General features: G+C 42.4%; 1 protein-coding gene across 1 annotated transcript; it reads left to right on the forward strand.

The window, feature by feature from the left end:
* Window positions 1-15,969: 15,969 nt before the first annotated feature.
* On the forward strand, window positions 15,970-54,127 carry LOC122733921 (insulin receptor substrate 2-B-like). Its single transcript, XM_043974629.1, has 3 exons — window positions 15,970-16,486; window positions 16,593-19,268; window positions 50,550-54,127. The coding sequence occupies exons 1-3, from the start codon at window positions 15,970-15,972 to the stop codon at window positions 50,552-50,554; spliced, it is 3,198 nt and encodes a 1,065-aa protein (XP_043830564.1). The 3' UTR covers window positions 50,555-54,127.
* Window positions 54,128-72,089: the final 17,962 nt, after the last annotated feature.

Here is a 72,089-nt window from a genome sequence, read left to right on the forward strand (position 1 = left end):
TTGATATATCTGTGGACCCTAATCCCCTCTGCCAGCATACCTGGTCCTGATAGGTAATGTTAGACTCCTCATAAGGGCTCTGAGGTTGGAACAACTTTCAGGATTGATGATCTAAGGTTTAACATATTGAATTGGTCAGATAGTCTAAGGTGTCAAAGGCATTAATGTTGGCTGGTTCACTCCCGCTGTGGGAAAAGAGGTAAGGGGAAATCCCATTATAAAATACTTCCCTACACCACTGATTCCATTCAACTAAATCATATCCCTTGTGTACATGGTGATCATTAGAGCTGATCTTTAAATATAGCACAGGAGGCCTATAATGTGTGTATATCATTGTTATCTCCTGACACCAGGGTTAGAATGAGGTTCTCCTGTATTTATTTTAGCACTCAGTTATTTAATATTCCAGTTCTCTCCCCCTGGTTTTTGGTTCCTCTGTGTTTAGGACAACAACTTTTTCCATGACAATATTTGAGACTGGTACATAAAATTAAATGTGAATATTAATTATAATTATTTGAAGATACTGCTATGGCTCTTCTGAATGATAAAGAAATTAATATCTCAGCTCCCTCATACTTTGAAGGACAAGTAAGTTCAGGTCTATGAAGTTATAGGGTACAAGGATATTAGAAATTAAAATGAATGGATAAAGCACTGGCCCTGGATTCAGGAGGGCCTGAGTTCAAATCTGGCCTTAGACACTTGACACTTACTAGCTGTGTGACCCTGGGCAAGTCACTTAACCATCATTGTCTCACCAAACAAAATTTAAATGGTGATCTTCATGTCTTTGCCCCATAATCCAGCACCCAGCACAAAGCCTTGCACAGAATAGGCACAGAATAGATGCTTGTTAATTTGGGTTTGTTGAATCCCCAGTGAGGCAAATTTGCATATCTTTCAAACTAAGGAAGATTAAAGTTGACCATATAGTGCCTTTCTTCAGAACACTTTCACATATTCAGCATCATAATTATCCTCACATAGAGACAGCCTGGAATGGCAACATGGTAGAGTCAATCCACACTGGCTCTAAAGCCAGAAGACTGCAGTTCCAATCCAAAGACCTGTGTATCATGGTCATCTCCCTGGGCCTCAGTTTCCTCTTCTGTAAAATGAGAGGGTTGGACTAGTTGGCCTCTGAGGTCCCTAATTCCCAGATCCTCTAATCATTTCCCAGCCAGTCTTTTCCATCATGCCCTTACCCTGGTACTTTCCTTCCCTGCCATCCCCAATAATCACCTTTTCAATTTCCTTTTGTGTATTCTGTTTCCCCCATTTGATTGTAAACTCTTTGAGGGCAGAAACAATCTTTTTTTTGTATTTGCATTACCAGTGCTTAGCACAGTGCCTGACACATAGTAGGTATTTAATAAATGTCTACTGACTGACTGATCAAATGAAACAGAGTACTAGGATTTGAGGAAGGAAGACCTGGGTTCAAATCCTACATAGGCCTAATTTCAATATGATTCTGGGCAAGTTAATGAACTCTGTGTGCCTCAGCCAAGTCACTAGGACTTAGCCACTAACCAACTGGGATCCTACTTGATGGAAATATGTTTTCTATAAATTAAACCAGAAAAGATAATAATGTATAGGAGGTATATTTTGCTCCCATTTTCCCTGAGAAGGAAAGCTCTTCGAACTGGAAAGGAGGGAGTAAATATGGCCAATAGGGAATTGGCACCCAGGATAAGTAAGGAGATAGTAGGAGGGCATCTAGGTGAGCTTGATGAAATCAACTCACTTGTCACACTGAAAAAACTGACAGATGGGATTGCTGTCACCGATACCACTGTCTGGAATATTTGAAAGACATGGAGTATGGGAGTGGTGCTGCAAGACTAAACTAGGGTGATGTTTCAATTCACAAAAAGGGGAGAGAATGGAATCTGCAAATTATATGCCAATGAGCTTGACTCCAATTTCTGGAGAAATTCCAGAATGTATTGTTAAAGAGATAGGCAAGGGAAATAGTGATTTTTAAAAATCAGCATGGCTTCATTAAGGTCATGTCAGGCTAACTTTATTGCCTTTTTTCACAGGGTTATTGAGTGTTTGATAAAGTTTCTCATGCTATTATCATGGAAAAGATGGAGATGAAGATTAGAAAGTAGTACTGTTATGTAGATTTCAAATTGATTCAATAGCTGGACTCAAAGAGCAGTTATTCATGGTCAATGTCAACTCAAGGATGTCTCCAGTGGAGTACCCCAGGGATCTGTCCTAGGCCAAGTGTTGTTCAATATTTTTAACAATAACTTGAATGGAGGGCAGCTAGGTGGTTCAATGGATAGAGCACTGGCCCTGGAGTCAGGAGGACCTGAGTTCAAATCTGGCCTCAGACACTTAACACTTACTAGCTGTGTGACCTTGGGCAAGTCACTTAACCTTCACTGCCCAAACCAAAAAAAATTAAAAAACCAAAAACTGGAATGAAGGCATACTTATCAAATGCAAAGATCACACAAATATTGGGAGGAGAGCAAACACAAAGTTAGTATCCCAAAATCCTTTGACAGGCTTGAGCATTGGGAATGAATCTAAGATTAAATTTCATAGGGATAAATGTGGAGTTGTATATTTTGGTTCAAAAGGGAGAGACCTAGTTAGGTAGGAGTGGGTCTGCAAAAAGATCTGAGGATTGGAATTCACTGCAAACTGAGTATGAGTCAGCAGCCAAGAAAGCCAAAGTATTCGTGAGGACCATCAGGAGAGGCAGGGCATCCATGAATATTGAGAAGCCAGCCCTCCCCAGTTGCAAACTATATTCCATTAGAATAATGCTGTTTGTGGATGATATTGTGCTAACTTCACTGACATCTCTCTATCTTCTTCTAATTCTCCCTTCCTTTCTACTTGAACAACCACCCTGCTAGGTCAGAGCCTCCATGGACTATTGGTCTTCCTGCCTCCCATTTCCTTTCTCCAACCCAGCCTCCCTAAATTTGACAAATCAATATTTCTAAAACACAGACCTGTTGGAGGTCACTTTGCTCCTCGAGAAGCTTCAGTAAGTAGTCTTGCTGGGTCTCCTGCCTCCTGCAAGAAAAGGAAAAACATCATTTCTATCAGTCACACTCCTCCTGGCTTTGTGGGGAGGGGAGAAAACATTGTTTCATTATTCTAGTTTCCTGCTGGTCTCCAGTCTCTCTCAGGAACCTCTTCTTCTTTTGTTTGTTTTTTGTTTTTGTTTTTTGAAATCATAAAAGTATTTTATTATTTTCTAGTTACATGTGGAAATAGTTTTCAACATTTGTAAGATTTCTAGTTCCAAATTTTCTCCCTCCCTCTCTTCCCTCCCCCCTCCCCAAGACAGCAAGCAATCTGATATACGTTATATATATATATATATATATATATATATATATATATATATATAATCACATTAAACCTATTTCTGCACTAGTCATGTTGTGAAAGAAGAATCAGAAGAAAAGGGAAAAACCTCAAAAAGCAAAAACAAAAAAGTAGCAACAGTATGGTTCAATCTGCATCTAGATTCCACAGTTCTTTTTTCTGGATTTGGAGAGCCTTTTCCATCATGAGTCCTTTGGAATTATCTTGGACCATTGTATTACTGAGAAAGAGTGAAGTCTATCACATTTGATCATCACACAATGTTGTTGATACTGTGTACAATGTTCTCCTGGTTCTGCTCATCTCACTCAGCATCAGTTCATGCAAGTCCTTCCAGGTTTCTCTGAAATCTGCCTGCTCATTGTTTTTTTTACAGCACAATATATTCCATTACATTCATATATCACAACTTGTTTAGCCATTCCCCAATTGATGGGCATCCTCTCAATTTCCAATTCTTTGCTACCACAAAAAGAGCAGCTATAAATATTTTTGTACATGTGGGTCCTTTTCCCTTTTTTATGATCTCTTTGGGATAAAGACCTAATAGTGGTATTATTGCTGGGTCAAAGGGTATGCACACCTTTATAAGACTTTGGGCATGGTTCCAAATTGCTCTCCAGAATGGTTGGATCAGTTCACAATGCCACCAACAATGCATTAGTGTTCCAATTTTTCCACAGCTTCTCCAACATTTATTATTTTCCTTTTTTGTCATATTAGCCAATCTGATAGGTGTGAGGTGGTACCTCAGAATTGTTTTAATTTGCATTTCTCTAATCAATAGTGATTTAGAGCATTTTTTCATACTGCAATAGATAGCTTTGATTTCTTCATTGGAAAATTGCCTAGGAACCTCTTCCTTCAGGGAAGAAGAGAAAAGTTCTTCCATCAGGTGTCCAGCCTGGTCCCCTGCCTTGAAGGAAGGGGTAACACCATTCCTTCGGCTCCAGGCACTTATCTCCTCACCTGAATTGTCTAAGGTCCTGAGAGGACTCCACCCTGAGGCCAAACCTCTATGGGCAATGAAAATCGAACTAAATTGATCCCTTAGTGATTAACAAATTCCCTCTGGGTCATAGCTTCTCCATCTCAATGCTTCTGAATCCCCAGAAGTCATCATTCAAACTCCATTCCCTATTGCCTGATCTCTTATTCCTATTCCTCTCAACCCTTCCTCCTGCCCTCTAAATGCCCCCCTAAAGCTACCCAGTTCTTCTGCTGTGCTCTCTGGAATGCCTGCCCCATAGGTAACAAACTTCCTTTCCTCTTAGATCTTTCTCCTTCCCACTCCTTCCATATTTTGTCTATCACTGAAAGCTAGCTCCCTCCTGATGACACAGCCTCCCTGGCCTCCCTTCCCAGCACTGGCTCACTCTTCACTGGTCAGAGGGGAGTATTGGGACATTCTTTACTCCCCATCATCCCTTCTAGACTCCCCCTGGAACACCATCTCCTCCTTTGATGTTCATTAAATCCATGGAGACATGGAGACAGGTCTACTACCCAATCAAAATTCTGGTAGCTACTGTCTACTGAAGTTCAGGACCCTCCCTTTCTTTTCTCATTTGATCCTTCCATCCTTGCTACTCACATCTCTTCTGCCCTTTGTAGGTAAATTCCCAGCAAAGGCCCTCTACCACAGGTAGCTAGCTCATTCTTGCTCCTCTCACTCTTTGTAACCCCTTACAATTTGGCTTCTGCCCATATCATTCCACCAACATTGCTCCCTCCAAAGTCACCAATGAGCTCTTGGCCAAATCCAATGGCCTTTTCTTAATCCTCCTTCTCCTTGACCTCTCTACAGCCTCTGGCCCTGTCAATCACCCTCTCTTCCTTGAGACTCTCTTCTTCCTAGGTTTTGGGGACACCTCTCTCTTCTTGTTCTTCTGTCGATATGATTCCTCCTTCTCAGTCTCCTTTGGCTGGATCCTCATCCATCATCATCCTCTCTACTCACAGGCATCCACCCCACACGATTGTTTTCTGGGTCCTCTTCTCTTTTTCTCCTGTACTTCACTGGGTGATCTTATCATCTGATGATAAGATAAGCCATCTCTATGCTGATGATTCTCAAATTGACCTGTCCTGCCCCAGTGTCAATGCTGACCACCAATCTTGTATCTCCAACTGCCTTTCAGACACCTTGAATGGGCTATCCAGCAGATATCCTAAAATCAGCCCATTCAAGACAGAACTCATTATTTTTCCTCCTATCACTGTACAGGGCAATACCATCCTCCTGATTTCTCAGGCTTTTAAACTAGGACTTCACCTTTGCAACATCCCTCTAATGCACCCCTTTCTCTCTTTTGACACTGCCCCCACTCTGGTGCAGGCTCTAATCACCTGACACCTGGACCACTGGCTGGTCTGCCTACCACAAGCCTCTCCCCACTCCAGTCCATCCTCTATTTAGCTATCAAAGTGATCTTCCTAAAAGACAGGTCTGACCATGTCACTCCCCCTACTCAATAAACTCCAGTGGCTCCCTATCACCTCCCAGATCAAATATTAAATCCTTGGGCATTCAAAGCCCTTCATTTTCTTGTTGTTGTTTGTTTGGTTTTTTTTGCAAAGCCCTTCATAACCCCCTTCCCCACCCCCACCCCCAACATAGACATACCTTTCTGTCTTTTTCCACCTTCCCTACCCTCTCCCCCTACCTATCACACAGTGATCCGGTAACACTGGCCTCCTTGATGTTCTTCAAAGAAGACACTCAATCTTCCATCTTGGGACATTTTTACTTGCTGTTCTCCATGCCTGGATTTCCTTCAAATCCCAGCTAAAATTCCACCCTCTGCAAGAAGCCTTTCCCAATCCTCCTTATCGTTAGTGTTTCCTTCTGCTGATATTCCCAGTTTCTCCTGTCTCTAGCTTGTTTGTACATAGTTGTTTGCCTGTTGTCTCCTCTATTAAACTGGGTGCTTCTTGAGAGCAGGGACAGTTTGGGGGGAGTGTTTTCTCCCTTTCTTTCTAGCCTCAGCACTTAGCACAGTTCCTGGCACATCATCATGTGTTGACTTACTGGTTCACTAGTTCCCTCTTGCCTCAAGGCTAACATAAAAACTACTTTGCTGGGCTTTTAAAACCCTTCACCATTTGACTCTATCCAGTCTTTCCAGACTGATTTACTTTATCTATACAATGTCTACATCACCTGATTTCAAAAAGAATACTTTGTATTTCACCAGGCACCATGCTGTCTGGACTTGAATTCAAGCCCCGAGCATCCTGACTTTTCTGCCTAGAGCACCTGCTCTAGGACTCCACTGGGTTGACTGAAGGTTTCTTCACTGTCTATACTATACCTGGGATCAGCTCCAGCTGGACTGCCCTTTATACCCAGGCATCTCAGCAGCCACCATTCTGCCAAATGGGTACCCCTTTTGTCCCCTCAACTCTACTTTCCAGTACTGGCACCATATTTAAAACAACTTTGTCATTGTTCCTGGAAAGGCTTTGTCAACCTATTCCCCTATGGTTCTATTCACCATCCCAATAACTTACCAATATCACTTCTCTCTGTGTTGTCCCCCTTCGTTAAAATGTAAGCTCTTTGAGGGCAGGAACTGTCTTTAAATTTGCATTTGGATACTGGGTAATGTCCAGAACAGTAGTTGGCACAAAATACTTAATAGATTTTCTTTCCCTTTATTCACTCAGGAAGCAGTGTGGAGTTAAAAAGTGCTGACCTTGGAGGCAGAAAGACCTGGGTTCAGATTCTGCCTCTATCCAATCCTGCCTGTGTGACCCTGTACCAGTTACTTCATTCAAAGTACCCTAGGCAGGCCTTTAATACTAGAAGTTGCAGAGCAGCTGCTGATCTGTTTTGGTAAATGGAGTTACTCCACTGAGAGTCCCTTTTGCCAGTGAAATTATAGGTCCGGGGAATCCACAAGATGATAGAGTAGTCATTTTTCCACAAACTTTCCAATAAAACAACGTTAGAGAAAGGAATTATGTACTAGATAGAGAGTAGCTAATGTTGAATCCACAGATAAGATTTAAATGACACACAGGGCAAAAGCCTTATAAAATTACATTGGACAACTGTAATCCGTAGACACCACATGCCAGGTGTAACTAGTACAAGCAACATGTGTGCTGGAGCTTGTGCTCCAGGGTGTGGTTGACCCTGACTGGATGCTCGGGCCCACCCCCACCCCCCAATAACAATTCTGTCCAACTTCACTGATGCTCCATAAGAGGTGGCAGACATTGATTTTGCCCAGCCATGCAAAGGAAAGAGAGAACAACTAGAGGAAGGGAGAAGAAACATGAATAATGTAGAGGCAGCTAAAAGATAAAAAGCTTCCATGCTTGAGGGGAAACTAGAACCTCAGCTGAGGTTCTACTGGATTTCATCCTGGGCAGGGACACACACTAGTACCTCAGACCCTCCAAATCAAGGAAACTGAGGATGCCCATTCCTTGGGGGATCTGGGAAGCATTGGAAGGTTTCAAAGAGCAAAGAAGAAGACCAGAGACAAGGAACTGGGAGCACAATAAAAAGGCTGAAGGACCAAAAATCCAAGTGGCAAATCTTGAGTAGACATCTATCTCACAAGCATATGAACCAAAAGCAACTGAAAAAGACAGGTGAAATGAGTAAAAATGTTATTAAGAGAGGCCAGACCAAAATGAACAAGTATAAAGGGAAATTATCCAAAAATCCCTTATGAAAATGAGAATCTATAGACTCTCCAAAGATCATGGAACAAAAGCAAAAACTCCAGAACATTTCAAAGGACGAATACAACTTAAAAGACAAAAATATTGATATCTTTTGTTTTTATAATGCCTTCATCTCCCAATATATCCCTTCCTCCTTCCCCACTAGGAGAGCTATCCTTTATGACAAAGAAGAAAAAAGAAATAGAAGAAAAGCCAACCAAAACATCAATGGAGTCTAAGAGTATATGCATAGTTACATATTTACAGTCAGTCCCCACCTCTGCAAAGTTGGGAGGGAAGCATATTTTCATATGCCTCCTCTGGGGCCAAGCATTCAGTTTAGTTGTATCATTGTTCCTTAATCCTATTATGGTCATTGTGTATGTTATTTTCCTGGATCTGTTTACTTTGCTTTATATCAATTCATATAAGTCTTCCCATACTTTCCCCATGTTCTTCATATTCAGTGTTTCTTAAAAGAATGACAAAAAGGAATATGTTTTTAAAATGACAGGAATAAAGTAAGGTTCAAAAGAAAAAGCTCTTAATGCAGAATTAAAGAAGAACAACAGGACAGAAAAAAGTAGAAATGTGGATATTACATTCACAGAAAGAGAAGCTGTAGAAGGCAGAAAGGTTACAGATGTGGAACAGAAAATCCAGAGGAAAATTTGGCAGAAGATAATTAAAAGACAACAAAGAATACATGGATTCTATACAACCCCAAATAACTGATCTGGAAGACAAGATGTGTGGCGATAACTTAAGAATCAGACATCCCTCAGGAGAACATCCCTCAAAAACTTCCAAATACTTTACTGCAGAAAATAATGTAAGAAAACTGACAATACCTTTTGGATATATCCAACAAAGTACTGATTGACCAAATCTACATATCACTGTGAGAAAAACCTCACCCTTAAAATTACAAGGCACATAGTAGTTACATTTCACAATTTCAAAATGTAACAATATATTTTTATGTAGCCAGGAGAGAGACTATGAGCAATGAAGGAACTCCAGCCTAAATTTACTCTTTAGTCATGAGAAACAAAAGAATAGGTTTGGGTATTCCAAGAAACAAAAGAATAGGTTTGGGTATCCCCCCAAAAAACAAAAGAGCTCAAGCTGTAAACCCCCTCCTAAACAAAACAAAACAAAGCAAAACCAAAAAAAATAGAGGAAAATGGACCTTCAACCAAAGAGAGACATTTAAAGCATTCCTATGTGGGGAAAGGGAAGGAGAACCAGAATATTCAACTTGCTAACACTTAAACAACTTGTGAATACACAAGAAAGAATGAGAACCTACACAATCTGAGTAAATCATTCTTTTCTCTCTCTTTTTTTTTAATCAGGCAATTGGGGTTAAGTGACTTGCCCAGGGTCACACAGCTAGTAAGTGTTAAGGCTGGATTTGAACTCAGGTCCTCCTGACTCCAGGGCTGGTGCTCTATCCACTGCGCCACCTAGCTGCCCCGTAAATCATTCTTAACTCATTGATATCTAGACGATAAATGTTTCATGTAGTAAAGCTATGACCTCACATTCCCTCCTCAGTAGTGTGATGCCTCCAGTTTGGTTTGTTTGTGAATTGCCTGAACTACACATTCTCTGTTGTGTGAGCAAAAAACTGCTGTCACATCCAAGCAATAAGTCTCCATAGCTCCATCCACATGCACAAGGACTTAGCTGGCCACAACGAACCAATGTGCCCACCACTGTAATGTGAGACTGGGTTTACTATTAGCACATTTACACAGTACATGAAATTTAATTTGCTGCTTGAAAACTCATTATAAATTATTAGATACCAAATTGTTCATTTTGTCAGTATTAAATTTTTAACAGGTTTTGATTTACCTCTAAGAGAGAAGGTCCTCCCCCCTTTCCCTCCCCTCTTCTCAGCTTCTTTTTATATGTTACATCCCCCCATTAGATTATAAGCTCCTCGAGGGCAGGAACTATCTTTTGCCTTTCTTTTTATCCCCAGAACTTATCACAGAGCCTGGCACATGGTATGCACAATAAATATTTTGGACTTATTGATATATATATATATATAAAATAATATGTATATATATCAGTATATACATACGCACACACATACATGTGTGTGTGTGTATGTGTGTGTGTATGTACTGGGGAAAAACCTGCACATTTTTTGGATGTGAAAGTGAGATACTACATTCTGTTGTAAACAGAAAAAATATGAGAAAAATAAAAGTCTTCCACTTTATATATTGCAAAAAAAATATGGGTAATCCTTTCAAATCAAAATCTTCTCTTGGAATGAACAATGTGGGTGTAAATTCTGGAAATCTCTTTCTATGTGTAATAAGCTAGATTCTGTGAAAGGAGAGGGGAGGAGTGAGCAGAAAGAACATCTCAGGTCTGGACTCTGTACATGCTCCTGTGGGGTTGTTAGGAACTGATGTTCCATTCCTTTGAAAGGCAACACATCTTTTTACAAATCTGGTCACCTTTTTTGTGGGGCAATTGGGGTTAAGTGACTTGCCCAGGGTCACACAGCTAGTAAGTGTTAAGTGTCTGAGGCTGGATTTGAACTCAGGTACTCCTGACTCCAGGGCCAGCACTCTATCCACTGCGCCACCTAGCTGCCCCCCCTTGGTCACTTTTTGATACTTTGTTGTTGTTTATTTTTTCTTTCAGGGCAATGAGGGTTAAGTGACTTGCCCAGGGTCACACAGCTACTAAGTGTCAAGTTTCTGAGGTCAAATTTGAACTCAAGTCCTCCTGAATCCAGGGCCAGCGCTTTATCCACTGCGCCACCTAGCTGCCCCTTGATACTTTGTTTTTTGAAGTGGACATTTGACTATGCAATCTTAATAGAAGACAAAATGTGTCTTTGATATGGATGCTGTCCATCTATTAAGTATTAGAAATTTATATCTGGAAGGGACCTCAAAGGCTACCTAGTCCAACCCCCTCATTTTGTTTTTGTTTTGTCTTGTTTTGGTTTTTTTTAGTGAGGCAATTGGGGTTAAGTGACTTGCCCAGGGTCACACAGCTAGTACGTGTTAAGTGTCTGAGGCCGGATTTGAACTCAGGTATTCCTGAATCCAGGGCCAGTTGCTCTATCCACTGTGCCACCTAGCTGCCCCCCAACCCCCTCATTTTGCAGAAGAGGAAACCGAGGCCCAGAGAGGTAAAGAGACTTGCCCAAGGTCGCACAGGGGATCCCCGATCTAGAGCTAAAAGCTTAATGTCCATGTAATCCAATTCCTTTACTTTACAGAAGAGGAAACTGAAGCACAGGGAAAGGAAATGATTTGACAAGGTCACGAAGCTGATGAACCCAGGTCATCTGACTCCTGAACTTGTGTATGTGTTTTCCAGAACACCATTGCTACCTCAGTCTAGCTAAGTACGGAAAGGAACATCACCAAACGTTTGGCTATCGGGTAATGTTGTTCATTAGTTTGTTTCTGCCACAGTAAATCATTAAGGCCCCTTGCTCAATTAGAAAACCTGCAATCTAAAAATGCAATCCATCTACAGAGAGAGATGATGGTATTTGAATACAGATGGAAACATTATTCTTTTTTGTTAGTTACTTTATAGGAAACAAAAATAATACATATGATGAACAGGATACTATCAGAAAAACCTGGAAAGACCTCCATGAACTGAAGCAGAGTGGAATGTACTGCATACAAAATAACAGCAATAGTGTAAGATGATCTGCTGGGAAGGGGTGGGTTATTTTCAGCAAGGCAATGATCCAATATAACTCTGAAGGACTTATGAAAATTGCAATCCATCTACAGAGAAATAACTGATGGTATCTGAAAACAGATTAAAGCATAATTTTTTTGATAGTTTCTTAATCTGAAGTTTTGCTTTTGTCTGTTTCTTTCACAACCCGGCTAATGTGGAGATGTTTTGCATGACTACTCACGTATAACTTATACTGAATTGCTTGAGTTCTTGGTGGGGGGTGGGGAGGGAGGAAGAGAAGTTGGAACACAAAGTTTTAAAAAGGTGATGTCAAAATTTGTTTTTACATGTAATTTGGAAAATAAAATTCTAAACAAGAAAAGAAAAGAAAAGAAACCCTGCCATCTGCATAGGAGGAAGAGGAGCCCACTCCAGTGAAGGGAGATCTGGTATTGAGATATCAGCTTGAAGTTCCCCAAAGCTCTTCCATCTTTTTGTCTTCACTGATGTGGTCAACTGTCAAAGGGCTATCATGTGTAAGGGACTTTTGATTGCCCTGCTTGACCCCAGAGGATGTACTAAAAGCAATCAGTAGAGGTTTCAGTGGAGGGAAAGGGGGGAGGGGTCAGTTTTAGTAAAGACAAAATGATGGAGATCTTTGGGGAACCTCAGGTTGACACTTGAGTCCAAAGATCTGTGCCTTCATCATTCATTCATTACTAGGCTGAGGCAGCATGGTGTGGTGGAGAGGGCAAAGGTTCTGGAATTCCAGGAGCTAGGCTCAAATCTTAGCAAGTGGTCTTTATATACTGATGCCACTCACTCTCCCTCCCTCTGTCCCCCTCCCCACCCCAGCCACTCAGTTACTGAATCTTGTTTATTCTACAAGACGTCTCTCTCCTCATTCCCCTTTCCTCCATGCAGTTCAGCCACCACCCTAGTTCAGGTCGTCACCATCTGTCATCTGAATTCTAGCCTCCTAGTATTCAGTCTCTACCTTTTCCAGTCCACCCTCCACACAAACGTCAGCAGGATATTCCTAAAAGACAGATCTGAACAAGTCACATCCCCACTCAAGAAATCTCAGAGGCTCCCTAATACCCCTAGGACAAAATACAAAACTCCTCTGGCATTTAAAGGCTCCAATTTATGTTTCTAGACTGATTTCATATTACTCCCCCCTCTCTCAGGTACTCAGAATTGCAGCCAAACTGGTCTATTTGCTGTTTCCTATACATGACATTTCTTCTACCTCCAAGACTTTGCACAAAATGTTTCCCCATGCTCACTCCTCTCCCCTCTGTCTCATGGAGCCTAGTTCCCTTCAAGGTTCAGCTCAAGTGCTACCTCCCATCAGAGGTCTTTTCTGATCCCCACCCCCTAATTAGTCCACTCCTCTGCCCCAGAAAATGGCTTCACTTTATATAGATTTTGTATTAATTTACCCAGGAACATGCTGTTTCCACTCAGTAAAATGTAGATTACTGGACATCAGGGACCGTTTGAATTTTCCATTTTTCTCTTTTTATTGTCATCTTAATCACCAATACGACACAAAAATTTTAATATACAGACAAAAAGAGGATCGTATACGGAGCAGTGATATTTTGCCACATATCGTTTTGTTTTTAAGTGTATGTCAGCTTTAACACCATTATAAAAACCATTCCCCCCCCCCTGTGCTTCCTTCTGAGTTTTCTTCGGTTTAGTTCTTTTGTATTTGTCTCTTGTCCCTTATTCATTCCCTCCACAAAGCACTCCCCTCTTTTAACAAGTGAATATATGTACCGTTTTAATTTTTACATTGCATTCAGAGCACCTAATACAGAGCCTGGCACACAGACTGAATAAATAGACATTCTACCAATTAACAATTGCAGCTGACCAAAAGCAGAATGGGCTTGCCTTGAGAGGCAGGTTTGTCTTCACTGGAGATTTTCAAGTGGATGCTAAATGACCACTTCTTGGCATCTTCGAAAAGGAATTCTTTCTTAGGTATAGTTTGGACTGCACGGCCTCTGAGGGCCCTTTCAAGTCCCAGCTTTAGATTTTCTCGATATCGGGAATGTCATATGCACTCTAAGTACTCTCATTTGTTCTTGTTATCAGTCTCTTTTTAAAAAAGACAAGTGCCTCAGTTTCATTCAAGGGAAAGGGCCCGTCTCGTTTAGAGATTCTTTTAAAGGTAATTTTCCCAGCATTCATCATCTTCCCACTGACAGATGTGATCGCTTAAGCCGCCTGAAGATCACAGCCCCATTTTTCAACATGGCTGTAGGATTTGGGGCTCCCTCACTTGTGCCCTCACACTGCGATCCCGAATCCATGCACCCGGAGTTCAGTCCCTCCGCTAACCTGTGTCTTCCTCTATATACAGGCACGCATCCATACTGGAAAAGTTCCCTTTGCTTCAATATAAACTACTTCGTGCCTGCTTCCTCCAGCTTAGATCTAGTATCAAGCGTGATTGTGGGGTTTGGGTGGACCTCGGGTTGGGGTACAGAGGATCAAAGATCTCGTTACCGTTGCCGCTTGGGGTGGCTCTGTGAGCAGCGAGCGGTACACAGAATCTTACGCCCAATCCTACAGAGAGGCGGGGCGGGTGGGGGGGAGGGGAGAAAGAGACGGGGACCAGGCGATGCATCCACCCTGCAGGATACTCGAGGGGCCCAGGGTGGTGTGTGTGTGTGTGTGTGTGTGTGTGTGTGTGTGGGAGGGGGGGGGACAGGACAGGCTTGCCCATGTGTGTGCACACAGCTGTATAGTGATCGCTCACGCTAAGAACCTGCCAGGGAGGATCCCACTCTCTCCAGGGTCCGGCCCCTCCCTGCCCTCTGGCCACACCCTTTCTCTCCTCCAGCGGGCCCGCTTGCCACCTCCCCAGCGAAAGCTACCATTGGTCCCTCGGCCGGCCTATCAGAGGCAGCAGGGGCTTCACCTGGCTTCGCCTCGCCTAACAAACAAACCAACGGAGGAGAGCGAGAGACTATTCGGGCCGCCCCCCGCCCCTCCACACACACACACACCCGCCGTCCCCCTACATACACACACACACACACACACACACACACATCCCGCCCCCCATACATACACGCCCACTCCACTCTGCGGCCCCAGCCTCGCCCCCCACCTCGGCGCCCCGCCCAGCCCCTCCCACCTCAGCCAATCGGGGAGCAGGCTCCCGCCCCCCCCCTCCTTTCCCCTCCCCGGCCCGGGACAGCTCCCGCCCCCTTGAGCCCTTTGCAGCAGCCAGCTCGGGCCGGCGTGACTGGGGAGCCCCACCTCCTTCCGCCCTTTCCCGGGCCTCGGTTGGCCGGGAGCGCCAGGACTGGGCGGGGGGGCCGGGGGCCCGGGGCCCGCCCCTCCGTCCCTCGCTTTACTTTCACACACTTCGCCGCTTGCACACTCACACTCCCAAACACACTTGTACGCGCCCCCCCCCGCCACCGCCACGCACGTCCATACATACATACATACATACATACATACATACATGCATCTACACCTCCGCTGGAGGCGGCAGCGGTGGCAGCAGCGGCGCGCGGGCTCCTCTGCCCAAGTGGCTGGAGCCGCCGCCGCCACCGCCGCGTGAGTCCGCGGTCACGTGTTGTTTTGCCTGCTGCCGAGCTCTGTGTGTAGTGGGCGGGGGAGGGGGTGAGACGTGCGGCGGGAGCGACCCTTCTCCCCTGGTCCTCCTTCCCCCCCGCCCCCTCCGCCCCGCCGGGCCCCTTAAAAGGAGCCCGCAGCCCCATGGCGAGTTACTCCGCCGCTGGGGAGCGAGGGGTACGGAGGTGGCGGCTGGAGCCCAGGACCGAGGCTGAGAAGGGGACATCAGCCCCAGTGCCCGGTGGCAGCGGGAGCGGGAGCGGCAACAGCAGCAGCAGCAGCAGCAGCACCATCACCATCACCAACAGTAGCAGCAGCAGCAGCAGCAGAAGCAGCAGCAGCGGCGGCGGCTCCGGCTCGGGCTCCGGCTCCGGCTCCGGCGACTCCGGCTCGAGCTCGGGCTCCGGCTCGGGCTCCGGCTCGGGCTCCGGCTCGGGCTCCGGCTCGGGCTCCGGCTCCGCTTCGGGCTCCGGCTCGGCTTCGGGCTCCGGCTCCGCTTCGGGCTCCGGTTCCGCTTCGGGCTCCGGCTCCGCTTCGGGCTCGGGCTCCGGCTCCTCCCCGGGCGGCGGGCGCGGCGGGGACATCGGGAGCAGCGGCAGCAGAGGCAGAGGCGGCGGCGGCGGCGGCGGCGGCATGTGGAGGGGCGCAGAGGACGGCGCCCGCTGCTGCTCCCCAGACCGCGGGGACCCGGGCCTGACGCAGCTGCTGCGGGCGGCCGGGGACGACGTCCGCAAATGCGGCTACCTGCGGAAGCAGAAGCACGGCCACAAGCGCTACTTCGTGCTGCGGGCGGCCGGCCGCCTGGCCCCCGCGCGCCTCGAATACTACGAGAGCGAGAAGAAGTTCCGCAGCAGCCTCCGCGCCGCCGCCGCCGCCGCTGCCCGGTCCTCGGCGGGCGCCGCCGCCAGCGCGCCCCCCGCCGTGCAGCCCAAGCGCGTTATCCCCCTGTACCAGTGCTTCACGGTGAGCCGCCGCGCCGATGCCAAGCACCGCCACCTCATCGCCCTCTACACCAAGGACGACTACTTCGCCATGGTGGCCGAGAGTGAGCAGGAGCAGGAGAGCTGGTACCAAGCGCTGAGCCTCCTGATGGGCCAAAGCAAGACGCGCAGCTCCGGCACCGGCACCGGGGACGGCGAAGACGGCACCAGCGGCGACGGCGGCGACGGCGGCGTGGGCGCAGACGAGGGGGGGCGCCGCCGGGGGCGGCGCCGCCGCCGGCGGCGGCGGGGCCGGAGGGGCCGCGGGAGCCGCAGCCGGAGCCCGAGCCCGAGCCGCGGTAGGTGAGGAGGAAGAAGATGATGGAACCTTCAAGGAGGTGTGGCAGGTGCAGGTGAAACCCAAGGGGCTGGGCCAGACCAAGAACCTGAGCGGCATCTATCGCCTGTGCCTGTCCAGCAAGGAGGTGCACCTGGTGCGCCTGAACGCAGAGGTGCCCAGCGTCCAGCTGCAACTGCTCAGCATCCGCCGTTGCGGCCACTCGGAGCACTTCTTCTTCCTCGAGGTGGGCAGGTCGTCCTCCATCGGCCCCGGGGAGATCTGGATGCAGGTGGACGACTCGGTGGTGGCTCAGCACATGCACGAGACCTTCCTGGAAACCATGAAAGCCCTCAAAGCCTTTGCCGACTTCAGGCCCCGAAGCAAGAGCCAGTCCTCCTGCACCAACCCCATCTCTTTCCTTTCCACCAGGAGGCACCTGGGCTACCTGCAGCCCTGTCTGGGTATGTCCCGCCGGTCCCGCACCGACAGCATGGCCAGCACCCCGCCCTCCTGCAAGGGCAACACCTATCGATTCCGTACCTCCAGCGAGGGCGAAGGCACCATGGACAGACCCTTCAGAACGGTCACCGGAAGCCTGATGCAGCTGAACCCTGGCCGAATGAATATCCCCCGGCCCGAAGGTGGCAGGTACGTTCGAGCGGCGTTCAACGCCTGCTGTCATGCTCGCTCTGCCTCCCTGCCGGTGTCTCCCTTTCCCTCCGGGACCAGCCCGGCCCCAGATGCCGTGGCCAGGCCTTCGAGCTCAATGTGCGGGTCCCCGGGTGACGGAAGCTTTGTCTCTGATGAATACGGAGCCAGCCCCGGAGACGTGAGGTATTTCCGAGTGAGAAGCAACACCCCGGACCCCCTGGGAAACACACCACCCATCCGAGAGGAGCACTGCTTCAATGAGTACATGTCGATGAATAAGCAGCGCGGGAAAGAGAGTGCGGGTGGTAATCATCCCGAGGCTGAAAAGTTCTTCAAGAAGAGAACTTTCTCCCTTCCCAAACCAGCAGTTGTAACCATGCAGCAGAAAACAACCCAAACTACTCCTTTCGACGAGGAGGCTGCTGCGAACCCCAGGCTGTTGTTCGCTTCCGAGTCGCCGCGGTCAAGAGAGACCCCAAAACTGGAGTACGGGGAGAACGGGGCCAATCGCAACCCAAACAGAAAGAGAGCCGAGGATGAGGGCTACATGCCTATGATGCCAGGCGTGGCCGCTTCTCTGAAAAGCAACAGCGATTACTTGCCAATGGCTCCCAAGAGCGCTTCTGCCTCGAAAGCCAGCAGTTCTTGGTCATCCTCTCAAAAGGACTCTCGGGGATACATGATGATGTTCCCAAGAGCTGGCCCGTCATCCGGCCGAAACAGTCGCGGAGCTTTCGCTTCTAAGGGGGCAAGTAATAAAGATGATGATAATGAATACATGGATATGTCCCCCGGCAATCCCGTGCCTCCAAAGCAGTCGCACGAGGGCAATTCTCTTCACCCTCCGTCTTTTTCCAAGAGTCTCAGCTCGCTTTTCTCCCTGCCAAAAAGTTTCAGAACGATCACCGAACAAAGCGACGACAGTGACTATGTCCCGATGGCCTCGCCTGGAAGACTCCTGAGCACCGTCTCTGAAAATGTCCCGAGGGCTAACCAGGATGCCTTGCCCCCCAGGGACATTGGTAAAGCTTCGGCTTTTAAAGCTCCAGACCGGGGCTTCCCACAGAGGAAGGCTGCAAGACCCACCAAACTTCCTTTGGGCACGAGAGGAAGCAGTGTCCCCAGAATCTATGAGCGTGCCATCGAGGGGGACAGCCCCGGTGAGTACATCAACATTGACTTTAGCCGAAAACCAAATCCACCCTATTCCCTGTCGGCCGAGTGCTCTCCGGCTTCCTTCGGCTCCAGCGGCGACCGCACCCAGTCACCTTACTCTGATTACATGAGTTTCGCTCTCGACGTCAACTCACCAAAAACCGCGAAGGAGCTGGCCAACTCCTTAGCGATGTCCGGTTCCAATCTCCCTCGAAACCAGCTAACCGTGGACTGTGCTAGACGACCACTTGGTGCTGCTGCCCGCATTAGTAGCCCGACTAATGGGGATGATGATTACACCGAGATGTCTTTCAACCCAGCGGCGACAACAACCGTGCCTTTTGCTGCCCAGAGCAACGAGCCTGTCAAAATTGATAGCCCCTCTTCTGCCGTGAATCGCCTTCGCATCGCCGACACATCTCCCGAGGGCAGCACCTTCTCCCTTCCCGATTTCAGTCCTGACCCACCCGTCGTCCCTCAGGTGGGCAGCAGAGCCGACCCCCAAGGCAGAAGACGCCACAGTTCCGAGACCTTCTCGCCCGCGGGAGCCGCGGCCGCACCTTCGTCTCTCTTCTCTGATAGCAGAAGGCAGAGTTCTGCATCCTTCGACAACATCTGGTTCAAATCCGGTGAAGGTGCTGCCGATTCTGAGGGGGTGAGGATGTCGAGGGTCACTTCAGCCGGCTTTCAGAATGGCCTAAACTACATCGCCGTGAATTTGCGTGATGCCGCCGCTAAAGGTGAGGCCAGCTCAGCTGCTCCAAACGCTCAGCAGGGGAACAGAGCTTCAGCCTTGGACAGTGGCACCTATGTGAGCATCGACTTCTCCAAAGATGATATCTTCAAGTGTACTTCTGCGAAGAAAGGTTTGTAACTTTTAGAATTCTTTTTTTTTGGGGGGGGGGGAGAGGGGGGGTGGTCAGTTGGATTTGCCCATTTTATTATTGCATTTATATGATAGTAGATGTATTTAGCTTGTCTCTGAAATACTTGGGGTACCTGAGTTGGATTGGTTAATTTTTGCCATTAAGAGAAAGTTGAAGTCAAGTTTGATTATTCTTTTACCAGCTTGTAATCTTTTTTTTTAAAGAATTCTATTTGAATTTAAAATAATATTAGGATATGAAGGCCCAGATTCTCTAAATGATTGTACCTTATTTTAAGTAGTTCAAACTCAGGGTCATGTTGTTTTCTTGTGCCCCCCCAAATCACAGACAGTTTTAGAAACTTTTGTCAGTTTTAAAATGCTAAATTCTGTGTGTTTCTATTGATTTGCAGATTTCAAGTATTTGTAGGGATTTAATAAGATTTAATATTATTAAGCAATAATCAGCTGTGTATTTAGCACAGCATGTGGTAGGCAGTTAAGAAATGTGGATTGATGGATTGATTGATGGATGGATTGATTATTGATTTGGTGTCTCTAACGTCTTATTCTAAAGATTAATGATGACAAGTGATTGTTCTATTTTCTCCTGTGGCTTATCAATACAGTAAAATGCTCATTATTGTCATTGGGAGAGGAGGAAATGTGGGTAATCAGATAATCAATTTTATTTTTCTGCTGTGGATTGTGTGTTTTATACTGGACTGGGAGTCAGAAGTCCTAAAGGGCTTTTGGGGTTTTTTCCTTTTTAAATTCTTCGTCAATATTTAGTGGTATGATTTTAGGAAAGTGACATAACTGCTCTGTGCCTCAGTTGCCTCATCTGTAAGAGTGGTGATTCCCCCCCCCATCTATCTCAGATGTGAGGATCAAATGGGATGTGAATATTATTTTTAAAATTAAAACAATACTACCCTATACGTAGGTGGTATTCTGATTGAGTATATAGACAGGTCACCTGGGAATTAACTTCAAACAAAATAATGAAGCTACACTGGGGAGATCTTACTCAGGCTTTCTAGTTTTCCCCTCCTGCCCTCCTAGCTCAGCACACTCCGTGCTTGCTGGCAATAGATTACTCTTCTCACAGGCATCAGTCTATGAACTGTTCTCTTTGGCTCATCCTGCAAGAGGAAAGATGGTTAAGGGTTTAGATTTCAAAAGGCTCCCCTGCAGGCTGCATGTAAAGTAAATAGAAGAGAGTAGGAGATGCCGAAGTGTCAGCAGAGGAGAGAAGGCAGCGTCAAACTTGAAAGGCTGACTTGCCAGTAGATCAATGTGGATAATTGGAAAAGGTGTTCTCTTCAGTGGTACATCACAATGTCACTTGATAGGTGATGTGATAGGCATATACACATACACAATCCACAAACGCATATGTGGCTTTAAGGTTTAGAAAACACTACACATAAATAATCTCATTTGTATTCCTCACAATAACTCTTTGAGGTAGCTACTCAAGGTAAAATCACTTAGGCCTGAAGGCATCTTAGAGATTACTTAGTCCAATCACTTCATTCCCGGCAGGTAATGATTTGCCCAACCCTGAAAAGGTAGTGAATGACAGAGCAGGTCCTCTGACTCTAATCTAAATGCTCTTTTCACTGGACCACTTTGCATGATTTCCCCCATTTTACAGATGAAGAAACAAGCTGAGAGACTTTTAAGAAGCTCGCCTGTGGTCACTCAGCTAGTAAGTGTCAGGTGGGGTTGGAGCCAAAGTCTCTCCTGACCCCACCTGACACTCTTTGTACTATGCCACATTATCAGGATGTGATTTTTCAAGTAGCTTTCGTTCTTTTGCTTTCTCTGAGGAGGGGGAATGGATGGAATCCAGCAGGTTGTTTTTTTTTTATAATAGTAAGCCCCTTATGGTTTATGCTTATGGTTTTAGCTTTGTTGGGTTTGTGGTATGCTCTTGTGATTAGTACTGTTTGGTCCTGAGGGCATGTACCTCTTTTTTTAGGTACACCTAGCATGGGTGCTTTTGCCCCCCACGAATATAATTTAAGGAAACTGGTATGCAGAAATCAGCTCAATTAAAGGGTGATAGTTAGCCTGGCAAAATGATCTCTAGTAAACCAAAGGATTTGAGGCATGACTTCTCGGGCAGATTTGAAATGATTTTCATTTGGACGCAATTTCATGGGAACTCAGCTTTTGTAAACAGCAAGAGAGTTGTTGTCAAGAGAGAGTTGGGAGATAACTGCAATTCCAATGGCATACCATTGGATTTGTCACTGAGACACTTGTGGAAAGGTTTCCCTATTTAAATCTTCCAATTCCCTACTAGTGCTCTGACATCCCCAAGTTTACCTGTTGAGAAAAAGGCCATTTAGCAGAAGTTTATAGGGAATGTCTCCTGGCTCTTGCTTGCAGAACTTGTTTTTCTTTTTTAATGAAATGCATTTTTCCGACTGAGAAGAAAAAAAATTCTGAACTCGGTCGTCAGAGGAGAAAATGAGGAGACTCACAATTATACTCATGTTGAAGTTTCAACAGATTTTATAAAATCACAGAATCTGAGCTGGAAGGGACCTTACAGACCATCTGGTCCAGCTTGTATTTTAAGAAGGCCTTCTAAATGAAACCCACCAAGTGGCCATCTGACCTTGGCTAGAGCAAAAACTTCTACTGATGGGGAACCTCCCATCTCAGTGAAAATTGGAAAAGAAATGAGCACAAACTCTGGAGTCATTGGATGTAGATTCAAACCCCACCTCTGATGCTTACTACCTGTCTGATCTTGGGCAAGGCATATCACCTCCCTGGGCCTCAGTTTCCTCCTCTGTAAAGCAACAGGGGGAAGCTAGCTGTCCTCTGAGATTCCTTCTAGCCCTAGATTTAGTATCCTTTGTTCTCTCAAGGCAGGCCTTTTCATTTGGGGATAAGTCTAGGTGGTAGGTTGGGGTGGGGTGTTTTCCCTTCCCCTTCTATCAAGCTTAAATTTGCCTCTTTTTTAGCTTCTACCCATTTTTTCTCAGTTCTACCCTCTAAGGTCAGGCAAAACAAGTCTAACCCTCTTCCATGTTGAAGACAGATCTCAGTTTTCTCAACCGAGTCTCCTATGGCAAAGATTTAAACCCTTTTACTCTTCTGGTTGTCTTCCTTTGCACCCGTTTATCAATATCCTTCCTAAAGCGTGGTACCCAGAGATAAACTGAATGTGGTCTAGCCAGAATATAGCAGAACACTCATTTGTTCAAACCTAAGACACGATTCCCATTTGCATCCGTTCTCTGTGTTGTCATAGCTGGCCACACCTTTTAAAACTTAGGAAGGTGATGTTTTTAATAACCCAAGTGCCAATCTAAATTAAATGGCTCTTCTAAAATTCACAAGATTTACCCGATCTAGATCTAGATTGTGTTTCTTGCGAAAACAGTTGGTCTTGCTGAAGTGAATGCAAACCCATGTTTTCTAGAGGTACCTCATAGCTCCAAACTGTAGCACTGATATTCTATCAGAGGTGACCCTGGCTTGATATTACAATGGAGAACGAGGTTTGGCAGGTTCTAGTCAGGTTGGAAAGTGACAGATATGGGCTTGGTGCCAGAGGATATGCCTAGCAAAGGTCAGAGGTGCATCACTAGGTTGGCCTCGGGATGGTGAAATTTCTCCCTGTGTGATCTGAAGAACAAGGGTTACCCCATTTTACAGATGAGGAAACTTGAAATATAGAAAGGTTAAGTGACTTAGCTACAGCTAGTCAATGCTGCAGTTCAGATTCAAACCCAGGTTTCCTAATTCCCTAAGTCCAGCATTCTGCTCACAATGCCACAGGATGGGGTTGGGGAGGGGGGAGAGATTTGATGCATGAAATTACTTTAGGGTTTTGTGCAAATGAATGTGATAAAAGTGTTGATTGTATAAATTGTCAATGTAAATACGGTTGAAAGTAAATTTTAAGAGGCATCTTTGTTACCTGAAAGTCCAAATGAAAAAATTCTTGATCACCGTCTTTAACTGAAGAACATTAAAGCTCTTAAGAAGCAAAAGTACAGAATCATTTTCACTCGGCTTTTTTCCTCTCAGTCTTCCTGGTCATTTACAATGGCACCACAGCAGTGCTCTCACTCCCCATATAACCTTAGATCCGTTACTTCCCTTCTCTCTGGGCTTCGGGTTCCTCAATGAAAAGGTTGGACTTGCCATCCTCTAAGGTCCCTTCCATCTCTAACTAAACCTATGAGAAGAGGGGAAGAAAAAACCCAAACTATAGCTATTACATTAAGCCAAGAAAAATCTTGGTGTTAAGTATGTCAAATGTTCATTTTGATTTCTTTCTCTAAGATATTTAGCCTAAACCTGAACTAAAATTCTCTCATAGCCAAAGTCACACTTTCTAATCTATATTATTTATGTCAAATGGATACCTAAGTATTTTAAATTGTTTTATATGGTCTGTTTATAATCATGCCCTCAACAGGCAAAGCACGCCTCTGAAGTATTGAGACTGATGCTTTGGGGTGGCTAATGGAAATTAGCCTCATTGCTTTATAGCCAACTATTTAAAAATCACTCCTCACAGCCTTCTTAAAATGAATACATATTTTTAAAAATAAAATATATGTATATTAAGATTTCCAGTATATTTCAAAGGTCCTTCATGGAGGATTTATGGAAGGAAATGGACAATCCCCCTGGATATGGTTTCACTGATAGAAGTACTACCCACATTAGTGAGATCCCGGATCCATCAAAGCCTGAATGAATAATTATCTTTATTTCTTCAGGCCAGCTAAAGAGAGACCTAGAAATATTATCTGGCCTTAATCTTTAAAACAAAATTTAAATTAAATGATCCAAAAGCATTCATTATCTTGAATAGTCTTTTTAACATCTAAAACAAGGAGATTGTAGCTCAAGCACTTGGGAAATTTTCATTTCTAATATGGTTATCTGCACTGTTGAAACCACTATTCTTGTGCCTCTAATGACCTGTTATGATATAAAACCAGTGGTTTCAAACAATATGGAATAGAAAATTCCTCTGCATTTTCATCCATATTAGAGGATGATGAAGGGGAGTTATTCCTTTTATGAAGGGGGCAAGAGAACTGATCAGATGAGACAATAGTGTTTATGACAGGTATATTCCAATGGCTCTCCAATCTCATTCATTTGGGTATTCCTTCCAACAGTATCCATATCTACCTGTCCAATACGACAATTGCCCAAATCCTCCTCTAAGGTCACAGTGGATCTACCCCAAATGTTGGGGGCCTTCTTCATTTTCTCTTGACATGCCAAGGATACTAAAGGAACATACAGGTTTTTCATTGATTATCTCTTGTCATGTAAAGAGCCCATCTGCTTTTTAGATCAAACATTTCTTTGAAATCCTTGTTTGTAAGGTACTGCAACCTGTTCACATTTATCATGCTCTTCTCAACTGCCTTTTGGGGATCTTTCCCCATCCTTCTTCATGAGATTTACAAACAAATTGCTCTTAGCTGCCATAGTCCTCTCCTTTGCAAGTAAGTCAAATGTTTGCAGACTAAGGCAAATTTTTCAGTTATTTTGGACTCTTTATTATGGCAATGAGTTTTATCACTTAAAGCCTCTGTATATAATTGTAATCAAAGTCAATGCCTTTTACTCCATTCCTTTCCCTTTTTTTCACCAATAAGTTGTTTAAATAGGTCAGGGTAGAGTTTTTCAATTGAGTGGTGTGTCTTTTTCTCATTTTAATTTTTCTAGCTTTGTTTTAATTTTGATATTTGCTTTAACAAGCCAGTAGCCTGTCTTTTCACCAACAACTGATTCAGTAATGACTCTCACATAGGTAACAAGTCACTTCCCATCTATTAAATATAATCAATTTCTTTTGCGTGTACAGTGCCCATCATTTTTTGATTCTTTTTCATAAAAAAAAAAGATTGAGGTATAGGTGTGAGGCTTGTGTCATCTATGAGCCTTTGGCCATTCTTATTACTTCCTCCTGAACCTTATTTCCATCATGTTTTTTCCCCAATCTTGTTTCACCACCACCACCACCACTAGTCCAGCTTTTTGTATTGAAGGGGAAAAGTAAGATCTCTAAAATCAACATTTTAGTCAATAAAATAGCAAAAGTAAAGTGGTATTATTTAGTATTTGATTTAAAAAGTGGTTCATTACAGTATCCTGGCTAATGACATTTTGTACAGGTCAAATCCTGTTACAGTGGAGTATAATGGCAGTGTCAAATTGCTTTAGCCCGTGCTAGAGTTATTCGCCAGAAATACCAATACAACAAAAGTCTCACTGTAGTAAAGATTCTAAGCCTGAATTGATAGCCTATTAATTTCAGACTATAGTCCATAAAAAAAATAATTTTGACAATCCCTTTATTGTGAGGTATTTGAATTTAAGCCATTTTTAAAAGAGTATTTCACCTTTTTAAGAGTATTTGTAGTAAAAAAAACAAAAACAAACATTTATTTTATAGTTTAAAAATGTTTTGACTCCCTAACAAATTTTCATGATCAGCTTTTGTAAAACATTCACTTCAAACTGGGGATCAGATGCAGTTGACTCTTCAAAATGCCTGGCATTGGAGCATTGATGCTCCCTGACTGGCCCATGCGCACCTTATTGCCTGAAGCAGCAATTTTTCTCTGAGGAAGCTTCTTCAGGAAGCTCCTTGGAGCATGGACTGTGTGCCCTCACCCCGGCATCTTTCAAGGTCCTTTCTGAACAAGTTAGAAGGATCCTGAAGGGGGATGTTCCTCAGTTCGTGGGGATTGTGGGAGACCCGCAGCCTCTCCGGTATCAGAAGATACCAGCTACAGGTGAAGAGAGATTCAGTAACCTAAATCTCCTTCCATTTTTTTGAGGATTTGTAAATAAAAGAATCATGCACTGCTACTACTAGAAGCTGGGAATCACTCTCGTCTGCCCAGGGATCTTTGTCTAGTTGAACTTACCTGTGTTGCTATAGTGATAAGAGCAGACATTTAGTGCTTTAAGGTTTGCAGAACGCTTTACATATTTTTCACAACAATGCCGAGAGGTAGGCACTACAAGCTATATCACCACTATTTTTCAGATGAAGAAATGGAGACTCAGGCAGGTTAAAAGATTTGCCCATGGTCACTTAGCTAGTATCAAAATCAGCATTCGAACCCGGGACCCGTCTCAGAGCCTAGCACTCGTTCCACTACTACACTATCCTGACAGATTAAGATTTGGCAGTGATACGGTACAGAGATTTTCCCAGCCTTCTTCAAATATCCCAAGGACAGACCCAATAACTGTCTTATTGCAGGAGCTAGTTGTATGAAGTCCTTTCCCACCTCCTTGAAGCAACCAACATTTATTTTTTAAAACAGAGATCGGCAGAGATTCTCCCACTGGGTTCCATTGCCCAAGAAGAAGATGGGGGTGGGGTGGGGAAGAGGGGCGAGAAAAGATCTAAGCAAAACTCGTTATAGTAACCGTAACCCACCTAGGAGGAAGAGGCACATGAAGACTACGTCTTAGCAACTGCTGTTCCATTGTTGTCTTCAATCCTGCCAACCGGGCAACTAGGAACGTTGGAAATGGAAAAGGGCCTGGTGGAGGGAGAAAGGGAAGCACAATATTGTATTTCATAGGTAGCAACATGTTTCACTCTAAAAGGATCACCTGAGAACTATTACCACGGTTAGGCTTTTAATTGTAGCGAAAGGATTTGACTTACAGAGAACTGACAGCTTTGAAGCCCTGCATGGCTAATTCGGTCCATCTAGAGTCTTTTAAGAGGAGAGTAAGTAAAGTGGAAGTCAGTAGACTATAGTATACAAGGATGCCCATAATTCAAGTCACTTTGTCCCCACTTATTGCAGCCAAGTTTTCAAGACTTGTTATCGTCAGTGCTTGGTTAGCTAATATTCCTTGTTGGGTTTTGAGACATCACACTGCACAATGCAGGTCATGTAAAGGGATCACACCCCTCTCCTACCTTTCCGTTTTATCTAGCCTAAGGTCAGCGGACAACAGGTAGAAGGAATAAAGGGTCGGAAATAAGAACCCTACCATTGTTTTGAAAAATCAACTTGCTCTTGAAGAGCAGGGAAGTGGATTTTACCTATTTTGAAAATCAAAACCTGCCCTTCTTAGACATAATAGTTTAGCTTGAAAGTGTGGTTTGGTGCTTTTGTATATCATAAGACTGTATTAAAAAGTCACCAATTTTACTGGCAGTATTGAAAAACATTTTTGTATAGTACTCGAAAGCCGTGATAAGAATGATTCAAATCTATGTTGCTGCACTCCTTGGTGATTACGGTCCCTTCAGAACTGAAACTCATTTGGCCTTGGTGTGAAAAGGGGGATTTTTCCTACCCTTTCTCTAGTGTTGAAATGAGTGAGTTAGAGAAAATTCAGTTCTGACCAGTAACATTTTATTAGGCTGTCAAAATAGATCTGATCAAATTACAAGGACAATGTATGTTCCTTAGAAACTTAAGTAATCTCCAATAATTCTGCATAGATTGTGTATGATTCCATGATTCGCCTTTCTTTTTTTAATCGTAAAAGTATTTTATTTTCTAGTTACATGTTGTTTTAAGATTTGTTTTTATAAGATTTCTAGTTTCAAATTTTTCTCCCTCCCTCCCCTCCCTCCCCCCTCCCCAAGACAGCAAGCAATCTGATAGAGGTTATATATGTACAATCACATTAAACATATTTCTGCACTAGTCATGCTGTGAAAGAAGAATCAGAAGAAAAGGGAAAAACCTCAAAAAAGAAAAACAAAAAAATAGAAATAGTATCATTCAATGTGCATCTAGATGCCACAGTTCTTTTTTTCAGGATTTGGAGAGCATTTTCCATCATGAGTCCTTTGGAACTATCTTGGACCATTGTATTGCTGAGAAGAGTCAAGTCTACCACAGTTGATCAACACACAATGTTGTTGATACTGTGTACCATGTTCTCCTGGTTCTGCTCATATTACTCAGCATCAGTTCATGTAAGCCCTTCCAGGCTTCTCTGAAATCCACCTGCTCATCATTTCTTATAGCACAATAGTGTTCCATTACATTCATATACCACAACTTGTTCAGCCATTTCCCAATTGATGGGCATCCCCTCAGTTTCCAATTCCTTGCCACCACAAAAAGAGCAGCTATAAATATTTTTGTACATGTGTGTCCTTTCCCCCTTTTTATGATCTCTTTGGGGAAAAGACCTAATAGTGGTATTGCTGCATCAAAGGGTATGCACAGCCTTATAGCCCTTTGGACATAGTTCCAAATTGCTCTCCAGAATGGTTGGATCAGTTCACAGCTCCACCAACAATGCATTAGTGTTCCATTTTTTCCACAGCTTCTCCAACATTTATTATTTTCCTTTTTGTCATATTACCCAATCTGATAGGTGTCAGGTGGTACCTCAGAGTTGTTTTAATTTGCATTTCTTTAATCAATAGTGGATTTAGAGCATTTTTTTCACATGATAATAGATAGCTTTGATTTCTTCATCAGAAAACTGCCTGTTCATATCCTTTGACCATTTCTCAATTGAGGAATGACTTGGATTCTTATAAATGTGATCATCTTTCTTTTGAAACATAAAAGGAGAACTTTAGCAATCAGGACTTTAGAAGTTCTTTTCTGTGTAGACATATAAACTAAGCTAGATTATAAACTTCGGTTTTAGATCAATGGTTTCTTTGGAGGCCATGGTTCAACTTTCTGGCTTCTAAAGTGCATAGAGCTCAGAACAATGGGTGGAAGCTGTAGATTTGGATCCAATAGAAGGAAACACTTCCAATTAAAACCTCTATAGAAGTGACTTGGGCTGCCTCAAAGTGTCCAGATTGATCCCTGTGGTAGAAATCTTTAACAGACTAGATGTTGCTAGGTGGTGCTGTAGTGGATAAAGCACTGGGCCTGGAGTCAGGGAGACCTGAGTTCAAATCCAGTCTGAGACTCTTATTAGCTATGCGACTCTGGGCAAGTCACTTAACCCTGTTTGTGTCAGTTTCCTCATCTGTAAAATGAGCTAGAGAAGGAAATGGCAGATCACTCTAGTATCTCTGCAAAGAAAATCCCAAATGGGAAAAAAAACCAGTTGGACATGACTGAGTAGCGACTGAACAACAAAAGATGTTGTAGAAGTAATTCCTTTCTAGGTGTGACTTGATCTGAATTACTTTTGCTACTTCTTACATTTTCAGGATCTTTTATAGGAATATGCCAATCAGTTGCTTTGGGCAAAGATGTCGGGAAAGGAGCCAGTAGTTTTTTGACTTACCTTAGATAGAAAAGCATGGTCATTCCTACCTCCCTGCCTTTTCCTCACCCAGAACATGCATTCTGTTCTTCTCTCCCTACCTAAAGCTTCCCTGTCCAAGTCATAGCTCAAATCCCATCTCTTCCATGAAACATTTTCTAATTGCTTCAGCCAAAACTCAGCTCCCCCTTCTCTGAATTCCTATAATGTTTATTGTCTGTACCACATAGTTTAGGACATAATTATATTCTATTTGGTGGCAATAGTGTTATTCACAGATGTTGAAATTTTTTCTGTTTATTTTTCCAATTAGATTTATAATTGTGTAGACATTAGGTAGTCAAATGATAATTGTTTATATTCTTCACAGCCTAGTATAACACAATGCAGTAATCGTGATCATGATGGTTATAATAATAATAACTAACATTTCAGGTTTGCCGAGTACTTTTACATTTGTTATCTTTCTTAATCCTCACAGTCTTATGAGGCAAGTGCTATTATTATCCCCATTTCACAGAGAAGTTAAGTGACTTGCCCAGGGCCACACAGCTAGTAAGTCTTTGAGGAAGAATTCGAACTTGGGTAGTCCTGAGTTCCCAGGTCCAACATTCCATCTACTAGACCACCTAGGTGATGATAGCTCACTATTGTATAGTGCTTTACAATTGAGAAAATATTTTCCTTGTGACAACCCCGTGAAATAGGAGGAGCATTTGTTTTCCTCATTTTTACAGATGAGGAAACTGAGGCTCATAGACTTGAAATATGTTGCCCAAGATTCTATGGATAGTGAGCAAGCCAAAGTTCAAAGCTGGATGTTCTGCCATTGTGCACGGTGTTATTTCTACTGTGCTGTGATGCTTCTCATATCTATCATGGTAGGTGTTCATTAATTATTTGTTGAATGGATGAAGAAATGATGACTGAAGACAGTGTGAGACTAGCCAAGTCACTAATTACTCCATCTAAGATGGGAACAATATATGAGGCAGGCCAAGGTTTGAGCACGTCACAACCATTTTGGGCATCATACTATTTCCATTTTGTGTAGGGTTTTTTTTAACTTATTTTGAATGCATCACGGTTATTCATACTATAGGAATTATCATTTTTCCTGATATTTTATTTATTTTTCTTTTTTTGTGGGGCAGTGAGGGTTAAGTGACTTGCCCAGGGTCACACAGCTAGTAAGTGTCAAGTGTCTGAGGCTGGATTTGAACTCAGGTACTCCTGAATCCAAGGTCAGCGCTTTATCCACTGCAGTACCACCTAGCTGCCCCCCTTTCCTGATATTTTAAAATATTACTTTACAAGGTGTACTAGATCCATGTTATATCCAAGGGCCAACTTTGTATACTGGAAGTTGGGGCAGAAAATTCGAATTCTTTCATGAGATGAGAGAGCCTGGCTCTGGGAAGCCCCAAGGCCCAGTGTATTTGAAATTGGAGTCCCTAAGTTTCAAATTCCTGGCTCTGCAACTCACTACCTTTGTAGTGGGCAAGTCCCTTTACCTCTTTGGCCTCAGTTTCCTCAGCTGAAAATTGAGGGATGTAGACTAAATGAACTTTAAGGTCCTTTCTAGCTCTTCCCCTATGATCCTAGAATAGTTACAGAGCAACAGATGAAAGATCTGCTTTTTGAAATGTAAGAGCAGAAATGACAAAGGCAAGCAGATGCTGCTTGAGCTTTATTAATATGTCTCCTATGGGATAGGGTAGAGATGGTGCCCATTTTATCGTTCACAAGAATTCTTCGTCCTTATGCCTATCAACATCTTTTCTGTAAACTTGGGTTTTAAAGAGCTGCCTGAAACAATACTGCTGGACTCAGATCGAAACAGGGGCCATCAATTCACACATAAGGATCCCCTTGGGCCCCATATTGACTTGGTTTTAAAATGTAGGGTTATCGGGGGAAGCTAGGTGGCACAGTGGATAAAGCACCAGCCCTGGATTCAGGAGGACCTGAGTTCAAATCTGACCTCAGACACTTGACACTTACTAGCTGTGTGACCCTGGGCAAGTCACTTAACCCTCATTGCCTCACCAATTTTTTTTTAAATCCAATGCTTTTTGGGGCAGCTAGGTGGCACAGTGGATAGAGCACTGGCCCTGGGTTCAGGAGGACCTGAGTTCAAATCCAGCCTCAGACACTTAACACTTACTAGCTCTGTGACCCTGGGCAAGTCACTTAACCCCAATCGCCTCACACACACACAAAAATGTAGGGTTATCTATGTTTTATGCTATTTTTATTTATTTTGTTAAACATTTCCCAATGACATCTTCATCTGGTTCTGGCCTGCTGCGGAGTGTCTTTCTGTATGGCAGCCATGTTTAACACCTCTGGCTTAAAGCACTGAGGAGCTAAGTGACTTGCCTAGGGTCACATAGCCAGAATATATTGGGGGCAGGACTTAAACCCAGGTCTGCATGGCTTCAAAACCAGCTGTCTAGCCATTATACCACACTACCTCTAACATTATTACTAGAAACATATTGACACACATCTTATAGTCCCTGTACCTATAGAGAAAGGAGTCCTCAGTAGCTTTCTCTGTACCTGCTGGAGGAGGAAGTAACACTAGGGTTCCTCTTTGAATCCTGAGGGTCCTCAGAATCTTCCAGTGGTTCCTTCTTGCCCCTAAGATAATTCTTTCCTTGTTTGCTTTTTTTTGCGGGGCAATGGGGGTTAAGTGACTTGCCCAGGGTCACACAGCTAGTAAGTGTCAAGTATCTGAGGCCGAATTTGAACTCAGTTCCTCCTGAATCCAGGGCCAGTGCTCTATCCACTGCGCCACCTAGCTGTCCCTAAGATAAAATTTAAACTCTTCTGTTGTAACATTTGAAACCCTTCACAATCTGGCCTCAAACTCTCTTTCCCATTACTCCCTTTCATGTTATTTCCCTTTTTTTATACACTCACTTGGCTTTTTAGCCAAGCTCTCTGGCTCATGTCACCTTCTACCATCATGCCTTGATACAAGCTGTCCTCCCTGCTTGCAAAGTTTTCCCCTTCTTCACCTCCATCTCCATTTATTTCTCTGCATTTTGTATTAACTACTCTGTGTACATTTTTCCTCAGCCTCCCCCCCCCACATAAAATCCTTAGTGCCTAGCCACTTAATACATGTTTGTTACATTTAATAGAAATAACTTCCTGGCTATTTGTCCAAATATGTGGCCAGCCCTTGTTATTCCCAATAAAATTGTGCTTGGTCCAGAGGTCATTCATTCCAAAGCCTAACCCTAATCTATAGTTTTTACAGCAAATTTGTATTTCCTATACATTAATCCAGGGCTTTAACTTGTGGTCCCCCCTGCTACTCGTTATGGTCTGTTTGTAAGCTACAGGGCTACCTTACACCATGACCAAATCACTGAATGTGTGCTGAGAGGCAGAAGAAAGCTGACATGGGCTGAAACATTTTCTCTGTATGATCAATAAAGCAATCTGTGCACAGATAACCAAGAGTCGACTGTGTTCATCACAGCTTAAGATTGAATTATAGCTAATGTCTGCAGTGAGTTAAAGTAATGAATCGTTTCTGTTTACTTTCTCATCTTAAAACTAATTATTTAAGTAATGGCTTCTATCATCTTCAGAGCTCTTATTACGGGAAGGTATATTTCCTGGACTTGGAGGGCCAGTGGAAATGCGTGCTTTGTTCATTGCAAGCATACTTAGTTACTCTGAATAACAAGCAAAATAGATGCCAAGCAGTTAGTCTTGTTACCCAAACACTTGACAAATCCTTTCGTTGATCCACCTTCATTATAGACATTATAGTTCATTATTAGTGGCCTACATATCCTTGGCTGTCTTTTTCTTGCCATTTTCAAAATTACATAAAAGCCAACCCTTTGCAATCATGATTAAGAATAGAGTAGGCTGTTAGTATTCAAGATCAGAAGAGACCCATTGTTGTATATCTCTGATTCTGTATCTGCTTGGGAGGGGCTAGATGTTAAGTGAATAGACATAGTCTCTGAGCAGACTGAGGGTCTGTTACCTTTATCCATTTTTCTTTTTCTTTTTCTTAGCCAGCCACAAAATTGTTATCCTACTTACCCCTCCCTCCACCTCATCTGGGAGTACACAAGGGGACATAGGCTTCACTACCCTTTCCCAGCTAGATACTGAATCCTCTTTGTACCCTGACTCTGAGACCCACCACCGTCTTCTTTTTTTTCTTTTCTTTTTTTTTGCGGGGCAATGAGGGTTAAGTGACTTGCCCAGGGTCACACAGCTAGTAAGTGTCAAGTGTCTGAGGCCAGATTTAAACTCAGGTCTTCCCGAATCCAGGGCCAGAACTTTAACCACTGTGCCACCTAGCTGCCCCCACCACTGTCTTCTTAATGGTTGTGGGACACCCCTGTGGATCAGATACCTTGATGTATCCTAAGGACTTTTAAATCATGCCATCAGCTCTATAGCTGTACCATGAGTACTTCTGAGCCTTTCCATGAGCCCTGTTGCTTCACTACTTCCCTACTTAGATGGCAAGCTTCTTGAGAACAGGGAATGTCTTCTTTTTCTATTTGTAGCCCCCGTGCTTAACACATAGTAAGCACTTAACAAATCATTGTGATTCATTCTTAAATAGAGTTAATACTTTTTGGGGGAGGGGGGTGTCAGAGCAGGAGGAAATCACACCTGTAATTTCTTTCATATAAGGAACCCCTGCTATCATTGCAGGTTGGCATTTGTTCTGCAACTTACAATCCTAGAGAGTTGTCTGGGGCTTTAATAGGGTCACATAGCAAGTACTTGTCAGAGGTAGGACTCAAATCCAGGTTTTCTTGACTCTGAGGTTGTTATGTCTTTATCAGCTCTACCATGCTTCCTCTCATGCTAGTTTCCAATATATCTTGGATGTCAGACTTTTATCAGAGATTTGATGAAAAGATTTTTGTCAGTTGAGTTTCTCTTCCTGCTCTATCTGCATTGATTTTTGTTCATACAAAACATTTAAGTTTGTGCAACCCAAATTATCTATTTTTTTTCCTTTTAGAGTTGCCTCTATCTCTTGTTTGATTAGGAACTATCCTCCTAGTCTTCCCCTTTTGGTCTTCCAAATGAATTTTTTTATTCTTCTGTCTAGTTATATATAGTTCTATAAAGTAAAACCATGGTAGTGTGATTGGCAGAGCACTAAATGTGTGAAGTAAATCAGGAAATGTTGTCATTTTTATTATGTTGGTGTGGCCCACGCATGAACAATAAATATTGTTCCAATTATATCTTCCTTTATTTTGGTAGAGGGTTTTGTAATTGTATATATGTGTTGAGTTTGTCTTGGTAGATTAACTCCTATATATTTTATGCATTTTATAGTTAGAGTAGAATTTCTTTTTCTACTATTTTCTCTTGGGTATTATGGCCATATACAAATGCTGACAATTTTTGTGGCTTTGTTTTGTATCCTGCTGCTTTACTGAAGCAATTAATTATCTTAATTGGTTTATTTGATGATTCTCTGGGGTTTTCTAAGTAAACCATCATGTCATCAGCAAATAAGGATAATTTCATCACTTTTTCCAACAGTCATAAATTAGATCATTTAATATAACACTCTTTCTGACATGTCTAATTTAACAAAATTTTGTAGTCCTTCTGTCCAGTAGTTTATCGTAACCTTTTCAGAGTACTAAGAGGATGCTACTATAGGTTTCTAATTCCCAAACAGTTTGGTGTATCAGTATCTGTCCTGGAAAAGTATATGGGCTTTGGATAAGGAAATTGGCAGGACTTGAATTCTAATCTTGTCTTGTTTTTGTTTTTTTTAGGCGATGATAACCTGGTATACTTTTGACTCCAAGATATATGCTTCTATTTCTCAGTATAGGTTTTATTGATGATTATTTATTTAGCTTGATTTTTTATTAATCATGTTATAAGTAATTGGCAATGAGTTGTGCTGATAACAGACTGACTTCCGAACAGAATGAATAAGTTCAGTACAGAGGTTCATCAGTCACAGGTAGACCAGCCACTTGGTGATAGCTCACATCTATAACACATGCTCAGGCTTTCAAAGAGCTTTGCATCTTTATCTCATTTGGTCCTAACAGCCCTGTAAGGTAGGTACTGAATATTTTTGGCAATGGCAACCCATGAAACAAAGAATGGGGAATAAAGTACATCGTTTCATTTGAAGATTTTTTGGCAGAAGGTGCACCTCAGAATTTAATAGAGGTATGTTTATGATTCATGCTAAAGTGACCTGGTGGAACTGTCTTCTTGGCCCACTCTACAAATTGCTATGGTTATTTTAGTCATATGTAGCTTTATTAGGATATTAAAAATTAACATTCAGGTTTATACAAGTAGAAATAGAAAAGTTGACTTCATTTGTTTTTAGACAAGTACATTTAGTAAAGAGGAATAGGGAAATTTCCAACACAGAGTTCATTGAGAAAGTATCCAAAAAGTTGCTCTCCCATTAGAGAGAGTGGCACTATTGTTTAAGAGAACTTCAGTTAATTGGAAAAGTTCAGGTACAGAGTAATGAGAAAAATTAGGAAGGCAACAAGTTTTGACATATCGCTAGCCAGTGGAAATCATAAACTAAAAATATACTTGCTTTCTAATCCATACTGGCCACATGTACACAAGAACTACCTTGTCATTTTGATGACCTTTCTCCCTTTTTATTTTAGGAGAAAAACACCCTACTTATTCTTTGACCTAATTACTATTTGATAATAGCACAGTAGTGCTTCCTACGGATTTCTCTGTAACATTGGAATTAGTAATACAAATTTCCTGATAACATGTTTCCATATGCTTTTTTAAATTCTTCATTTTTCTCTCATTACTCCACTTTGAAATTGATGTACTCAATACTGGACTCACTAGGAAATGTTGAGCTTTAGGTAGCAATATCATGAAAATTACAATATTTAAAGTATTATGAGTGCTTGGAGAACATATTTAGAATATCTCTTCAAGGTCAAGATTCACGAGTAACTGAACCAGGTTCTTACATGACTGCTTCTTGACCTGTGCTTCGTATCCGGTTAATATGTGTCCAGAGTTGAGTCCATTCAGGTCATGTGCAACATTTCAGAGGTAGACACTAGATTGACCAAAGACTTGGATGCTGGCATTTCCCCACATGTAAATTAGGTGTTGTCTTCCTGATGGTCCAATAACAGTTTGACACATGCATATGTATGCAGACATACCTATTTCTATAAACTTTAAATGATGCCCTTTAAGAGATATCTGGTAGGGGCAGCTAGGTGGTGCAATGGATAAAGCACCAGCCCTGGATTCAGGAGTACCTGAGTTCAAATCCGGCCTCAGACACTTGACACTTACTAGCTGTGTGACCCTGGGCAAGTCACTTAATCCCCATTGCCCCGCAAAACAAACAAACAAACAAACAAAAAACCCCACAAGAGATATCTGGTAGGGGTAAATCAAGACTGATAAACCGCTGCCAAGCCTAGGCCCACTTTGGCCTGCCTCTGATTCTACTGATAATACTCAGAGAATTACTCTGCCACCATAGAGGTAAGTCATGCTCCCCGGTTTGTAAGCCTCAGTTTTCTTCCTGATGTGGAAAAACATAGATTTATTTACATTACATATATTCTGGCCTTAATTGTGGGTTTTACACACATACATATACACACAGAGAAACCCTCCGATGTATTTCATTGGGGGAAAAATTGGCCTCCAGATGTAAGCATATCTTCTAAAATCCTATTTTAAATATATGTAACTTCTTTGTGGGATAGCCACTACAAAGTTGTGATCTTCCTATCTCCACCCCCATCCCACCCTCCAAAAGCATCTAAACAACCTCTCCTGCACTGTGTCTTGGAGTGTGCTCAAGGAATGTGAGCTCATTTTAATATTGGCCAAAGCAAAACAGGATTAGAAAGAAAAACACGCTGCCAAAAAACCTGTACTGCATTTCCAAAGCAAATTTAAATTATTTTTGGATTATCCCATTTTAAATGATCTGTGCCATTGCTCCCCTCTATTAGCATGGCCAATCAAGAGTCGACGAGTGTATTTTATCATATAAATTTGAAATCACAGTATAATTTGACATTTGAGTCAGTTAATAAGCATTCAGTTAGTGCCTACTTTGCGCATGGTACCGTACTAGGTGCTGTAAGGAAGTAGAGCTATAAAAGGTCAGGCGTGTACCTCTAGAGGATCACAGAATTTCAGAGCTGAGAGGGAGCTCAGGAACTGACGAGGCCCATCCAATCCCCACAATCCCTGCTGCTTTGTGCCGGATCCAGTCTCTGTTTGGAGATCTCCAAGAAAAAGGATTTCACTCAGTACCTCCCAGAGCTACCCATTCCACTTTGGGGCAGCTCTAATGACCAAGAACAGTGGTTCTCAAATTGTAGTCCAGGGATCTCCAGGGGTCCCTGAGACCTTTTTGGAGGGTCCATAAGGTCAAAACGTTTTAATAATAATACTAAGGGGTTTTAATTTCTAATAGAGCAAATGTCACATAAATAAGAGCTCTTGGGAATCCTCACTAATTATTTTAAGAGTATAAAGGGGTCTTGAGACCAAAAAGCTTGAGAGCTGCTGGGTAATAAGTCTTTTTTCCCCCCTAACATCAAGCCCAGATTTATCTCTTTGAAATTTTGGGGGCAACTAGGTGGCGCAGTGGATAAAGCACCGGCCCCGGATTCAGGAGGAACTGAGTTCAAATATGGGCTCAGACACTTGACACTTACTAGCTGTGTGACCCTGGGCTAGTCACTTAACCCTCATTGCCCCCCCCCCAAAACAAAAAAAACAAAAAACAAAAATGAAGACAAAAAGAAAGAAATTTTCACCAGTCAGTTTGGGTTCTGCCTTCTGAGACTAAACAGAATCCTTTCAATAACTTAACAGCCACCATCTTACCAATGAGCCTGTTGTTCTCCCAGCTAAATATCCCTAATTCTTTCCCCCAGTCCTTATGTGCCATGGGCTCGAACCCATTCACCATTCTGGTTTCTGTCCTCCAGTTATTACCCAATTTGTCACTATCCTTCTTAAAATGTGTTATGCAGAATGAATCCAGATGTCATCTGACCAGGATGAAAGGAAAGAGGGATGATCTCTGTAGTTATGGATGCTATACATATCTTAATTCAGTCCAAGATTTCCCTGGCTTTTTTAGGTTGCTATATTACATTGTTGAGCTTGTGGTCCAGTAAGACCCCTGCATCTTTTTCAGACGAACTGCTATCTAACCATGCCTCCCTATTCTCTAGCTGTTAAACATAAGATAGTAACACCTTTCACATTGCATAGGTTATTCCAAAAAGAAATTAGCTTGGAATAACCACATTTCAACATGCTTCTTCCAGTCACTACAATCCACTGAACAACTGAAAACGTCACATCCAGCGTGGTTGCTAAGCCCCTGAAGCTTCATGAATCAGTGGGCCAACCATAGAGCCTTGTGGCATTCCACTAGAGACTTCCTATCAAGTTCTACCTGCTAATATCTCTGGCCTACCTCTCCTCTCCTCCCAACAAAAATGGCCTTGTATTTCTTTACAAATATAAGCTAAGAAGGGGCAGCTAGGTGGTGCAATGGATAAAGCACTGGCCCTGGATTCAGGAGAACCTGAGTTCAAATCTGGTTTCAGACACTTGACACATATTAGCTGTGTGACCCTGGGCAAGTCATTTAACCCCCATTGCCCCACAAAAAAGGGAAAAAAAGATGTTTTGGGGGCAGCTAGATGGTGCAGTGAATAAAGCACTGGCCCTGGATTCAGGAGGACCTGAGTTCAAATCCTGCCTCAGACACTTAACACTAGCTGTATGACCCTGGGCAAGTCACTTAACCCTCATTGCCCCGCAAAATAAAAAACAAACAAAACTCAAATATAAGCTGGCAGTTTGAAGGGATCCTGTACATGATAACAATTGTCTTTGTCCTTGTAATACAGATGACCAAGAATATCCTGTCTAATTCCAAATTAAAGAAATTTCATATCATCCCATGTCCCTTAAAATGCCCTATAAGGGCAGCCAGGTGGTGCACTGGATAAAGCACCAGCCCTGGATTCAGGAGGACCTGAGTTCAAATCTTGCCTCAGACACTTGATACTTACTAGCTGTGTGACCCTGGGCAAGTCACTTAACCCTCATTGCCCCGCACACACAAAAAAAAAAAACTGCCCTATAAGCGGCCTCCATGGGAGAGGCAGGGATCCTACAGGAGAGCACACTGATTTGGATGCGGTGAGATTGGATTCCCATTCCAGTGCTGCTCTGTCACCTTAGGGTGGCCCCCTCCCCTCTGGAGGCCCCGTTTTCTTCGTCTGTCAGATGAAGGTGTTGGGCCCTTCAGAGCCCTTCCAGCATTCTGTGTCGAAAAATTCCACTGTGCCCTTTAAGGAACATCTTGCCTTTGTTGGTTCACAGTCCACAGGCATTTAATTCCCATCTCTGAGACAGAGGTTAGTCAAGTGAGCAATCAATCCATGGGATCTTTGCATACTGATGAAAACCACGCTTCCATTGTACTAATTCCAACTGAAGAGTTCCCCCTGCCACATGAAGCTTCATTATTTCAGCAGCCGCTCTGGTTACCTTTTCATCAGTTCAGTAGAATACCCCGAGTGCAAGAATCACGTTGAGGTATGGTTATTCCAGCTGACTTATTTAGGAAATAACCTATGCAGTGCAAAGGACTGTCCTGCCTCTTTTTTTTTTTTGCAGGGCAATGGGGGTTAAGTGACTTGCCCAGGGTCACACAGCTAGTAAGCTTCAAGTGTCTGAGGCCGGATTTGAACTCAGGTCCTCCTGAATCCAGGGCCAGTGCTTTATCCACTGCGCCACCTAGCCGCCCCTGTCCTGCCTCTTTTAAAGGCATATACTTAACACTCAGAATAGAACATAGTCAAGGGGCAATATTGATGGATTCGCTTCCACTAATAGAATGGGCAAGAGCAAGCATGTTTTTCCCATCCCAGTGGGAACAGGGATATAGGGACTTCTACTGGCTTGGGAATTTGAGGAGGTGGATTTCTTTTTCTGGTCTGTTCCTATCTTTCACTTTCTTCCCTTCTCTCTCTTTCTCTCACTCTCTCTTAATTTTTCTTTTCTTTTCTTCCTTTTGTTTTGGCTCAACCAGTAAGGAAGCTAAGAGGGCCACAAAAACAACTGAAGTCTATGTAGTATAAGACCTCCCGTGTGTAAGTTTGGCACTCATTAAATGGGTTAATGCCGACCTCTGTCTAATAGGCATTCACAAAATGAGGTTGACCTGTATGGTTGAAAAAGGGTATTAATTGAAAGTTTATACCCTGCGTTGAGGAAGAAAAAATTCCCCTGGAGAATCTTTGTTTAGAGTTCAACAAATGAGTCAGTGGCTAGCAACAAAGCCACAAATAATCAAACTTTTTGTAGGATCCCTGTGCCTTAAAACCAAAAATCCAAACAAACGCTTGGAGTAGTGAATGCCAGGCCTGGTTGTACAGTGATGGAGTAGAGCAGATAGCTTCATTTTGTCAATGTCTGAGCCATCCCTAAACCATGCTATCTAGCGTGCCACTCGGCCTTCAAATGAGCTTTAGCTCATAGTCAGGACTTTCCCTTTGATTCTGCAGAGTCCTTTTCCTCTGATCCAGGCTGAGCAGTTTATCCTATTTCATTTAAGATTCTTAAATCATGTTGAAATTCATATTTTTTCCTGAACTCTTAAGCAGCTCAATTGAAAACAGAGATGCTTGGGTATTTTTTGAGGCTGTCTGTTAAATGAACTCCCAAAGGAAGGACAGCTTTCTTATTTCCATCTGAGCCTACTTGTTTTCATTGTTTTATTATTTGTGCTGTTGGGTCAAGAAAGCGGGCTGCAGTCTATTTACTGTTAGGGCAAGAAGGTAAGATGTTAGTAGGAACAAATAGGGTTTTATTTGCATAGCTCTATTAGACTACGTCTTCTATCACTCAAATATATATATATATATATATATGACTTGATATATACATATCAAATATAGATTTGATTTCTATGTAAATGTATATTTAATAATATAGTTAACATTTGCCAGATCTTTGCCAAAAGTACTTTTATAATTTAGTTTCCCCTTTATATTCACTTGGTGCTTTAGCCTATCATCCTTCTGTTCATTTGTTTATTTATTTATTTATAGTGAGGCAATTGGGATTAAGTGACTTGCCCAGGGTCACACAGCTAGTAAGTGTCAAGTGGCTGGATTTAAACTCAGGTACTCCTGACTCCAGAGCTGGTGCTCTATCCACTGTGCCACCTAGCTGCCCCAAGTTGTTTCAGTTCTTCTTTTTTTTTTTTTTTGCAAGGCAATAGGGATTAAGTGACTTGCCCAGGGTCACACAGCTAGTGTCAAGTGTCTGAGGCCGGATTAGAACTCAGGTCCTCATGAATTCAGGGCCAGTGCTCTATCCACTGCACCACCTAGCTGCACCCTGTTAATTTGTTAAGGACCTACTATGTGCAAGACACCCCATTCTGAATTGTCATGAGGAGACAGAGCAGGTGTTCAGAGAGCAGCTTTTATCTCTGGTTCAGTCCTAACTAACCTGAGGTCAGAGGAAGCCCAGCCAGTGAGAGAAAGATGGAGAAATATGTATTTCTCTATGTTTGCTTTAAAAATAAATTTGCCTTTGGCAGGCAATCAAATGGCTTTTAGAAACGTTAAAAATTAAAACCTATCTTTTTGACATTAAAAACCTCGTTAAAATTAAATAGATGAAGTTTGATACATTTTTAAGCTATAAGACTGTGTAAAAATAACTTGGACATTTTATTGGCAGTACTAGAAAATCTTTTTGCACAGGGCTGGAAGCCTGCGCTGATCTTCCAAGGATGATAGAATGTCTTGCACTGAGTTAGTCGGGATCACTTAGAAGTGGAATTCACTGGGACTTAAGTGAAATGCGAGAAATTTGTCCTGATGAAATTGCATTATCTAGCACTCAGATTTGATCAAAATGATCTTTAATAGACTACCCTGTTTATTGATGAAATTGCCCAGATAATGTCTTCCATAGAAACTTAAGTGCTCTTGAGTAATTTTTCGTTGATTGTGAAGCTTCAGGTTATTTCTGTCCATCATTCATCTCCCTTTTGAAAACTAGGATGAGCGAGCACTTCAGGAAGAATTCTAGCAATTCTTTTCTATATAGATAACACAAACTAGATTATAAACTCCTATTTTTAGTCAACCCCCTTTTATGTGCTCTGAGAAGGAAGTAGCTACTTATTTTCCAAGGAGCCACAGAAGCTGTCAGGTAGAAGATCATTCAGGAAGGGTCAGGGGGAGACTTATGGTGATTGGAGAACTCCAACCACCCAGTCATCGTCCTGATAATAGCAATAGAGAGAGGTCTGCTGTTTTCCAGGATCACATAAGATATAACAGAGACCCTCCCAAAACTGGTTAAAAGATGATTACTACCTACTTCTGGTGATGTGTGTGGGCACAAATAATCCTGCCAGAAGGAACCTAAAAGAAATTGCTAAATATTATAAAGTTCGGGGCAAAAAACTGAAAACTGTAGTGGCACAGGTTGTATGCTCCTTGTTGCCCATTGGAGGTAAGGGGTGAAAAAGAGGAGTGATCCATTTGGGAAAGGAACAACCAACTAAAAAGATCTAGGAATGGGACTTGTTTTTTTGGGCCACACATTTAAGTATAGGGATGACAGACTCCCCCAAAAGGATGATAAAAGACCTTAAAAAGACTGATAAAATGGTTCAAATCAAAAGGATTTTGAAATAAAAAAGGTTAGAAAGGTAGAAACCTGCCTAGATATATTATGGAGATTAGCTGCAACGAAGGGAGCAGAGCAGTTGACACCAGAAGTGCACTAGAGACAAAATCATTTCCCACATTAGACTGTGAACTCTATGAGGGCAAGAGATACCTTAGTTAAATTTCATACCTTGTCCAGAACATTGCCTTACACAAAATAGGTCTCAAATAAATGTTTATTGAATTCTGACCTCATCACATACTGTCTTATATTAAAGTTATTTCTTATTCCCCACTACTACCCCCAAACTAGATTCTAAATTTTAGGACAGGTGTTATGGTATTACCTCCTGAAGGAACCCAATAGTGCCTTGCATATAGTAGCCACCATTGTTTGTTGAATGAATAAATGGCAGTGTGAATTCTTGGAGCTTTGAATCAGAATAAAACCAAAAAGTGGGGGAAGCTAGGTGGCTCAGTGGATAAAGCACCGGCCCTGGATTTAGGAGGACCTGAGTTCAAATCCTGCCTCAGACACTTGACACTTACTAGCTGTGTGACCCTGGGCAAGTCACTCAACCCTCATTGCCCCACAAAACAAAACAAAACAAAACCCCATAAAACCAAAAAGTGTTGTGAGCCAGAGTGATTGTGGCATCTTGTTAACATTAAATTCTACTAAAAATGCCCAGCTGTTAGGGTTTTAAAAATTCTTTGGCACTACTTTTTATGGTAGTAAAGAACTGGAAACCAAGTGGATTCCCATTAATTGGGAAATAACTGTGGCATATAAATATAATGGGATATCATTGTATAGCAAAAAAAAAAAGGAAAATATGCAGAAGAGAAACATGGGAAGTTTTTTATGAACTGATGCAAAGTGAATTAGGCAGGACAAAATGGTGGACACGTTGACTTCAGTAATCTAAAGAGAAAGACCATTCAAAGTTGAATTTGGGGTAATTATAATAACCAACCTTGGGCCTAGCCAGCATATAATGAATCCAACTCTGCTCCATCAGCACAGGAAGGAACAAGGCTACGGGAGTGGATGGGCCTGTCAGTTCTTTGTGCTTCACCATTAACCTTGGTTATTGGGGAAGGTTCAATTCAGAGATAGCATCCAGAAATAAAAGATTTAAAAAACAAGCACCAGGCAATTCTTTAAAAACAAACAACCAAACAACTATGGGAATTACGCAAACTCTAACAAATGCCATGGAGCTGGGTTTGTATTATACCAAACCAGCCTGTGGAGTCCTCCATGTACCCATCAGTAACAATATCCATCTAGGGAATAGACAGAGATACAGTGACTGAATAGAAACCATAGAGTAGTACATTGATTTTTAAAATCTTCATTGGAATCCTTGAACATAAGGGGTTTCTAACTCACATCCATCATCACTTATGTAAAGACACCAACTACGAAATAGCCCAACTTTATTAAACCCATAAATAACCAGACAGGTGAAGGAAAAGGACTCTTAGTGTTCATAGGTAGGTTCCATAGGCATGGGGACAATAGGTTAGACTACAAAGAGAGTAATCAAGGTGATTCCAGAAGTCAGAAAAAGACAGTTCACCCTTCTTTTGAAGCAACAGAGGGACTCATGCTGGTATGTTATGTCACTTAGCATTCTAAAGGACAGCCACCATTTTAATCCCTTTTCACCCTTTTCAGTGGTTTGGTGTGTGGCCATGGCATTTCTAGTTTTAGAAGAGAAGTCAATGGGAAAATAGGATTAACTTTGCTGGAATGTATACGCCAAACTAAGAGATGCCTATATGATACCACATGAAAGTCCCTGCCTTGCAATTTTGCTATCTTAATTCTAGGGCCATGTGAATTTGTATTTTATGCTTAAATATAAAGAAATGAACATTTACTACAGATCATGACTAATAGCGACAAGTAGGTGGGAGGGGAATGGAGGCCTTCAAAGCCACATCCAGCTGTAAATTTATGTTTTTAAGCCTCTTATACATAATGACTAGTTGAAAGTGTCTGCTTGAAACCCACATGGTGCTTGTTTTTGCTGGTTCTTGCTAGGTTCATTCAGCAAGAATATGGTGGTTCTTTTAGGTTCATTCAGCAAACTAAATATAGTGCCTAGGACTTTTTGCATTTGATATCAATCTTAAAGTAATGCTAGTATGCCTAGGGCAAATTGCTGATCACTGGCCCACCATCTTCTACCATTCTCTTTCCCTCCCATCTAACAAATTCCCATTGGACTGATTTCTGTTCACCTCATTGGAGTAGATCTCTCTCTCTGGATATTTCTTGTTGAGGAAACCTGGTTTCTAATCCTGCCTCAGACACTTCATAGCTATATGAGAATGGGCAAATCATTTTCATTTCTCAGGGCCTTTGTTTTTCCCATCAGATAAAATAGGACAATAATCATTGTACCGCTTACTTTGCTTACTGTGAGGAAAAAAAGCTTTATGTACTTGAAATCTGAGTTGTATGTATTATGGATACCATAAAAATTGGATATGCAAATGGGGAGGAGGTATTGATGAAGCACTTACTGTGTGCCAAGACTTCTCTTCAAGGATTCTATTGAGAGAGACAATAAATACAGAGGTTAGGAAACAAGAAGAGTGATCCTTGTTGGCCAAGGAAAGCCGTCTTGGTTTGAGAAGTCACAGGGAAGTCACTCTTATCAATAGCAATGGTAATTGATTCAGGTTCCCAGAGGGAGGGATGGAAAGTTGGGGTGGGTGGTGGGCCATGCAGCAGGAGAGTAGAAGGCTGTGCCACAATATGATGCATGGCTACAGCCAGCAAGCTAGCCCACAGTTTAAAAGTTGGTTCCTCCAAAGTATTCCTACTGTCTCCTTCCCTCTCTTCTCCCTCAAACCTCTTGGCCTGTTGCTATAAAGTGATTTGAAGGCTTCTCAGAGCCAGCAGAGGATCTGAAAATATAGGTTACCCTGAGTCAAGAGTCAAGAAGTGATCAGCCGGGGCAGCTAGGTGGCACAGTGGATAGAGCACCAGCCCTGGAGTCAGGAGGACCTGAGTTAAAATCCGGCCTCAGACACTTAACACTTACCAGCTGTGTGACCCTGGGCAAGTCACTTAACCTCAATTGCCTCACCAAAAAAAAAAAAAAAAAGAAGAAGTGATCAGCCAATAGCTCTGTGTCCTGGGTGGTGGGGGAAAACAAGCCACGGGGCATTTCCTGATGAATCCTCTGTACTCGATATATGTGAGCACATTTGGGGGCTGATATTTTGTTAAGACTGAGCTCAGACAATTTGGAATTATGCCCAAAGGGTGATAAAGCTGTCCATACCCTTTGACCCAGCAATACCACTTTTGGGTCTTTTTCCCAAAGAAATCATGGAAAGGAGAAAGGGACCCACATGTACAAAAATATTTATAGCTGCTCTTTATGTGGTGGCAAGGAATTGGAAGTTGAAGGGGTGCCCATCAATTGGGGAATGGCTGGACAAGTTGTGGTATATGAAAACAATGGAATACTATTGTGCTGTAAGAAACGATGAGCAGGAGGAGTTCAGAGAAACCTGGAGGGTCTTGCATGGGCTGATGATGAGTGAGATGAGCAGAACCAGAAGAACATTGTACACAGTATCATCAACACTGAGTGTTGATCTACTGTGATGGACTATATTCTTCTCACCAATGCAATGGTACAGAAGAGTTCCAGGGAACTCATGATAGAAGAGGATCTCCAAATCCAAGAAAAAAAAAAGAACTGTGGAGTATAGATGCTGAATGAACCATACTATTTCTTTTGTTTTTGGTGCTGTTGTTTTTTCTATTTTGAGGTTTTTCATCATTGCTCTGATTTTTCTCTTATAACATGACTAATGCAGAAATAGGATTAATGTTATATATAGATATAGATATAGATAGATATAGATATAAATATAGATATATAACCTATATCAGATTACCTGCTGTCTAGGGGAGGGAGGGGAGGGAGGGAGAAAAATCTGAAATTGGAAAGCCTGTATAAACAAAAGTTGAGAACTATCTTTACATGTAATGGGAAAAAAATAAAATAGTTTATTAATTAAAAAAAAAGACTGAGCTCAGAGCATGGCTTTGTGTTTGTGTGCCTGCAGACTGCTCTAAGCTCTGCTTTCTCATAAGATTTTCTGTGGAGCCATTTCCTGTGTAAGACAAGCTCTTTCTGGAGAAGTTGAGTCCCTGGGTTTGCCCTCTCCTCATCTTTAGGCATTTCCCCCCAAATACCTATTTCTCTTTGTCTGTAAATTCTTGTGGGAGTGCTAAAAGTTGCTTGTTGCAAATGTTTCTTCTGCTATGAATTTCTGTTTTCTGTCAAGTTTCCTACTAAAGATACCTCTACATACATTCTCATTTGCATTCTCACCTCCTCTGTCTATGGCTCAGCAGGAATTGGAAGGACAGGAAGTTGGAAGTGCCTTCCTTTTTGAACCTGAACACTTAATTAGCACTACCCCCCACCTCACCCCATCCCCCACACTTCCAGAGGCCTTGGGTGTGGGAGGGAAGACAGTTGAATTTACCGGCACCTTTTAAATCAGCTCTCTAATATAATATAACAGGGGAGAGTTGAACTTAAGAAATGGGAGGAGCACTTGCTCATTGAAGTTGGGGTGCCATCATTTAAGGTGCACATTTGTTAATGTGTCGTTTTATATTGCAGTTCCTTGCACACCACAGTGGTACAAGCAGAGTTCTGAGTGATAGTTGATGTTTAGAAAAAGGGGAGCATTGCTTTAAAGACTGGATAGGAATTTGGCATGGTGGGGGAGTGGAAGGGAGAATGGGTGAAGGAGCTGGAAATGTTTAGCCTGGAGAAAAGAAGACTTTGGGGGCTTAATAAATGTCTTCATGTATCTGAAGAGCTTTCATGTAGAATATATTGATTTGGGTTTGTTCTGCTGACTCTACTCCAGAGGGTAGAATTAGGAAGAGCAGTTAGGAGACAGGTTTTGATTCGGTATTAGAAGTATTTCCCTAACAATGAGACCTGTCCAGATGTGGAATGAATGGCTCCTCCTCATTGGATCTCTTCAGTCAGAGGCTGGCCAGGCATCTGATGGGACTGCTGGAGAAGGGATTTCTGTTCAAATACTCGTTGGAGTCAATGACCTCTCAAGACTATTCCAACTCTGATTCTCTAAAGCAAGAACATACTATCAGCACAGAATAGACAGCTTGAGGCATGACCTCTGGGGACAGTGAGTAGTTCAGTTTGGTCAGAATGCACATAGAGCACACACTTGGTAAGTAACAGGTGGCCATTTAAAAATCGGAACCGAATAACATGACCAAATCTATGCATGAGGAAGATTAAGTTGGAGGAGCCCATTAAGTAGAGAGACAGTTGAGGCAGGAAGCCCTGTTAGAAAGCTGTTGTGGGTGGTGTGAGGACTTATACAAGGGTTGGCAGTAGGAATGTGTGGGAGGAGACAAATGTGAGAAAGATAGCAAAAGTAGAATTAAGAAGAGGATTTCATGACTTACTAAATCTAAGGAGGACAGAAAGTCAATGATAAAACCAAGGTTTGTTTTTGTTTTTGTTTTTTCAAATGGAAGAGTAGCTAAATGGTGGTACCAGTGACAGAAATAGCAAAGCAAGGAAGAAATTCTAGGGAAAATAAAGTCAGCTTGAGGTGCCACTGGGATATCTGAGTAGATTCTGGAATCATCAGGGTGGAGATGAATGAGAGGCCAAGGGAGCCCATGTAGAGAGAGGGAAGAGGGCTGAGGTCAGGACCTTGGGAAGCACCCTTAGGAAGAAGGTCAGGAGACTAAGCAGCAGACTTTAGAAAGATATCAAGAGAACCAAAGAAGGGCAGAGTCTGTAGTCAAGAAAGAGTGCCCAGACATAGGTTATCACTGTCAAATGCTGCAGAGAGGTAAAAGGCCATGGGATTTGATGATTAGGGTTAGTTGAAATGGTTTGAAGACAGAATAAATGCTGAGAATGAGTAGGCATCAGATGTTGAAATTTAAGAAATGAAGGGGAGAGGGGCAGCTAGGTGGCACAGTGGATAGAGCACCCGCCCTGGAGTCAGGAGGACTTGAGTTCAAATCCGGCCTCAGACACTTATCACTTACTAGCTGTGTGACCCTGGGCAAGTCACTTAACCCCAATTGCCTCACTAAAAAAAAAGAAAGAAATGAAGGGGAGGGATGGTAAGGAAAAGAATGAAAATAGATGAAAAAGAGGAGATGATTACTAGAGCACTGTCCCAAAGGAGTGTAAAAGCAATGGGATGATTGTTACATGGAGAGTTTCGCCATGGAGAAGAGTAGGGATAGCTTTTCCTCTGTAATCCACTCAATTTAGTGTAAAGGAGGAGAGAATGGGTGAGTGGTGATGCTGAGAATTTAGACCGCCTCAATCTCAGAGAAGCTGAGGAGTGGGTTATAGGGAATCATCTTATGTGTGAGAGGTAGGAATATGATTGAAAGGAGAAAAGGTATAGAACATTCTCTGAGAAATAGGTATATGTATCTGTGTGTCTGTGTGAGAGAGGCAGAGACACAAGGATAGAGAGACAAGGACAGAGACAGTCACATGGAAAGACAAGAACTCATTCTAAATCCAATCTGTTATTATCCATACTCCTTGGGAATAATTGAGAGTAGACTGTAGTATGCACAGGTATAAAAAGAATTTGGTGTTTAAATGTTCACTTCTCAGAGAAAGGAAAATAAGAGTATCAATTTTTTAGAAGGATCGTTTTCTCTCAAAGTGGTTTCATGGAAAGAACATAATACAGGGAGTTAGAAGACTGAGTTCAAGTCTCTATTCTGTGACTTGGGGCAAATTGATCTTTGTGCACCTCATCTGCAAAATGGGAACAGTGATATCATAGGGGTTTTTTTTGGGGGGGGCGGCAATTTGAGGACCAATTGGATCATCTGTGTTTGCTTTGGATTTGAACTTCCAGAGTTTCAGATTGCTCATATTTCAGGAGGTTGACTTGGGCTGCTGTCTAGAAATCAAGTTTAATTGACAAATCAATAATGGAGGGGAAGGTGAAAAAACATCCCCTTTATCTGTCTCTTGTCTGGTCTGTGACTTACCCTGCTGGGAGGAAGCAGAGCAATGTACACCCATGCCAGGCCACGCGGTGCTGTGGCTGCCTTTCCTTACCTGCAGACCCCCAGCCCAGAGACGGTGGGGGTGGGGATGGGGTCTGTGTTGTGGAAGAAACCACCATGGAGAGCCAGTAGAGGGGGTTTTTTTGCATGTCTGCTAGAAAGAGTTCTTTTTGAAAATGAAATTAAAACGAACTAGCAAGAATTGCTCTTCCCACTTGAATTCTGAAAGTAACTGTGTTGTTGTTCTTCCTAGACTGATTGCATTGCCATGGAAATTGTTTTTAGAAGAAAGTGTTTCGTTGTGGAATTTCAGCTGGTATCCTCAAGACCTGCTTTTGGAGAGACCAGGGGTTTCTGAATAGAAAGCAACTTTGGCTTCTGCAAGGACAGAAATGGACACCAACCGTGTAATGGCTTTATTCACACACAAGTTGGCCAGCTGCGTTGGATCTAGCTATTTGGAATCACCAATGTTGATAACTGTGTTTTGGGTTATTATTGTTGTCATTGTTGTTGTTGTTTTCTACAGCTTGCCTCTTTAGGAGGAAACAAATGCTGAATGAGAAATTCGGAGCCCCCTTCTCCTCTTGAAAAGGTTTTTCCTTCTCACACTAAGCTACACTAAGATGGTGGCCCATAGCGTGTTTGAGAAATGAGCTTTCTTATGTAGTGTAAGTAGTAGTTCTCATAGCCTGTAAATTTTGCTCACTTTTCATTCCATTTTTGAAGTCGAAAAACCTTTTGAAGGGGACAGAGAAAGAGGGAGAATATGAAGAACACGGGTCTATGATTTAGGCTCTTTTTGCTCAGTGCTACGAAAGGTAGTTCTTGATCATAGAGCTTGTGTTTATGAGTTCAATGTCAACTAAACAGATGTCTTGATTGAGAATTTCTAAAACTTAAGAAGTACAGCTGAAAGGAAGACTATCTGATTTGGTTTTGGTTTGCTACTTGCTTAATATTTAAACACAACATTAAGTTGGGGGTTTCTGTGCATTCAAATTGGACATTTCCAACCATTTTTTCTATTTCAGATGATGTTTTTGTTCAATAAGCCCCCCCCACACACATTTAGCAAGTAGTGTCATTATTATGAAGTTATGCCATTCCCCGCCCATACCCCACCCCAAGTTTTGGACCAAGTTTTGATCCTGAAAAATAAATTAGACTTGATCCTCAATTTATCATTTGCCTTAAAAACAAACAAACACCTTTTCAAAGGTCATTTATCAATTTGGAAAATGAGCTTACAGAAAATGCTTAAGAAATTAAAGTAAGCTCTGCTACTCTTGCTCTGATTTGAGTTGGAGCTGAATTTCAAATTTTAATGCTGACCTTTGAGAGTATTTCATTGATTGGTGGTAAGTGCAAAGAAATCTTACCCAGGTCTTAGAGACTGCTCGAGGGTTTGTAAGATGGTGGTAGTACAAATTCGTCTCACTCTATCTACTACACCGCTACTGGCAGACCTCCTCATTGTATATTGTGGAAGGGTGTGTGGTGTTTGTTTTGTGTGTGTGTGTGTGTGTGTGTGTGTGTGTGTGTGTTGTGTGTGTACCAGGTGTGCTGTGTTATGTTTTCTGTTATGTCTCCTGTGGTGTGTGTGTGTGTGTGTGTGTGTGTGTGTGTGTGTGTGTGTAAACTGCTTCACCTCTAACATACAACCTCTATAAAACAATATATGGTTTCTATAACAACTTAACCACTCGGTTTTGATGTCAATTATAACATGAATTTTTATTTTCAAGCAATCTTAAAGTACATGCTAACTCAAAAGCAAGTATTTGATGTCAAATAGCATGTACTTTTTTCCGAGCAGTCTTAAAGTACATGCTAACTAAAAAACCAACTATTTGATGTCAAATTACGTGTGCTTTTTCTGAGCAGTCTTAAAGTACATGCTAACAAAAAAAACAAAAAACAAACAAAAAAAACAAACAAAAAAAACAAACAAAAAACAAACAAAAAACAAACAAAAAACAAAAAACAAACAAAAAAACAAAAACAAAAAACAAAAAAACAAAAAAACAAAAACAAAAAAAAACTACAATCATTTAATGTCAAATAACATGTGCTTCTATTTTCAAGCAGTCTTAAAGTACATGCTAACCAAACCCTCCCCCCACCATTTGATGTCAAATAACATGTGCTTCTACTTTCAAATAGTCTTAAAGTACAGGCTAACTAAAAACCAATTATTTGATGTCAAATAACATTTTGAGCACTCTTAAAATAAAGCTAACATAAAACCCCAATACAATCATTTGATGTTAAGTAACATGTGGTTCTATTTTTAAGCTGTCTTAAGGTATATGCTAACTAAAAACAATTATTCAATGTCAAATAATATTTCATGCACTCTTAAAATACATACTAACAATCATTTGATGTCAAATAATATGTGCTTCTATTTTCTAGCAGTCTTAAGATACATGCTAACCAAAACAAACAAACAAACAAATCCCAACACAATAATTTGAATTTGATGTCAAATAACTTGTGCTTCTATTTTCTAGCAGTCTTAAGGTATGTGCTAACTGAAAACCAAACCAAACAAAAAAAAATACAATCATTTTAATTTGGTGTCAGATAACATGTGCTTCTATTTTTGAGCAGTCTTCAAGTACATGCTAATTAATAATTATTTGAGGTCAAATAACATTTTGAGTAGTCTTAAAATACATGCTAACAAAAAAACCCCAATACTATCATCGGATGTCAAATAACATGTGCTTCTGTTTTCAAGCAGTCTTAAAGTACGTGCTAACTAAAACTCCAATTATTTCAAGTCAAATAACATTGTGAGCACCCCTAAAGTACATGCTAATAAAAACCACTAACTTAAAAAAAACCCAAACCTTCCTTATTTGATGTCAAATAACATGTACTTTTTTCTGAGCAGTCTTGAAGCACATGCTAACTAAAAAAACCCCAATTATCTGACAAAGGAGTTTAGCCCCCCCCCCTCGTGGTGGTGGAGGGTTGCTGGGTGGCAGGCTGAGCTCCTTAGCTCCCTTCTTGTGAACCTTGCCGATGGTGATAGTTGGTACACTTACTAGTTACTGTTGGAACATAGACTCACCCAGTTCAAAAGTTGTATCCCTTTCATCAACCCTATCCTATTGTGCTATGTAGTTTTTATTTGTTCTCTAACAATGCCATCTGTAGACAAACTTCTTTCAAGCTTGTGTCTTTTTTTCCTTTTACAAAAAGTAATTTGAGTGTTAATCGTTAAGAATTGTGAAAAGAAAAAGTGGAGTGGGGAAAAAAGGAATGTTAACATGACTTTATTTCCATGTTTGGGCCTGAGGCTGTCAGCGTGCAACAAGGGCAACACTGTAATCTATGCTGAATATATAGGTGACCTCAAACACAACACACACACTTAGTAACAGGTACGATATATGGAGCACATATGCAATCTTTTGGAATCTCTTAGTTTACAGACAAATAACTTATTCAGTATTGTGCTGGAAGACAATTGAAAAAATATCAATATATATGTACACACATATATATGTATTACCTTCTGGCTGCCAGTTGACGCTGCTCTGTATAGTAGAGAAACACCAATGATGGAAGGATGTTTTGTGACCTGTAAATTTCATTTGCTATTGGACATAGTAATTTTTGTCTGTAAAGACTAAAATGTGTATGGTGGAAACTGTTCGTTATTTTGCTATTCCTACTTCACAACTCTGTTTGGAATTTTTCAGGCTTTGCCATCCATTGTAAATATTGTCACACTGTTTTCTCTGTAAGCACATTGCTTCGCTGTTTGGGGAGACTGACTTGCACCTCTGTATAGTGTTCATATTTATCTGACTTGGCTTTCCATAGAGCTACTTGCAGTAAATGTGTGTTCATGTAACTCTATTTTGTGTGTGTTTGTGTGTGTGTTTAAATATTTTCAAAAAACATTTCTATACTAGATTGTAAATACCACCCTCTAATGTGGTGAAATTGGCTTTGCTCAATTCTTTTTCATGGAAGAATAAGGGAATCAGGAAGTTTTGAAATGGGATAAAGTTACTGTGCTGGGAACAGATTGTCCCAGTGAGGCTCTCCAGTGGTGTTGGTATAGTCAGTTCTTGAGCCCCTCAAAATACAGCGGGGCAGGGAAGAGAGCTTTAGTGCAGAAAACCCTAAACAGCTGGCTCCTAGAACTTCCCTTTCTTCAGGGGTTTTTCCTCACTGAAGAGCCAGGGGAGGAGGAAGGTAGCAAATCGATCCTTTCCTCTCTCTCTGTGACTCCTTTTCATTTTATCTTGTACCAGAGGAAGATAAGACAATCACACAAGCAGACTGTTTGCCTTTCTAGCAGGCAGGATTTTTTTTTTACAAGGGAGAGACCAGAGGGCTAGAGAGTTGAATGTCAGGAGCTGGCAACAAAGTCTGTTGATAGCCCTGCCAGAAGACTGGGGTTTAGAGTAATACCAGAAAAATGATTGCCTTCACTATATCTCCCTTTGTCCACTCATCATGCCCACCGAGGGGGCAAAGAAAGTAAACAAGGCTTTATGTGGCTCTGGGAAGGAAGCCTGCCCGGGGAGCATTGGGAAGGGGGAGGGAGGGAGCATCTGTGGGACCAGATGGGCAATTGTGGGGGGAGGAGGGGAAGAGGAAAAAAAGGACAGCTCCCAGAGCATATGTATAATCCATAAACAACATAGTGATTCTACATGCAGATAGGATGGACTGTACAACTCGACCTCACTTGATGTAGTCATTCACTTAAAACACAGTGTGTTTTCCATTCATTGTGCATTTCTGGAAAAGTCGAATTTAAAAAGATAATTTCTCTATCAGTATGAAAATACAATTAGGTTTCCATTAAAATCCCACTGATGTTCCTATGCATAACAACAATTACATTAAGAATTCTAAATTTCTACTAGCTGTGTGACCTTGGGCAAGTCACTTAACCCCAAATGCCTCACTAAAAAAATGAAAAAAAAATTTTAAATTAAAAAAAAAAGAATTCTAAATTTCGAGGGCAGCTAGGTAGAGCAGTGGATAAAGCACCGGCCCTGGATTCAGGAGGACCTGAGTTCAAATGCGACCTCCGACACTTGACACTTACTAGCTGTGTGACCCTGGGCAAGTCACTTAACCCTCATTGTCCAGCAAAAAAAAAAATTTAATTAAAAAAAAAAGAATCCTAAATTTCTATTGAAGGGGCAACTTCCTTTCTCAGAGCCAGTTCAAGTGTATCAAATGATTTCCATCCAACCTCTACCGAGAAACAAGAAATTTCATATCTTATACATTGACCCACATTATCTTACACACATAAAATAAACCCATTTCACTGGGTTTGGTGGCGGAGGGGGGTGGGGGGGAGACAGGAATGACTCAAATACTTGGAGCAATGATCTATCGGGGCTAGTCAACATGAAAAAGAACCATTTATTGGACATAATGTGGCTTCTCCAATTTACTAGGATCAACCAAATCATAGAATTTTAAATTTTGATGGAACCTCAGTCTAATCTGTAGCTGAAACATCCATGGTCAGTTGGTCACCTCTCATTGAACCTTGTCCTGGACATGGAATAGACTATTCTTTTCATTGTTGAATGAATCTCATTTATAGGAAGTTCTTCCTGATATAGAGGCAGAGTTTACATCACCCATTGCTCTCAGTTCTTTCCACTATTGTCTAAGAGGAGGAAAATTGAGAGTTGTCTAAAGAAAGCAACCGAAATAAAATTTTCAAAGGCATGTACAGAAAATGGAAACAAGTGCAGATAAGAGAAGATGAATATAAAAACCCATGTCATGTAGGTTTTTGAGCATGTGACCAGTAAGATGGTCACATAGTGGTTTTTCTCAAATCTCAGCACTCAAAAATTTCAGAAGAAGGAATACATGCCTGATAGAGAGTAGAACCTAGGGTTATGGTAAATCTGAATCCACAAGACAAAACAGGAACAATACACAAGGTAAAAATCTCTTGAAATAACAGCAATCAAAATTCTTAGAAGTCCCACTCAGCATGCCCACCCTCAACCCACTCTTCATGTCACAGGCATTGAGTGCAAATGAAGCTTATGATATAGGGTCCAGCTGTGGGGATACTTGCCTGGTCCCACTATTGTAGGGACTCATATGCTGAATCCCCACCCAACAAGAAGTAGGAAATTCTGATTCTTCCCAGCCATGAAAAGGAAAGAGTGATTGGTCTGGGGAGGGGAGGGGAAGTGGGGATGTCAAAAAGGGAAGAGCCTTTATGTACTGGGAAAGGGGGTCTGAAAACACAGCCAAAGTCAGTACTCTCATCCAAAGTTTACTCTGGGCAAGGAGCAGGGTCCAAACTACCTCAATGTAAGGAGCAAGAGGATGCACACTGTTGGGCTAGAGGAGGAGTAAAGGGGCAAGGTCAATACAGAAGTGGAAAGGGCCAAAGGGAAAGAAAAGCCAGAAGCAAGCTGAGAATACAAGAGAAAGAATGAAAAACCAAAAGATTCAAGAGAGAAACAGCTTCACATATGAAAGGAAGGCAATGCAAATAACCCAAGATGAGAAATCAGAAGAGAATGTAAGAAGAGATTCCAAAAAGCAAAAGAGCTCAGGCTATATCCCCAAATAATGTAGATTGCAAAGTTGAGCCTAATCATCAAGACAAAAAACCATGGACCTTGAACAAAAGATAAGCTTTAGAGGCGAGCCTAAAAAACAAACCAATGCAGAAAAATACAGAGAAACACCCCCCCCCCAAAAAAAAACCAGACAGGCAGACCATTCAACTTGCAAACACCCCCAACATTACAGAAACACATGAAAGTTAATCAAATACAATTATCAAGAAAAGATTAAGTAGTAAAATGAATTCTCTCCTATTTATAGGTTATTTTTTAAAAAAGATATTGGATTATGAAAAGAACAAAGAGGGACCATTAAAGGGCAAAAAGATGTAAGATTTAAGGATAACTAGAAGGGAAAGGTGGAGAGATGAATAAATCCTGTATGAACTCAACCCCCTGAACTCCTATAAATGAATCAGTGTCTTGTGGGAGGTGATAACACAGTAGGAAGTTGCATGAATGAAGAGATGGGAGGTAAGAGATAGAGGGGATTAGGTGAAGCACCACAGCTAAATCCAAAGATGATAAGAATTTAGTCTCTCAACAAGAGAGGTGATTATGGGAAAACATAATGGAAAGCAGTGGAGGGGGGTGGAGGAGAAGAGGAAAAGGAAGGCCCACCTAAAAAATGGCAGAGGAGGTATGTGTGTGTGTGTGTGTGTGTGTGTGTGTGTGTGTATGTGAATAAAAAATGAACTTGTGAATTTCATGGGGTGATGTGGGGGTAAAATGGGATTTGCCCAATAGAAAACCACCTTCTCTGAAAAAGGTTTTTTCCTCCCAGATCTGCATCCCATCCCAGGAGAGAGGGATGCATGAATTGCCAAGGACAGCCAATGTCCAGAATGAGTAGGGCAGACATAAAATTACATAGAATCACCTGGCTTCAGAGTGGAGACTGATCATGGTAAGGGCAGGAGTTAGGACTAGGTCCCATGACTTGGAACACAGAATGCCATGACCCTGCTCCCATTTGGCATTGCTTCTCTATGAGATGATATTTCTTTCTTTTTTTTTTTGGCGAGGTAAATGGGGTTAAGTGACTTGCCCAGGGTCACACAGCTAGTAAGTGTTAAGTGTCTGAGGCCGGATTTGAACTCAGGTCCTCCTGAATCCAGAGCTGGTGCTCTATCCACTGTGCCACCTAGCTGCCCCCTGAGATGATATTTCTAAGAGTAAGGCAGCTTATATGATCATATAAGCTCTACAAAGGCAATAATATAGAAATGGGGGAGAAGAGGGAGCAGGGGCAACTAGGTGGCACTGTAGTAGATAGAGGATGGGGACTGGAGTCAGGAAGACTCCTCTTCCTGATTTCAAATGTGTCCTCAGACATTTACTAGCTGTGTGACTCTGGCCAAGTCACTTAACCCTTTCCCCCTCAGTTTCCTCATCTGTCAAATGAGCTGGAGGAGGAAATGGCAAACCACTCCAGTATCTTTGCCAAGAAAACCCCAAATGGTGCCACGGAGAATTGGACACAAATGAAAAACACCCAAGCAACACAAAGAAAAGGGAGCTCAAATTTGGTACTTCAGAAGCTTCCTTCTCAAGTCAGAGACAGAAACTAAATCATAATTATGGTAAATATCATGAATGAATGAATAAAATTTAGGAAACACTGGAAGGAATGAAAAATAAGATAAATCAAAGGAAAACTTCTTGGAAAACAAAAGAATGTTACTTAAAATAAGAGAATAAAGTGATGAAGAGGCAAGGTTTTTGAATCATTCACTTTTGTTTTTGTTTTGAGAGGTGATGAGGGTTAAGTGACTTGCCCAGGGTCACACAGCTAACAAGTAAATGTCAAGTGTCTGAGGCCAGATTTGAACTCAGGTCCTCCTGAATCCAGGGCCGGTGCTTTATCCACTGTGCCACCTACTTGCCCCTGAATCATTCACTTTATTTTTTTTTTTTGGCAGGGCAATGGGGGTTAAGTGACTTGCGCAGGGTCACACAGCTAGTAAGTGTCTGAGGCTGTGTTTGAACTCAGGTCCTCCTGAATCCAAGGCTGGTGCCTTATCCACTGTGCCACCTAGCTGCCCCCCCATTGACTTTATTTTTTAAATTTTACATTTTAATTTATTTATTTTTAATCATTCACTTTTTTTTTTAGTTAGGCAATTGGGGTTAAGTGACTTGCCCAGGGTCACACAGCTAGTCTTAAGTGTCTGAGGCCGGATTTGAACTCAGGTCCTCCTGAATCCAGGGCCAGTGCTCTATCCACTATGCCACCTAGCTGCCCCGATCATTCACTTTTTTTTTTGTGAGGCAATTGGGGTTAAGTGACTTGCCCAGGGTCACACAGCTAGTAAGTGTTAAGTGTCTGAGGCCGGATTTGAACTCAGGTACTCCTGACTCCAGGGCCGGTGCTCTATCCACTGCACCACCTAGCCGGCCCGATCATTCACTTTTAATAGGATAGAGAAACAGGTCAAAAGAAGAAGAACAGATAAAAAGAAAAAGAAGTTAAAAAGTTGAATAAGGTTTAAAAAAACTTGGGATAGGGCAGGTAATTGGAATCAAATGGGAAAGCCCATGGGAATAGGTTATTATTAAAGTAACTTAAGCAAAATTAGTCTCAGGGGGTAATGTATTGACAAAAAGAAATGGGATAAAAATCAATACCAAAAATAAATAAATAAATGGAGGGAAATACAAGCCTAGCAGTCATAATTTTACATGTGAACAAATTAATCCTATAAAGGAAAGAGTGGCAGAATGAATAAGAAAACAAAACCCAACAATCTTCTATATGCAAGAAACATTTAAAATGAGAACACAGAATTAAAATTATTATGAATCAGGTGATTATGAAAAAAGAATTTGCAATCATGCTATTAGATGATATAAAAATAAAAATATACACTATGAAGAGAGGTAAATAAGGGCTACATTATGTTTAAAGGGACCAGAGACAATAATCCAATAGTAATAACAAACATATATGTACCAAATGACATAAACAACTAACTGAATTTGAAAAAACATATAACAAATGTAGGAAACTTTAATATACTTTGATCTGGATAAATTAAAGAGAAAGAAAAATAAAAAATAAAATATAGAATTGAACAAAGTATTAGAAAAGATAGATATGACAGACATTACAGCTTCTGAATGGGAATATTAAAGGATATACATATCCCTCAGCATCATATAGTACCTTAAAATGGACTATGTGCTAAGTTTCCGAGAAATTATAAATCATGTGTAATACCCACTGTAGGCTCACTTCCTCAGTTTGTACTCACACTCATACTGAAAGGTTGGGTTTCTAGAGGAGTAACTTCTATCTTAGGTTCTGTGAGTGAGTGACTACTCCTAATATCTCATGAGCCCTCATTTATCTGCTTCTCCACAGCTAGGCAGCTAAATGACACAGTGGATAGAGTTCTGGGCCTAGAAGACCAAAAAACCAAGAAGACCTGAGTTCAAATCTGCCTTCAGACATTTACTGTGTGACCCTGGGCAAGTAACTTAACCACTGTTTGCTTCAGTTTCCTCACCTGTGAAATGGGAATGATAATAATACCTAAATCCCACAGTTGTTGTGATGACCAAGTGACATATTATTTGTAAGGCATTTAGCACAGTTCCTGGCACATGGTAGGCAATTAATAACTGCTTGTTTCTTTCCTTAAAATCAGCCAATAGACTTGATTAGATTTTAGAAAAGTTATTTATTCAAATGGCATAGCAAGAACAATAGCAATAAAACATTTCTCCCACAAAGATACACAGAGTCCAGAGGTGAAAGAGTGGGCACAAACTTAAAGTACATTAGTAATGAGGCACTGTGAAGCAGGGCATTGGCAATAGATGAATCACTCCATTGGTGGGTCAGGCTGGTTCTTCACAGAATGCAGCTTCTCTTCTGGACAGGTAGCTCATCTGGGCTTACTTCTCTCAGTGTGACATCTTAGCTGGATGGGCTGATTCATCAATGGACCAGGCTGAATAGGATGCTTAGCTGATGGGCTATTGCTGCCACCAGACTAGGCCAAGCAGATCACTTGGACACTGGGAAAACTTGCTGCTGGGCAAACACAATGCTTGGCCACTGGGTTCTTCAAAGGGCTGGTGTCTGTGGCAAACAGATCAATGTGCTAGACTCTCTGGGTTTATTTTCTGATAAGCAGTCTTTACCACATCAGGTTCAGCTGGGTGTCACTGTCCTCTTTTCAGCTGTAGTGTTACAGTTCTCTTTTCAGCTGTAGAGTTACTGCGCTCTTACATCAAAGACAATTGGTTTTTGCCTGGGATTGGCAGAAGCCCAGGTATGTGCTAAAGCCAGTTCAAACTGCCTACTGAGAGCCAATTGTTAAATTTTCAATGTGAACATTTATACCTGAGAAATTGACAAATGCTATAAATTAGAGATTCAGAGATTAATTTATTGTTTTGTTGATTGTCTAGACTTAAGGAAGTATTGGATTAAATGTTAATTATACAGATTGAATTTAAAAGTGTGTTAAGTATGCATGTTTTTGACTGGTAAAGGGAGCTAGTTATTAAACATTTACCAGCACACCCCTACAGAAATCTCTCCCTTTTGACCAACCTGGGGCCTTTGATTCCAATGTTTGTCACCTCCAAACACAAGGTGGGAAAGGCATGGACCCCTCTACAATTCATCCCAGTTCATGTGGTTCCCTCAGTGAGGGACCTTGTCCTTACTTATGGTAACCAGCCAGCTACATTTCTCAGATTTCTGTTAGGGCCTTAAAAAGGTAAGTTCCTGGGTACAAAGTTATGGAGTAAGTCTCTTCCCTGGGGCAATTTCATTGTCTTTGCTGAATTGTTCATATGTAGTTGAGCTAACCGAGCCTCTGACCCTTTCCAAGGTAGAGAATGCTTCTTTTTTATCTGAATACATCTCAACATTGCACCCACAGTAAAGAAATACCATCCAGCATCAGTAATACATGATATAGCGAAATACACAATAAAATAAATCTCAGTTGCATGGAAAACACATATTAGATATACTCCATTAATGAATTATATCTGGCTATGTGGGTAAGTCTTTCTGTTTTTCTTGAAGCATCATAAGTAAGTTTGGTCACTGACCGAATAGTCCGGGCATCCCAATAGACCAATAGTCCTTCTACCACTTCCACCAAAAGCTCCCAAGCTTATCAGGAGTTCTGTTGACTATCAGTATCCTATAGACCCAATGCTGAGGTTCCTGAGGATATACTCGGAGAACTTCTCATATTCCTTGATCATGTATCTGTTCTCATTGCCTATCATCCAAGGCCAACTGAGGCAAGGAAAATTGACTTGGTACAAGAAAATTCACTTAAACTGGGTATATTTTTCAGGTGCAATCTCAAGTTCACAGTTATACTTCTATTCAATTGAAAACTGGGTTTATCAGTTATTACAGCTAGCCTTTCTGCTTATAGATGTCTCCATAACTTTGGTGTCATGAGGCCACCATGACAGGCCATCCTACTCTTCCACTTAGAAAGAAGACATAGACTTTTGGGACCTTGCATTTGATTGGTGAGCCTTATCTAGACCATACCTAGACATGCCCACACATGAGATGTCCTAGAACCAGGCTGAGTTAAATTTTTCCAAGTTAAATCATTCTTTGCAGCTTGGAAATCATGCATAAGCCAGTTCATTTTGTCCAGCAAGTGACACAAATTTGGTAGTTCTTTTCTGTCCTGAAGACCAGTTAGGCATCCTTCAGCTAAAAAGGGGCATACCCTACCCTACCCAGCACACTCACTCCAGTGGTCTGACTTCATTTGCTTCTTTTGTCTCTGTAAGCTTCCGTAGTTTACTATCCACCCAAGTTATCCACTCAAATGGTTCCCCTTTTTACTGAGTGTCAGGTTCGATGGACACTTTTATGTCCTACCATCACCATGTCTCTTAACAGGCATCCTTGACGTTTGACTTCAGGTTTTTAAATCTTTATATTCTGTATAATTCCAAATTCTGTGCCTTTAAGACTTTTTAACAACTCATCTCATCTTTCTACTTCAGATGTCTGCCAAAGCTTTCATGCTTAGGGCACATTCCTGATCCATCCATGACCACTAGCCATCTTCCCTTTTGTGGCTAAACTCCTTGAGAAGCCCATCGACAATAACTGCCTCCACTTTCTTTACTCTCACTCTTTTCTTAACTCTCTACAGTCTGGCTTCTGACCTCATAATTTAACTGAAAGTACTCTCTCCAAGGGCGGCCAGTTAGCACAGTGGATAGAACACCAGGCTTGGAATCAGAACTCATCTTCATGAGTTCAAATCCAGCCTCAGCCACTTACTAGCTGTGTGACCCTTAGCAAGTCACTTAACCCTCTTTGTCTTATTTCCTCATCTGTAAAATAAGCTAGAGAAAGAAATGGCAAACCACTCCAGTATCCTTGCCAAGAAAATCCCAAAATGGGGTCTTGAAGAGTCAAACGCGACCAAAAGAACTTAACAACAACTCTTTCCAAAGTTACTAACAATATCTAAATGACCAAATCTAATGCCTTTTTTCTCAGTCCTCATCCTTCTTGGCCTCTCAATAGCCTCTGATACCATCAATCACTGTCTTCTTTTTGATGCTCTCTTCTTCCTAGATTTCTGTGGGACTTCTCTTTCTACCTATCTGACTGCTCCTTCCCAGTTATGCTGGCTAATAGTGGGTATTTCACAGGACTCTGTCCTGGGCCCTCTTTACTTCTTTCTTTATACCATTTCATTTGATCTCATCAGCTCCCATGGATTCAATTATCACCTCTTTGATGATAATTCTTAAATCTACTTATCCATCCCTAACCTTTCTGCTGACCTCCAGTCGTGTCTTCAAAGATCTGTTAGGCATCTTGAACTGCATGCCTAATAGACATCTTAAACTCAACACATCCAAAACGGAACTCATTATCTTTCCCCTCAAACCATCTCCCCTTTCAGACTTTCCTATTATTTTCAAGGGCACCACCATTCTCCCAGTCCCCCAGGCTCATGACATAGGTGTCATTCTTGACTCCTCACTCTCTCCCTTCATATCCAATATGCCAACACCTATTGATTTTACCGCTTTAAGCCCTCTTCTCTCCCTTGACACTGTCATCACCCTCACCATGCAGGACCTCACCATCTTACACCTGAACTATTGAAGTAGCCTGTTTGGTCTGCAGGCCACAAGTCTCCCCCACCCTCTCCATTCCATCCTCCACAATGATGTCAAAGTGGTATTACAGGGGCAGCTAGGTGGTGCAGTGGATAGAGCACCAGCCCTGGAGTCAGAAGGACCTGAGTTCAAATTTGGCCTCAGACACTTAACACTTACTAGCTGTGTGACCCTAGGCAAGTCACTTAACCCCAATTGCTTCACCAAAAAAGTGATATTACTAAAGTGTAGGTCTGACTATGTCATCAACCTAATCAGTCAACTCCAGGGCTCCCTCTCACCTCCAGGATCAAATATGTAACCCTCTATTTGGCATTCAAAGCCCTTTATATCGTACTCTCTCCCCCTTCCCCAGATTTCCAGTATTCTTATGCCTTACACCCCTTCACATATGCTACAGTACAGTGGTGCTGGCCTCCTTGTGATTCCTGAAACAAGACATTTCACCTCCCAACTCCAGGAATTTTCGCTGACTCTTCTACATGCTGCAAACGCTCTCACACCTCATCTCCACTTCCTGGCTCTCTTCAAGTCCCAACCAAAATCCCACCTTCTACAGGAAGCCTTCCCCAACTCCTCTTAATTCTAATGCCTTCCCTCTATTGATTATTTCCTATTTCTCCTGTCAATAGTTTGTTTATACATAGTTATTTGCATGTTGTCTTCCCTATTAGACTGTGAGCTCCTTGAGGGCAAGTCTTTATATCCTCACCATGACTTAGCACAATACCTGGCACCCAGTAAGTGTTGAACAAATGCTTATTGACTGCTTGGCTGACTGTTTTAGATATTCTTGTTTTTCCTCTATCTCTTTCTGAGAAAACAGAATGTACCGTAGACATCTTAAACTCCACATATCCAAAATAGAACTCATTATCTTTCCCCCAAAACCTGTGAGTGAGGAGTAGAGAAAGACCTGAAGTGTGTGGGCTTGGGCAACAGGGAAAACATTGGCGCTCTAAACAGTAGAATGAAAGATTAGAAGGGGGGAGGTTTTGGGGGAAAAATAATGAGGTCTTTTTTGGATATGTGGAGTTTAAGGTGCCTAAGGTACATTCTGTTCACAATGACCAAAAGATTGGCATTTAGCAAAGCAAAACTCAAGAGAGAGGCTAGGGCTGGATATATAGATCTGAATAAAGAGCATAGAGATGTCATTAAATACATGGGAGGTGTTGAGCTCACCAAGAGACAGCATAAAAGAAGAAAAGAGGGCCCAGGAGAGAGCCTTCTGGGTCAAATTCTGGATGAAGATCTAGCACAGGGACTGTCAGATAAGTTGGTGGAGAACCAGGAGAGGGTAATATCATGAGAACCTAGAGAGGACAGAGCATCCAGGAGAGGGTGATCAACAGGGTCAGTCTATCATTGTTATTGTTTGTCCTTCATTCTCAAAGAGGACCATGACATTGGGAGGTGATGTCATGATTTGCAGTGAATTGGATTTCAGTGAGGGAGGACTCTGAAAAATCACCAGCCTCACTCTCTCCTCCAGAGCCATCTGGATCCAGTAGCAAGACATACATCAGGATGACTGGAGAGGGCCCTGGATGTTTGGGGCAATCAGGGTTAAGTGACTTGTCCAGAGTCACACAGCTAGTAATTGTCAAGTGTCTGAGATCAGATTTGAACTCAGCTCCTCCTGACTCCAGGGCCAATGCTCTATCTACTGCACCATCTAGCTGCTCCTGTCAGGGGCTACAGAGACATCAAGAAGAGGTCTTTGGATCTGGCAATTAAGAGAGCATTGGGGGCAGCTAGGTGGTGCAGTGGATAGAGCACCAGCCCTGGATTCAGGAGGACCTGAGTTCAAATCCGGCCTCAGACACTTAACATTTACTAGCTGTGTGACCCTGGGCAAGTCACTTAACCCCCATTGCCTCACCAAAAAAAAAGAGATCATTGGTAGTTTTGGAGACAGCAGTTGTGGTTGAATGATGAGGTCAGAAGTCGGATTGCACAGGGCTTGGAATAAAGTAAGAGGAAAGGGGGGCAGCTAGGTGGCGCAGTGGATAAAGCACAGGCCCTGAATTCAGGAGGACCTGAGTTCAAATTCGGACTCAGACACTTGACACTTACTAGCTGTGTGACCCTGGGCAAGTCACTTTAACTCTCATCGCCTCACCAAAAATAAAATAAAATAAAATAAGAGGAAAGGAACCATGGGTAGATGGGTTTCTCAAGGAATTTAGCAAAGAAGAGGAGAGGTGAGACAGGGCTATAGCCAGCAGGGATAGTAAGATCAAGCAAAGATTTCTTTTTAAGGATGGAAGTAGACATGAACATGTTTGTGAAAAGCAGACAAGGATTCAGTAGGTAGGGAGAGATTAAAGATAAGAAAATGGGAATGATAGTGAAGGCAATCTGATTGAGAAAATAGGAAGGGATATAGAAGAGTTTGCCTTGTCAAGTTCACCTCTTCAGGTAAAACAGGGGTGAAGGAGAAAATAGAGGGGGAATATTTTTGAATGATGTGAGATGAGGAGGAAGGGAAAGGTGAGACCTCAGAGTATAAGGTGAGGGTTTCCACCGAGAGGGTTGGGGGAGAAAAAGAAAGGTTTGGAACAGCTGCTAGGATGAATGGGACAGCAAATAGATTAGGAGGTATAAAAGGACTGCCTTGCTACAGCAAGGGCCCAGTTGAGATTATATGACACAAATTAAAGTGGATTCAGTCAATGTGGTTTTGTGATTTTCTCAAGCTCTGTTCAATGGCATGTATTTAGGAGTGAAGGAAGAGGAAGAGGAGGAAGAGGAGAGTGATCCAAGATTGGGGTTTAGCAAGGCATAATTTGTCAAGGGAACAAGGGATTTGAGTTAGAGGATAGCATAGAGTTGAACTGATTCATCAAGGAGCCGAGACAGGGGTGGAAGAGGAGTCTAGTCAGTGCCTGAGAGAGAAGTGAGGGGTGGAGAGATTATTTATGGTGAGGGAGGCAAGGCAGGGAATAAGCATTTTTAAAGCGCCTACTATGTTTCAAGCACTGTGCTAAGTGTTTCGTTCTTTTTATAAATATGATCTCATTTGATCCTCACAACAAGCTTGTGAGGTAGGTGCTCCTATTATCCCCATTTTAAAATAGAAACAACTGAGGCAGATAGAAATTAAGCGACTTGTCCAGGATCACACAACTAGCAAATGTCTGAGGTCAGATTTTAATTCATGTCTTCCTAACTCGCAGCCAGGGCCTTATCTACTATTCCACAAGTTGTCTCTAATGAGGGGATGAAGAATAGGGTTAGTAAGAGTCATAAGCCATAAGGAAAGATGGAATGCTAAAAGTTTAATATCAAAGAAAGACATTTCAGAGTTCCTGAAAATAGAAGAGGAACACTCGTTTGTAATGGCAAGATCAAGAGGGTGGTGATCTCGGGATCAGACTTTGCCTCTACTCCAAGTGAAATGGAAGAGTAGGTCTTGAGCACTGAACAGAGTGCCAAGTTAAGATACTGGAGAGAGCAGGAGATTACAAGGCTGCTTTTTGAAGTCTCCTAGCCTGAAGGCAGGAGTTGGGAAAAGCCAAGTGTTAAGCCACTGAACTCATTGAGGAAGGAAGGGAAATGTCCTGTGAGATGAGAGATAACAGAAACAAAGATTTAGATTGGGGCATAGATTTGAATGGAGTAGGCCTGGAAGGAGAGGTTGATGAATGATAGTGGCCGAAGGAGAAGTCCAAAAGTGGCAATGGGGAGAAAAAGCATTCCAACTGCTCCACCATGACCAGTGACTGGTAGGGGACTGGGGTAGCAGTGACAGTGTACGAGAGGGTGGCCAGAGATGCACCGGCATTAGCAGGAAGACAAATCTCATGCCATAAGACAGAGGATTGAAAAAGGAAAAGGCTCTGGGGGAAAGTAAGTTTGTTAATTAAGGAACAGACACTCTAGAGCACAATGTAAGGTATGGGGATATCTGAAAGACATCAGGGGTGTTGTGAGGAATGGGAGAAAGGAAATGGGTAATGAGGTTTGTGCATGAGGAGCCAGGGTTTCCAAATCAGTGGGATGGGGCAAGGATGAGAGAGAGGGAGTGTTAGAAAGAGGTCCACTCGGGGCAGTTAGATGGCACAGTGGATAGAGCACTGGTCCTGGATTCAGGAGTACCTGGGTTCAAATCTCAGACACCTGATACTTACTAGCTGTGTGACCCTGGGCAAGTCACTTAACCCCAATTGCCTCACTTAAAAAAAAAAAAGAAAGAGGTCCACTGAGGCAGGTGGATGAGTAGTCTGTTTATCTTATGGTCCAATCTCATGGCAGGTGATGATGTTGTACCTTGTGAACTACATCCCAAACTGTGAACTAACTAACTCTCTCTCTCTCTCTCTCTCTCTCTCTCTCTCTCTCTCTCTCTCTCTCTCTCTCTCTCTCCCTCTCCCTCTTCTTCTCCTCTCTCCCCCTCTCTCCCCCCCTCCCCTGCCTTTCTCTCTCTCTCCCTCTCTCTCTCCCCCCTCCCTCTCCATCTCTCTCTCCCTCTCACCACCCACAACAAGGTCCACTCCAAATCTCAGGCCCACACTGGCAGAAATGCCTACCACTTGCCCATGGCAGATAGAAGATATGTCCTGCCTTTGAAGAGAAATTGCCTTTGTTGTTGCTATTTTGTCTTTGTCTTTGCTTTATGTCTCTGCACTAGCATGGGGGACAGAGTCAGGCTTAGGTGCCTTTTCTTTCTATTTTTTTGGCAAGGCAATCAGGGTTAAGTGACTTGCCCAGGGTCACATAGTATCAGGGTCAAGTATCTGAGTCTGGATTTGAACTTAGGTCTTCTTGACTCCAGGGCCAGTGCTCTATTCACTACACCACCTAGCTGTACCCAGGTTTAGCTTTCAGAAGGCAATGCCTACCCCAGCAGTGGGGGACAGAGTCAACTCTGAAAATGGGAGGACAACATTTCACCCCAGCATCATGGGGCAGCCACAAATCAGCAATGGGGGGCAATGCTCACCCCAAAATAGGGCAGCAGAATCAGATGCCAACAGTAGCAATGGTCACAGTGTTCCTGCCCCAGCATAAGGGCTCTGGCATAGGTAGACAGGCACAAAGGAGAAATCCTCAGCCTACCTTAGGCAATATCAGAGCCAATCAGTGCCAGCACTCTTGTCCCAGAATTGGAGGTAGAGGCTGCACAAACCCCATGGCAATGCTCTGCCTTGGCAGAGGGAGCAGACTAAGGCCCAGAAATGGTGGGGGGATGATTGCCCCACCATAGGAGGGCAGAATCAGGCCCCAGATGGGGAAACATAGGCCAAGGCAACATTCTACCCCAGTATAGTAGACCAGAGCCAGGCCCTAGAACTGGCACAGCCCATAGTGCTCCCGCCTCCAGCAAAGGTTGAGGTAAGGAGGGAACAGTGGAAACAGGGGCCCACAGCAAAGTGGGGCAGAGTCAGGCCCCAGTAGTGATAATTGTCCTGCTTTTACAATGACAATACCCTAGCCAGCTCACCTCAGACACTTACTAGTTGTGTGACCCTGGACAAGTCACTTAATCCTGATGACCTCAAACATCCAGGGCCATGTCCAGTCATCCTGATATATATCTTGCCACTGGCCCCAGATGGTTCTGGAAGAAAGAGTGAGTGAGGTTGGTGACCTTGCACAGCCCTTCTTCACTTAAATCCAATTCATTGTAAGTCATGACATCATCCCAATGTCATGGTCTTCTTTGAGAATGAAGGACAAACAACTCTAGCCAGCTCTCAAAGCCCCAGGACACAGGGCTAGTGGCAACCCTGTTGACAGATCTCAGGCCCTACTACAAGGGGGTAGCAATTAACTCTGGTAGGACAGGCAATGGCAGCCAGCCCCAACAGCAGAGGCAGCAGACTATGGCACAGGCCCTAGGGGCAGTGGAGTTAGCCCCAGTAGGAGTGGCAACCCAGTAGCATTGGGATTGGAAAATTTACAGGCCCCAGCAGAGTGAACACTGGCATAGGGAGAGGTAAAGAGAGACTTAGTATAGCCTTTTACCCACTAAACCACTAAGCTAATCCCCTCCCCAATTCTTTTTTATTTTTGGTTGGGCAATGGGGGTTAAGTGATTTGCCCAGGGTCACACAGCTAGTTAAGTGTCAAGTGTCTGAGGCCAAATTTGAACTCAGGTCCTCCTGAATCCAGGGCCAGTGCTTTATCCACTGCAACACCTAGCTTCCCCCCCCCCAATTCTGACAATACTTGGTACTTTCCTCCAACAACACGATTCCACAACACCTAGTCATCAATTGGACAACTCCTCCCCAAGGTGGGCTGGGAGGTATAAGGGGTGTCATTGTTTGGAGGTGACTTGCTTTTTGGTAACTAATGTAATGGTTGGAATGATGCCACCTGCTGGAGACTTACTGTAGAAAAGCTTTGCCATGAGGAGAAGGCCTCTGAGGTCAAACCATGTGGTCAAGGTCCTTGGCATCAGGAAGTGACGTTTGCTCATGGGTATTGTCTATCAAGGCTACTGGCCAATCAACTCCCATTTCTGGGAGGAGGACATGAAGGAGGAAGGAGACACTGGTGGGACTGTGCTTCCTCTTTGGTTGTGAGACATCGGCGTGGGGGCAGGGAGCTTCAGAAGTGGGAGATTAGGAAGGCTAGGATTGCCAGGTTATAAGAAATCTCTTCTCAATCTTTCTCTTTCTTTCACTATCTTTCAATAAACCCTTAAAAATTCTAAACTCGTTTATCAGTGATTTTAGTCAGTTTCCCCCCAAAATGGGGGGACAGATTAGAACCCACATTTAGAATTTTAAATAACACACTAAGAGGAGGTAATAGTATCCACCCAGCCCTCACAGAAGGCAGGCAAATAATATTGCAGAAGCCTCTAATGAGGCAAAGATTTGCTTTCTCCCATTGGGCTTCCATGGAGTAAGAGGTGCTGGAGAGTGGCCCAGGGAACACTACATAGTGATATTGGGTGATCACCTGTGACCCAGGATGAGGATTGGTGAATATGCAGGACATGGTGGCTAACAAACATTTATTAAGTGCTTTCTAGGCATCAGGCACTGTGCCAAGTGCCAGAGATACAAAGAAAGGCAAAAATATAGTCCCTGCCTTTAAGGAACTCACATTCTAATGCAGGCGGGGGTGGGGTGGGGTGGGGAGACACCATGTAAAACCAACTATGTACATACAAAATATATTCAATGTAAATGGGAGATCATCTCAGAGGGTAGATACTTGGATGTACATGGAGGACTGGGAAAGGCCTATTACAGAAGGAAAGGATTTGTGCTGAAGCTTGGAGGAAACCAGGAGGTAAAGATGAAAAGGGAGAACATTCCAGGCATGGGGTACGACCAGTGCAAATACTCGAAGTCAAGAGATAGAGTACCGTGTGTGAGAACAGCAAGAAGGCCAGTGTCACTGAATTATGGAATATATTGAGGAGAGTAAAGTATAAGAAGACTCGAAAAGTAGGAAGGGACCAGGTTTTGAAGGTTTTTAAATGCCAAAACATAGCATTTTATCCTTGATCCTGAAGGTAATAGGGAGCTACTGGTGTTGACTATGTAAGAGAGTGGACATGATCAGACTTGTGCTTCAGGAACATCATTTTGGAGGCTTAGTGGTGGATGGACTAAACTGAAGAGAGCCTTATCAAGGCACACAGACCCACCAGCAGCTATTGCAATAGTCCAGGCATGAAGTGTTGAGGGCCTGCACCAGGATGGGGGCTCACTGGCCACAAAGGGATTCTTTTAGAAGTCAGTTAATAGGTATGCAGACTAGTCTACAAAATGCCTGGAATGGTCAGGGGCTTTGCTGTAGCCTTAGTACTGCTTCTGTTCATGTTCAAAAAGGATGGTTTTAGAGAAGCCTGAATAGATTTGAATGAACTGATGCAGAGTGAAGTGATCAGAACTAAGAGAACAACATCACTGTAAAGACAAACAACTTTGGAAGACTTAAGAATTTTGAGTTCTCATTTTCCCATATTTGATCACTCCTTCAGGGGGCTGTCACATTGTTTCATTTTAGGTTATTTTCCTATCTTTCTGTTTGACTTTTTCTTTTTCCTCCTTCAGTGAGCCCCATATCAGGTTTCTTGCATCTAAGAGGTCACAGTT

This window comes from Dromiciops gliroides, chromosome X, assembly GCF_019393635.1.
Source record: "Dromiciops gliroides isolate mDroGli1 chromosome X, mDroGli1.pri, whole genome shotgun sequence".
Taxonomy (NCBI): domain Eukaryota; kingdom Metazoa; phylum Chordata; class Mammalia; order Microbiotheria; family Microbiotheriidae; genus Dromiciops; species Dromiciops gliroides.

What these genes read in the sequence shown, in the direction of transcription:
- LOC122733921 (XM_043974629.1), top strand. Translation starts at nt 15,970, where the DNA reads ATGTGGAGGGGCGCAGAGGACGGCGCCCGCTGCTGCTCCCCAGACCGC. An exon ending in GGACGGCGAAGACGGCACCA is followed by an intron (nt 16,487 to 16,592) that starts GCGGCGACGGCG and finishes CGGGAGCCGCAG; the next exon opens with CCGGAGCCCGAGCCCGAGCC.